The following is a 72,089-nucleotide window of genomic DNA, read 5'->3' on the forward strand; positions in this document are numbered from 1 at the left end:
GTAGGAAGAAATGTCACCAATTTAGTATTTTGAAAACAAAAATGGAAGCCTCAAGCTCTTCCCTGTCATTTCCTTGATCGACAAATCACACTTCTAGGTTAATTTTTCTTAGTACGAAGAAAGAAACAATCTAATTTTGAAAAATCTAAACTATTTTTGTTTCTGTTTACCTTCTTTTTCTTCAAGGAAGAAGTCTTATGCCAAGTGAGTTATAAGAGTTAGAAATTCACAAGCTATCGAAGAATAAAACTTGACCCAAAACGTTTTTCTCAGGATACAAATATATATTCAATATGTCCCTCAAATTAATCTACCCTAATTTTCATGTTGAACCTTAAAGTATTAGTATTTGTTTTCTCTCTTAAAATCCCATGATATCTTGTTTGAAACTCCAGTTAATTGAAACCTGGAGCTGTACACACCCATTCCAAGTTTGCAAATTGAATATGATCATTTCAAATGGCAGGAAATAACTTTTCAAGCTAAGCTAGTAAACATTATGAACATATTCAGTAGAATTGCGTGCCACGGGAACTGATTTGGTTTAAGAATGTGGTTAACTTCCTTAGAATCATTTCTCTGCATTGAAGCTTTCTCAGCTGCTGATGCAATTTGTATACTGCGATTAAATCTGTTCTGATTTGCTGGCCATGGCTTGTACAGTACATCAGGCAAACCTCTAAATTTCATTTTTAAATCACAGTATGCATTTATTGACTATATAAACTCAAATATAAATATATGTTTCATAACATCTGTAGCAGCATCATGACAAGTGGCTTCTTTAGCACCTACCTTTACCTGTTCCACAACCAGAGCATGATTTAAAAATGGCATGGACTGTCTCCAACTTCCTGTCTCCTCAATAAAGTAAGAGCTAAAGTCTCAAGTCCAGCAGACAACATGCAATTATATATGGGCTTACATCATGTTATCTGAATGAAAACTATGTCTTAAAAACCCTAATTGATTAAAAGATTAGCTAGGGTTTGACATAAACTGGTGGTGCGAGCTTCATGTCAATCCCGGGCCTGGTTTAATAATTAGTTTGACTGATCTTGCTTGAACAAACATGCTAAAACACATAAAATATGTTGTTGGAAAAGCCCAAATTGTCTGGATATTGGTGAGCGAAAGCTTCCAAACAAAAGATACTGATCACCTAAGACAACCTTAGAATCTCAACAAGGCAGGCTTTAATTTGGTGATGATATGATCATAGGATTGAACTTTGACTCTATTATATTGCACGATAAGGATGTTTCAAAGAAAATCATGACCGTATTTGCTGAATATATTACTACTATTTTGACCATTTTGAATGCGTATCACTTTCTGCTAAAAGAACATATATACAAACAATATACGATGTCACTTGTAAGGTTTATACCTATGAGTTGGGCAATTTTCTTTTATTCCGTGTCTTGATTTCTCCTTTGATTAAGAATATGTTGAATCAACACTTTCTGGAGAAAAAAATAAAAAAATTGAACGCAAAGGCACAAAAACCTAAATATATTGAGGTGGGGCTAAAACCAATTTGGTACAATGGTATGGTGACTTGAACCACGCCTTGATTTGCTTTCTTTTTTTCTTTTTAACCTAAAACACATGGATCTTCCTTGAGATGTTACGCGAAATTTGAGTTGCGGCTCATCTTTATTTTTTTATAAAATTGGTCCTGATGATGTAGGCAGGATCCAAGATAATTTGGGTCCTGCAAAGATAAAATCCAAATATATTTTGGACCCTACACAACCAATAATCCAAGGCTAGTTTGGGTGTTATAACATGCAGGAACTATGAATAATTGGGTCTTGATGAGCCCAAGCACCACGTGTGTGCTGGGGTATGCCAAGCTCCCAGGTAGGCAATCCAAGCACCACGTGTGTGCATGAGTGTGCCCAACACAGAGACAGGATCGAAGTGCCACATGTGCGCTTTAGGTAGCAGCCCCAGCGCCACGTGGGCACAAGGGGGTGTGCCCAACCTCCAAGCTGCAGCCCAAGCGCCATGTGTCCCCACGTGGTTTTTCTTCGATAGTAATAACAGTTTTTTAAAATTTATTAATGATGATAATAATAATAACAATTTTTAGTTTTACCTTTCAAATCAAATCTATACTTGTTTTCAATACTAAGAATAATTTTTTTCTAATTTAGTGATTATTTTATTACTAATATTAATTATTATAAAAATAACAATATTTATAACACAAAAGATAATATTTTTAATATTAATACTTTTGAGTATAGTAAAAATAATAATATTTTATTTATATTCACAACACAAATAATACTATTTTTAATTCTAAGAATATTGAGAACACAAATAATAATATTTTATTTATATTAAAAATTTGAATTCTTATAAAAATAATAATATTATAACACGAATACTAAAATCTTTGATATGAATATGTTGAATTATAAGAAAAATAATAATATTTAGAACACAAATAATAATATTTTGATATGAAAACTTTGAATAATAAGCAAAATAATAATATTTTTTAGATGCATACTTTGTGTTAGAAGAAAAATAATAATATTTACAACGCAAATTTTTTTTTTTATATATATTAATAGCTGGAATTGTTGAATATTTTTAATAATACTACGCCGCGGGCTCACTTTATATTTTTATAAAAAATACCATAAAAATTTATAATATAAATGATAATATGTTTTCAACATTAATAGTAATATTTTATGTGAAATTTATTAATTATTTTATTAATAATATTAATTATAATAAAAATAATAATATTTCTAAAACAAATAATAATATTTAAAATCCTAGGATCTAGGAACCTTAGGTCTTAATGGAAGATTCAATAGAATTGGGTCTTTACGCTAGACCTATTGACCGTGGGTTATGACGCCGAACCCATTCCCCTTGGGTCCAGCGGCATGACCCAAGAGCCAGGTGTTCCCAAGTTGGGCGCGAGCTAGGTCATGCCCGGCGCAGCCCAAGCGCCACTTGTGTGCAGGGGTGTGCCCAGCATTGAGGCAGGACTCAAGCGCCACATGTGCGCTCCAGGCAGGCAGCCCAAGCGCCACGTGTGCGCAGGGGGTGTGCCCAGCACTGAGGCAGGACCCAAGCGCCACGTGTGCGCTTCAGGCAGGCAGCCCAAGTGCCATGTGCACGCTGGGGTCTGCCCAGCACACAGGCAGCAGCTCAAGCGCCATGTGTCCCCACATGATTTTTCTTCGATAGTAATAATAATTTTTTAAAATTTATTAATGATGATAATACTAATAATAATAGTAGTAATTTTTAGTTTTACCTTTCAAATCAAATCTATGGTTGTTTTTCAATATCAAGAGTAATTTGTTTTTATCTAATTTAGTAATTTTTTATCAATAATATGTTTCATAGTGTGTTTTCAATAGTAATAATAATATTTTCTTTCGAATTTATTAATTTTTTTTTATCAATAATATTAATTATAATAAAAATAATAATATGTTCACAGTAATCAGTCAAGCGCCACTTGTGCACTTGGTCTGCCCAACACACTGGCATTCAGCCCAAGCGCCACGTGTGCGCTTGGTCTGCCCAGGATACAGCCAGGCAACCCAAGTGCCCAAGGCTAGGCAGACCGAGCGTCAGGTGGATGCAGCATGGGGCGCAGCCTGCCCAGCGCCCAAGCCTGGCAGCCAAGCGCCGGGTGTCCGCAGCCCCATTAGGCACGCCTCTAGCCTACGCTTGGGTCCTGCAGACTGCAGCCTGACCATATGCCCGCACCAAATAGTGCAGTCCACAATGAAAGCACTCACATGGCCGCTACAGTGCAGAACAATACAATTCACAGTGAATTCACTCACAATGAACAGTAACCCGCGCTACAATGAAACACTGATCAGTTTTAGTTATAGTTAATTTTACTTAAAAGCTAACTTTTTAGAGTTAAAAAATATAAATTTTAAGTAAAATTTATTTAAGACTAAAGAAATTTTTAGAATAAATTAAGCACAAGGCTTTCAAATGCCAAAAAAAGCTGAGCTATTCATTTAATTTAAATGACTAAAATCAAATTAACACGATACTATAAAGGAAATTACCGCAAATCAAGCATATGATTCCTTGCCTTCTGCACATAATCATAAAATCGTCATCCAAGGCTAACACTATGCTTGTAATCATAGTTTTTAAATTCGACCCGGTAGTCGATCCGGTACAATAATCGGGTCACAGGTCAGATGGGTTGATCCGGGTCAACCTCAAAAAATAAAAAAAACACTAGCAATATATTGCACAATCTTTCCTTTGCTTTTCCTGGGGTGTGAAATAGCAAAACGCGAGCAATATGCTGCACCCCAGAAATTGACATCCTATGAAAAGAGGGAGACATTATTTTCCATGATAATAAGGTTCAAGAAAAATGTTAATAGGCAGATTAGGGCGAGGAGGACATTGTTTCTTCGGACAATATCTTCATATAAAAGCTTAAATTAGTCTCTCTCTCTCTAAAAAATGGGAGATTGCTACCCTAACCCGTAGTCTGCTGGCCCTCTCTTTGAAAGAAAAAAGAAAAAAACCCCAAGCCTAAATACCATAGTAAATAAAAGTCCAAATTCCTATATTAAGTTACGAGCACGCCTTGATTCTGTTGATGGTACCAAGACAGAAGCCGAATCAGAAAGTCAGCAATCTTCGAACAATTCAACATGCACAAGTTATCCAGATCAAGAACTGCAAGTTCAAAAAAAGACCAAGAATAAAAAACTGAGAGAGTGAAAGGAGAGTCATGATCATGAGGTATGGCTTCATCTAATCTTATTTACAGACCTGAACTGGTATGGCTTTAATTGAAGTCTTCTAATTCTCTGCTTTTCTTCGGGAATCACAACTGATATGACTATGAAGATTGAAAAGATTAGGTTTTTTAATTTCTGTTTTCATCATTTTATCTTTTTACTGTCAAATGTTTGACAGTAAAAAGCTAAAATGATGTTGTTTTTATATATATATATATATAAACAGCCGGGTTTACCCGGCTCTTCCAGGTCTCAAGTCGACCCTCTGGGTTGATCGAGTTTTGCCGGGCCAAATCCCTGATCGGTTTTTTTCTTAGACTCGACCCGGTTCCAAGCTCGGGTCGGCCAGGTCCCGGGTCGGCCCGCTGGGCCAGGTTTTAAAACTATGCTTGTAACAACAAACGATCCTCAGGTCCCATTTGTTTTACGGAAAGTAGTTTTTTGGAAATTATTTTTCAAGTTTTTCTGTGTTTGTTTGCTATTAGAAAAATTGAGAAACGAAAAACACTTTTCAGTCAAAGGAAAATTTGGCTTGGTTTCCAGGAAAGTGTTTTCCTTTTATTTTGAGCGGAAAACACTTTCCAGAAGTTGTGAAAAATTTAGAAATATCATATTATTTGCTGATTATATCAAATTTGGTCCTCAAACTTTTGATTGCTATATATTTTTTTTTGAATATTTTTTTTTTAGTTTTATCCCTTAGAATTTGATTTAATTTGATTTTTATATTAACTTTTGTCTTTATTTTTATGATTGTTATTTGCTTTTCTCTTATCATTTTTTTAATTGAAATTTTTTATGTATCAAATTTGGTCCTCATTCTTTTGATTGTTACTTATTTTATTTGAAATAATTTATGAAATTGTAATTATTATTATTTTAATTTCATCATCTTTCAATTTTTTTATCTATTAGATTTTATCTCTATTATTTTGATCGTTAGTTATTTTATTTGAGATAATTTATGAAATTAGATTTTTTTTTCAATTTCATTTTCATTCAACTTTTTAATTTGTAAGATTTGTTCTTCATTATTTTAATAAACTTGAAAAAAAATAAAATATTAATAAGTTATTTTTCAGGTTATTTTTCATCAAATAACCAAACATTAAAATATATTTTCTAACTTATTTTTTATAATACTATCAAATATTAAATAATAATTTACTTTTTAAAAATTTTCTTTCTAAAAAAAACCACTGTAGAAAAGGAAAATACTCTTACGAACGGGCCTTCGTTTTCTTGCTATTGGAAATTTGGAATTCATGTTTGGCGGCCATGTTATCATTGACACTGGTTGACTTTTAGACTGCAAAGGAGGACTTTGAATCAATTGTTAGCAAAACGAAACAAAGGAAACCCATCTTAAACAAAACAAAAGTTATGCTTAACAGTCCCATTGATTACAAAGTGACAAAGATTTAAGCTAGCAAGTAAAGAGATTCGCATAGTAATTATTATGTGGAGGCTGAAGGGGAGAGAGTTTAGGACTTGTCTTGCTGTGTTGATTCTAGTAACATTCCGTTTGTCAAAGATTTTCGCTAATGAGGAAGGTGTGTTTTCATATATATGGCTTGTGTTGTGGTTTGCTTTATATTATCTTATTCTCTGTGGTTTTTGTTTCTTCTTTTGATCCTAAGTTGGAAGAATAATGTCCAGATAAAAGAAATCTTTATTTTTTTTAGAAGTAAATTGTTCTGTAATTGGGAAGTTTATTTACTTAGCAGAAAAAATTATCATCATCCTGTTAGGACATTTTTATCAAGCTTGTATTGTTATGTACATAGTTTAATTTCCAGGTTTTCTGTGGTTGTTGCTTGGCTTTATAAGCAGGCGATGCTCTGTATATCTTTCGGAACAATCTGCAAGATCCTAACAATATCATGGACAATTGGAATCGTACAGACAAGAACCCCTGCAAGTGGAATCATGTTACATGCAACAGCTTGGATAGTGTTGTAAGACTGTAAGCAACTTCATTTTGGCAAATCCTGAATTACCCTTTTCATGTATACAAGTGAATCCTGCAATCTTTCATATGTAAAAAGAAATTCATTATGTAAGACCATAACCTTTCTTCTTCTGCAGTGATATGGGAAATGCATTATTATCTGGTCAACTGGTTCCACAGCTTGCACTGCTTACAAATTTGCAGTATTTGTAAGTCATTTTTTTTTTACCATCTGTTAAATCTTACATTCCCTTCGCGATCCCTGCATCTTAAACTGCAATTACATTTGGGGTGGGTCTTGGCGAGGAAGTCATAGACACCTTTCCATGCCTTGTATTTGGCGTAATTCATTTAATTTCCTCTACAGTATTGGGCTTTGGCGGTATTTATCATGCTCTTCTAGAACTCGAGACTCATCTTTTCCATTTTATGGTTATGTATGGAAAGATAGAAATAAAATTATTACAATTTTAGGTATTCATTTAATCTTGTTAGGTATAGGTGCTTTTCTTCTAGTATTCAGAGCTTTTTATCTTGGGGGTGTATATCATACCTGGGCTCTGGGGGGGAGATATAAGAAAAATTACCAAGTATTATTTTTGGTTATTTACTAAAATCTCTTTCTAGAGGAGGAGAAGGATGGATGGTTAGTGTGGATGATTTGAAAGATATAATTAGGGGATGTATGGTTAGGTTCCATTTGTATACTTGATGGAATCTGGCTATCTTAACCAAACCCTTTTCATGGGCTCGCCGTGCACTTGTATGGTCCGGGGAGGCTTGTTTGTCTTATAGTTTAGGTGTTTTATCTGTTTTTGGTTTCATTGCTTGTCAGGGAACTTTATGCTAACAACTTAAGTGGACATATTCCTGTTTATCTTGAGAACCTGACGAACTTGGTGAGCTTGGAACTTTACACCAACAATTTCGATGGTCCCATTCCAGACGCATTGGGAAAGCTGTTCAAACTACGATTCCTGTAAGAGCATTATTTCTTTACTGCACATTCAAATACTTCTTATTTTTTGCTTGCCTGCAAAGTAGTGAGAGAGAGAACAAATGCAATTAGTTCCCATAATTCTCCAGTAAGATTAATCTTTAGTGGAGATCTTGTACTGATATTTATGTTGATTAGCTCTAAATCTTTGCTAGCTTATACTGATGTTGTTAAAGAAAAGTTACTTGGAGCTACGAACTGGGGAAATAGTTCTTTCCTGTACCATTAGACATGATGAACTGCTGTTCAAACATCACTGTGACTCAATGTTTCAAATTTCCATGCAATTGGGACATTGTTTTTCTACTAGCTACACCAAGAATCTCTAGATGTTTCTTATCCCTTAGCACGCGAATGCCAAAGCATCTGCAAACAAATTGATGTGGTGTTTATGGCATCTTAATGACTTAAATTTTCATGAATCAAGTTGCTCAAAATGTTAACTGAAGGTGTGGTTTTTAAGAAACTATTGCTAGCACAATCGCCCCACTATTTGATCTGAAATAACAAGCTCTTTAGGAAGGCTATATAATGCAGATACTTGACAAGGTCTTTAGCCTTGACAATGTTGTTTTCTAATTGTCCAAGTGATTTTGCAAATTTATTCCCTTGCTTTCTCATTGTATTAGTTTATGAGTTTTATGCTGTGATTACTGATAGTATTGGAACTCAAGATTGTTATCTTTTTGTACGCCAAACTTCCAATAGCCGACTCAACAGCAACAACCTGTCAGGTTCAATACCTATGTCACTGACTAGCCTCTACTCCTTGCAAGTCTTGTGAGTTCCTGGAAAAAATTTACAATCATTTCCATTTTTCTCGTAGCAGTTAGCATTATTTTGGCTTCAAGGATTAACATTTCTGAATATTGAATGCAGGGATCTATCCAGTAACCGCCTATCAGGACCTGTTCCACACAATGGCTCATTTTCATTGTTTACTGCCGTCAGGTTTTGTGCTAAGTAAAAGTGATGTAAAGTGGATTTATTTTTCACTAGTGGGGACTGACGAGTCAATGGTTTTTATATTTGCAGTTATGCAAATAACTTGGATCTATGCGGGCCAATTACTGAGAAGCCTTGCCCTGGATCATCCCCGCCTGCAGTTTCTAGTCCAGATGGTATGCTCTCTTAATTGATTTATTAATTTTAGATGTGATCCCAGATTAATTAGCCTAATGACCACGAACCACTCACTGTTCTTTGATTATCGGAATTGCTTGTATTCTGTTGTTTCTCTTTTTGCTAACCAGTATAGTTTAACTTCTCAAGTTTTTAGCAATAAGAACTTCTGTCTTGACAGCCATAAGCCGTTTCCCAAAGTATAGCAAGAGTACCGAGTGGAGTACAGAAGTATGAAACATCAAATTCCTTAAGCACTAACTTTTTATTGCAAGATTTTCACATTTCAGGACAAGACGAGTTAAAAAGAAGAAGATTATCGGCATTATGTTTATTAATGTTCTTGAGATTTTACTGTCGCTTCTGTCTGTTTAAAGCTAAACGACGAGGAGGGCTTTTATGACAAAATATGCATGAGAAAACTGACTATATAACGCCCTTGTTTTTCATTTCAGGAGACAGTAAGCCCAATATTGGAGCAATAGTTGGAGGGGTGGTTGCTGTATGGTGTTACTATTTGCTGCTCTGGTAATTTGGTTTGCATGCTGGCGGAGACACAGGAAACCACAAAAGGATTCCTTTGATGAACCTAGTTTACAGTCCACCTAGAAAGCTGATCAATTCATTGGCGGAAATTCATATGATTGGGTTGAGAGCAAAGAACCCCACATTTGAGAAATAAAAGGCAAGAATTGCTTTTTATTTATTTATGGTAGGAGACAGGTCCATGAAAGCCATATTTGCTTGTGCATGTACTTTACTTGTCAGACAATTTGCAGGGGCAAAATGTCTTGTGATGGTGAAATAGATCGGCAGTGATAATTTCTTGGTCCAAAGGGATTTTAAACTTGTTTTAGCTTTGTAAACTAGATAAGGTGAAGAACGCACCAGACTTGTGGATTTTTAAGTATACTCGGTGGATTCCTTTGGATTGGTCTCTTTTATGTGCATTGGAGCTGGGCTGGGAACGCTAAAATGTCTATTATTATTTTGCTTTTATTAATTCTCGACCCCCTGTTGCTTTATTGTGCTAGTTTTGTGACAAGTAACACACCATCAGAGATATTTGTCCTGCTTGAATTAGAACAATATTTCTATGACAGGGAACTTTCTGGCAACAACTTATCGGGTGGACAGATTCCTAGTGATATTGGGAATCTGACAAACTTGTTGAACTTGGATCTTGACTAGAACAATTTCAATGGTTCCATTCCAGACACATTGGGAAATCTGAAAAAATTGCGGTTCCTGTATGAACACACCTCCACCTTTGCTGTCTCCTAAACTACTCTTTCAGAAGGTCTTTTCGTTATCTGCAAAGTAGTAACATGATAAATGATGAATATGTCGCACATATTAATGCATCTCTATAGTTCCAGAAATGCGCGAAATGTTAATTGAAGGTCTGGTTTATAGCGAACATTAAATACTGATTTAAACATTTGCTAAGAAATAGAAAGGAACTTTGTCGAAGCACGTAAGAGACGCTGCATGATGCAGGTTCTTGAAAGAGTCTTTACCCTAGATAAATTGATAATAATGCATTCCACTGTCCAAATGATATTGCAGATTTGGTCCCTTTTTCAGCCTCCTAATTCCTAAATTCAGTGTGTTTGTTTTTGTTCCTTTCATAGTTTTCGATTTTTTCTGCTGCAATTACTGATAGTAATGGAACTTAAGATTGTTGTAATTGTTGCCTGCCCGACTCCAAATATCAGCCCCAACGATAACAGTCTGCAAGGTTCAACACCTACATATGCCACTGACAAACATCCATGCCCTGCGATTCCTGTGAGTTCCTCGTTAAATTCTACCACTCTTTTCTCTTTTCTCTTTTCTTTGGCATTGTTTTGGCTGCAACAGTGAGCTTTTCTGAATATCGGCTTCAGGAATCTATCCAGTAACAACCTATTATAGGACCTGTCCCAAAGCAATGATTCGTTTCATTTTTTACTTCTGACAGGTTATTTGTTCACGATAACTGATTTAACTGTATTTATTATTATTTAACAGGGACTCATGAGGTGCGTGCCTGGATCATCTCCTCCCGCAGTGTCTATACCTGGTATACTACTACTAGCATTGTTTCTGTTATTCATATTCCTGACAAGTTAATGTTCTTGCTTTGCCTTCTGCCTGTTGAATCCAAAAATAAAAAATGTTCTATCATAAATATACATGGGATGATTTGGATAGCAGGGGGGGAGGCTGCTGGTGCTGCTTTCCTAGTTTCTGCCCTGGTAGTTGTTTATTTTGTAACTTTACTTTTCCTTGTACAAAAATCCCTTCACATACTATCTTTTATAGAATTTGGTGGTTTTGTGAACTAAACAACCTCAATGCCCAAGTTAACGACCATATTAGCTAAACCATACGTCCACATGCACACTTATTTGCTTCTCCGAACCCACGCGGGGGATGTTTACGATCCAATCCTTCGTTTTTTTACATAAAAAACATTAAGATATTATTGAAAGTAACTATGAAGTATATTTTTTAATAAGCATAATGCCAAAAAAAAAATAAAGATGAAAAAAGAAATCTTACGGAAAGAAAGAAATAAAAATTAAAGGACCTTAAAAAAAGACATTTATAAACAATAAAATTGAATTCTTTTAATTTTCAAATTCGAACATCAATTTAATATTGGGATTTTTTTTTAAGATTGTGATAGCTATATAAAAAAAATTAAAACAAATCATCAAGCTTAGTTTCCAATCAACGCAATATTAACGGATAAAAATGAAAAAAACTTAACTAAAAAAAATCAAAGGACCTAAAAAAGAATACTTGCAAACAATAAAATCAGATCCTTTTTTGTATAATCGAGCATCGATCTAAAATCGAGATGTTTTTTTCATAACGCAGTAATCTTATAGAAAGAAGATTAAAATGAATCATGAAACTCGATTCCAAATTAATTTTTCTAAAAACAAATTGAGCATCAATCCAATACCGAGATTTTTTTTAAGACCATAATAACCCACAGAAAATAAACCAAAACAGATTATGAAATTCAATTCCTAAATTAAACCATCTAAGGATTGACTCGATATGACCCGATTAACTTAATGAGTTTAAAATCAATCTGGATGATCAATAAAAATGTGGTTTGGCTAGAAAAAATCTAAGATAACATCTTTTTTTCAAAATATTTTCAAAAAAGCAAAAACAAATTAAAAAAATATGTTTTCGATGCATTTGCTCTCATTTCATAAATTTCAATTTCTTTTCAAAAAATCAAATTTAAGAAAATATGTTTTCGACTCATTCGTGTCTATTTTGTAATTCTTGATTGCTTTTGAAATCAAATAGATGTTAACTTTGCTTTTCAAATAAAAAATAATAATAATAAAAAACAAAATATGAAGCAAAATGGACAAAGGACTAAAATATAAAACAATAAAAACAAACGATGGAGATAAAATGAAGGTTCTTGGAGACAAGTAATTAAAAAAAGAAGAAGATGATGATAAAAATCAAGTGGACTAAAGTTTAGAAGAAGAAAAATGAGAGACCAAAATAAAATTGAGTTATTTGGGACCAATTAACTAAAAAGAATATGACAAAATTTTTGTGATATAAATAGTAATGAAACCTTCAAAAAATTAGGGCTAAAAAATCATTGTGCTAAAAAACAACATCAAGAAAGAGTGATAGGCATTAGAAAAATAGAGAGAGAAGGGATGAAAATAGAAATAAAAAGTAAATAAAAATAAAGAGAGAACAAGATAGAAAGAAAGAGTGTTGCCTTCTAGGCCTAGAAAACCTTTTTTTAAAAAAAAATTAAATAAAACGTTTTTAAATTAATAATTACAATGCTATTTAAAAAACTTCTGATTATGCCATACTTTTAACATGCGATTAGAGCTTCTATGGTTATATTTGCAATAGTTTTTTTTAATAATTATATGTGATCCTAATATGCAGTAATTTATAGACAAATTGCATATGAATATTCAACGAGAATAATATTTTTTTTTTGTTATTTTTATATAGTTTTTATAAATTAATTATTCTTTGTTTTTTAATACATCAATATAAAAATTATGAAAACATTATTTTAAAAATAGTTTTTTGAAACTTGTTTTTTAGATTATGATAAGTTTTTGTTTAATAACATGCTACTGATAAAAAAATATGTTTTCATCCAAAAAGATAAATTAATTATAAAATGGGAGTTTTGCATTTAGAAATAATTTTTTTTCAAAAATATTTATTTTAATTACCTTGTGTTTTTACAAAAAAGTAGAAAAAAAAACAACATTGTTAATTATAAACAAAGATATTTTTTTGTCAATATAAAAAAGATTTGGACTTCAACTTAGAAAATATATTTTGTCTTTCAAAATTTAAATCTTCCAAACCGTGAATGAATATTTATTTTAATTATTCTATAATTAAATAAAAATTAACTTCAAAGATTATCCCGCAACGTTGCATTGGTATAAAAATCTAAAATCCTGCCGTTCTGGCATGCATAGGCTGGGCGCGCAACAAGCCCAGAAATGCTAATTTCTTTCTTTTTTTAAAAAAAAAAAAAAGAAATAGGATCTAATCTATGATTGGATCAAGCAATTATTTATTCGTGTTTATTTTTTAAATAAAATTCTTACATTTTATATTTTTAAGGAGGTACTGCGATTATCTGAAAGAAAAACATTATTAGAATAATTATGAAAAGTTTTTGTAAATTTTTTTTAATCAAATTTACCCTATATTTCCCACATTCAATCCATTTTAACCCAAATGTAAAAAAAAAGTGCGAAAGTACCCAGTATTAGGAGAGAATATTGATTATAACCAAGTACAATTGGGTTCATTGATCAAATGTGATGAGTGGTGTAAATTTCATGAAAGTTTTTACAAGGGCTTATTTGTTGAATTGACAGAAAAGCAGGGGCTCGTTTGGAAGATTTTCCAATCACGATGTCATCCTATTCAACATTGCCTACAAAAACAATGGAATTTGTTCCTCTTGGTCTCACGCGGAAAAAAAAAAAAGTTTATGTGGAGACTTGGAAGGCAAACATGATATTGAACCGAACAAGGAAAAAAAGAAGGTTTACTTCAGTTCTTTTATCTCTTTTGGTGATTTAAATGTTAATTATATTTGGTATTGCGATAATGATTGTTTTTTTAAATGTTTTTTTGTTTAGAAATATATCAAAATAATATATGTTTTTTATTTTTAATTATTTTTTAATATCAACACATTAAAACGATCTGAAAACACAAAAAAATATTAATTTTAAAAATATTAATTTTAAAAAAATTAAAAATTTTAATTTTTTTAAAATATTTTTAAAATATAAAAAATAAAGTCGCTAAAGTTATTTGAAAGATATAAATATGAGATTATAATAACAGAGAAATGCGTTCAAGGGTATCTTTGGTCAAATAGTTTGGTAGGACATGGTATGACCAAAGTTTGAATTGAAGTGAAGAAAATCAATAACCGGGAAATTTTAGGATTATATACATTTAAAAAAAAAAAAGAATGTTAGGGTTTTTGTTTTTGACAAAATCATTAAAAAAAAGTCAAGTTGATTTGCACATGAATAATTTCATTTCAAAAATATATCTTAGATGAATGGGCATGTGCAAGTCATTTAAAAAGAAAAGATTTAAAATAAAGAACTCACACTTGGTGTTCGGGGGTGGTGGTGGTGGCCGGAGGTTCTAGTGTTATTTTTAGGTGAAAAGTGGCAGGTTTGTGGTTACACTTGAGTTTTGAATCTGATGACTGAAGAATGTTGAGGTGGTGGGGTGGCTAGAAAATAGAAGAAAAGTCGAGAAAAGTGACCGGTTTGATGGTGGCCGGTGGATTAGAGCTTGATTTTGGCCAGAAAAAAGGTGAGGAAAAGGTGAAAAAAGTCAGTTTTTAGGTCTAGAGGGATAGTTGGGCAGGTCAGTGCTTGATTTTAGGTAAACACATGGAGGATTTGGCTGAAAAAAGAATGGAGGTTTTGAGGTTTTTGTAATTGTTAATTAACCTATTAAATTAAGAAATTCTATTAAAATTTAAATTGATACCTATTAAAGATTTTATTTGAAAAAAATAAATTGACTACAACTAATCCTTTTCATTTATAATTTCTTTATTAGGAATATTTTTCAAAAAAATTTAGTTACCAAAACAACTAACATCTTTTTATTCTTAATTGTTTTAATAATTATCAATTAACTTGCCGAGTTAAGGAATGCTATTAAAATTTAAATAGATCGCAACCAATCTATTAATAGATTTTATTGAATTTTAAATTGATTGTAACTAATCTATTTCATTCATAGTTTCTTAATTAATCTATTAAGTTAAGGAAATTTAAATTATTATTTTCATTGATAATTAGTATAATTATTAATTAACTTAACAAGAACAGGAATCCTATTAAAATTGAAATCGATTTTTTTTTATTTTATACAATAAATTATGATAATTATCAATAAAAATTATTAATTATAGTGAATTTAACTTGTTTTTCTTTAATACAAAAGAGATGAAAATACCAACCCTTAATATCTTTTGGTTCGACAATAAAGTTCTTCATCAATATAATATCTTAAATTGATATTATGTCTAGTAGCTAGCTAGTACAATAAATTAACTTTTAATATTCTTTTCCCTGTTTTCGTAATTCCCTAATTTGAGTGTTTATCTTTTTTGAATTTAATCCTAGTACATAGTTATTTAGAATTAGACCACTACATTGTAGGTTAGATTAATTCTTTTTGAATGTAATAAAATTCCATGGTAAACTATTTGTTATTTTTATTAAACCTAATTCAATGAGTAAACAAGAAATTTTATGGTACTCAAAAAGTAATTAGTGACATTCTATTAATTATTCTCTAAACCCACTTTAAAGAAAAAAATAGATACAAGTAGAAGTGAAAAATTCAAGGTGGAGATATTTTTATCATTTTTTGTGGATTAAGTTTCATTTTCTCTTTTTTTTTTTGTGTTTGTCTCTTTTTTCAATGTGGACTTATGGAGTAACTAATAAGATGTTACTAGTTACTTTTTAAGCACCATAAAATTTTATCATGTCAACTTTGAAATCTTTTGATCTAACTCCTTGGATAGTCTAGGCTTAAAGTTAAATCATGTGAGCCCCGACGTGACCAAGTCGACTTGATTGGCGAAGAAGCATCTTGTCATACCAGTAAAAATAAGTTTGAAAATGAAATTAAAAAAAAGAGAGAGGATGAAACAGACATAAAATAACCCTCCAAACCCAAAATTTTACTTGAATTAAGTTTAAAATTAAATTGTGTAGGAGTCACCATAACATGATCTAATCAACTTAGCCAATTCAAAAGCAATATGACCAACCCGTAAAAAAGTTTAAGGATAAAATTGAGGGGAAAAATAATGAGATTGATAGGAAAAAAACCTTTTGATATGACTTTTTTCTTAGCTCGGGTTTAAAATTAAATCATGTAAGAATTATCTTGACTTGATTCAGTTTACTTGGTCAATCCAAAAATAACTTAAATATCTATTAAAAAAAAATCCGATGATGAAATATAGAAAGAATAAAGGATGAATTTTTTTTTAAAAAAGGAAATGGAAAAAACTAAGAGGGGCTAAATTATAAAAAAAAAATATAAGCTTTACTGTTTATATAAACAATGAAGCTCCATAATGATTCTCAAGTCTTTTAGTATAGAAGTAATTTATAAGGAGTATTTTATTTTATTTTTTCATAAAAAAAAGGTATAAAATTAGTTTTAAATATTTTTTTAAAAAACAAATATAAAAATGAAATACGAATAGAGAGCACTTATTAGGTAAGGGATATAAAGTGCAGGTAGTGAGTCCAATAAAAAAAAATTAGATAATTACCCTTGTCAAAAGTATTTACAACCAAATGTTTTCGGTCATTAGCCCTAAATTCATCATCTTATTCAAATCATTTTATAGTTATCTTTGGTGTTTGATCAACAATAACATTTGTCATTATCCATTTATCCTAACCTTAATCTTATATTATCAATTAAATTTAAAATTATTAATTCCATTCCGGTTAACATTTTGTTTTTTTATTGGAATAATACATTTTAATTTCAAAGTATTTCAAGGTTATATATATATATATATATATATATATATATAAAATTGAAAATATCACTTCGACATACATGAAAACAAACATGACACTAAGTTAATGCCCTATAAGAATTAGGTTTGTAGCAAATCAATTAAAAAGAAAGTGAGACATTTTGATGCTTAAGTTAGTAAATATAAAAAGGGTGAAATAATATGTGAATAGAAAATGTGTGGCAGTGAAGAATAATGTTATATGTAGAACAAAAGAGTAATAGAATCAAGTGAGCTTGTCTTAACCTTTCTTCTTACTCGATAACCTATGATATTTATAAATATAAGAGGTCACACAAGCTTACCTGAAGGAGAGAAAAAAATGATGGGGAATATTTGCTTTCCTAGAATGTTAAGTCATTGGTTGTTATGTCATATTTATCATTGGAGAATAAGTTGGTACTTGAGAGTAAATATTTGATGAAAAGAGTGGCTAAGTTAGAAGAGTTGGTGCAAAGTCAGGTTTATAGATGACCATTAGTGAAAAGATTGTCTTGAGACAGGTTGAGTCAGGAAAGTAGTTATTATCGAAAAAGAATGGTCATTGCAAGTATATTGTTCAGTTAGATCATGGTTAGACTGATATTTTTCTTCCTTCTCTTTCTCTTCTCTATCTTTGGTTGAGTTTAGGATGAGGGTTGGTTAGGCTTGGTCTATAGAGGGTTCAGTTGGGCTTGGAGAGTAGAGGGTTTGGTTCGAAAATGAGTGTTAGACTGGGTTTAAAATTAGGCTCGATTAGACTAGGAGTGGACCGAAATTCAAAATTGAATTGATAAATTATTAAAAATAAAAGTGGAAACGCTTCATATTATTAGATAATAAGTTTTTTGTTGCACCATCAATTATAATTAGTTTTATTCATGAACACATTTTAAACTTCACCTTCAACGCATGATTATACATGAAATTCATTGTGTTGATATGAATCCCATAATACAACGGATGACATTGCTCACAACTATCCTCCCGTTTAATTTTTTTTAGTTTAACGTGGGTGTCCGGGCCAGCTTGCATGTACCTCGACTAATCCCACGGACCTTAAAGTTAACGACCATGTAAGTCTCCAGTGGCTATCATATGAGCAATCACAGGGCTCGAACCTGAAACCACAGAAGAAACAAATCTTTTGATCCCAAGTTTTTACTACTGAACCACCACTTAGATGATTACTTTTGTTTAATTTTAATTCTTACCGATAGATAGTGCTTGAAACGGTTTTATAATTATCATGGTATCATAAATATCATACTGTAGATAATCATGCGTATTCGGACCAAGAATGTAATGAGAGTTTCTTTGACCAAATCCGAGTTGGCACCATGGACCCCAGCTTCTTGTCCTTTGACTTTCAAAACGGAGTTCACTTTGAGTAAATTACTAGCTTGGTCCTCTGTTTCTTAAGATTCTGCAAGTTAATCACTCTTTTCTTAAAGCATTATATGTTAGTCCACCAGATTGACTGTTAATTCTTTTTTAAATGCCCAGACTACCAATCCTAAGGTATTTTTTGCTTAATTCACTAAAAATCAAGGACTTTTGGAGGGGAAAAAAATGAAATTGTTATACAAAACTAATGAAAGGAATAAGTTCCAAACAAATATACAACTCGTTTGGCATTGCGATAACGGTTTTTTTTCAAAATCTTTTTTATTTAAAAAGACATTAAAATAATAATTTTTTATTTTTTAAAATTTATTTTTGATATTAATAAGTTATAACGATCTATAAATACTAAAATTTTTAATTTAAAACAAAAAAAAATATATTTTTTTAAAAGTACTTTTCAACTGCAAAAACGACAAACGGGTTGTAATCTTAGAGGGATGCAATATTGGATCTTTAAAGATAAAGGGGTCAACTAACTATTTTGTAAGAACAAAAGGGATCAAATGATACTTTTATTTTCACCTTTTGCACTTCCTCCCTACCATTTGCATGCTTTGACTGGGACCCAAGTTGGCACTGCACCACTGCACGCCACCTTCTCTCCCCCCCCTCTCTCTCCATAGGCATAAAAAGCTTAACAACAACAAAAAGATACACTAATCCAATTCCTTGTTTATTTTTTAGCCAAAAAGTGCATTAAAGTTGAAGCATTTATTTAAAAAGAAGATTTTCAAGAATCTTCTTTCATCTCATTAACAAAAAATCCTCTCTGCTTAATCTAAACCTCCTTTTTTACATCAAGACTACTAGACTTGCTTTTGAAAACTACCCTATTATTAGTCTTCGTTAATAATGGTTTTTTCGGGTGGGGAGTGGAGGATTATGAGTGTGAGATTTGACTTCTTTTTGTGTTTTTAAAATGAGGTACTAAGATTTGGGTTTTTTGGTGATGTGGGTTTGTGTCAGTGTTCATTTTGTCAAGTTTAATGGAGAGAGAAACTGGGGTTTCCGTGGTTACCCTGTGGATGATCCTGGTGCTATTCGTACTCCCTCTTTCAAGGATCTCTGCCAATATGGAAGGTTCTTACATGTTTATTTTTTCATATTAATTGTGGTTTCTCTTGTTCTGAAATTTAATTGTTGTGGCCCTAGGAAATATGTGGAGTTATTGAGTGTGGCTGTTTGCTTTTTTATGTTGCTAGGTTGTTGACTGCAGGCTATATAGAATTATTTTGAAAAGTGAATGCGTAATTAATGCTTTGTTATTGTGTTTATGGAGATTGATTGGACTAGTTGTGAGTTATTTTCATGGTGTTTCAGTGACAGGATGTGCGATTAAGAAACTTTTTTAATTGGATTATGACAGGATATGTGTGATAAGTTTGGATTTTAGGACTTGTTATGGTGTGTGTTATTAAGTTAAGATGTCATTTTCATATCAGATCAAAGGGACTCTGTTAATTACCGTCATTAAAAAATTCCTTCCCCCCCCCCCCCCCCCCCCCTTTTGAGGTTAAGTTCTTACATGAGAAGCTTTACAGTGAAGGATTTGGTAACTCATTTTCTTTGAATGGGCTGAATGTTCCAAAATTTCAATTAGTTGTTGCCTCGGCTCAATTTTTGTTTGCTTCAAAGTGCTATGCTAGGTTCTTTTGCTTTGAGTTAGATAAGAAAGAGGAATTTTAATGCAGTCGGAGATGGGCTTGTAGCATACGGAGATTTAATTGAGGTATCTAGATTAGGCAACAGAAGAAATTGACTTGTTATTTATTTCTGTGAAAGTGATCCTCTTCTCATGGCATTAGATGGTTGAAAGAGTACATCTTCCCAAATTCTGTAGAACATAGTCAGGTGTAATGGGTAATTTTATTCTTGTTAGAGGATATCAAAGATGGTGAAATCTAGTGCTGATGTGAAGTTGAGTGACTGTGCCTCAAAGCTCTAGAAGTGTGCTTTATCTCATTGTTGCTTTTCTTCCTTTTGTTGATCTTCATCTCACAATTTTGTGATTAAAATTGTTTGCATCTGTACGCAGGTGATGCATTGCATAATCTACGGATAAATCTACAAGATCCTAACAATGTCTTGCAGAGCTGGGATCCTACCCTTGTTAACCCCTGTACATGGTTTCATGTTACATGCAACAATGACAATAGTGTTATTAGAGTGTAAGCAACCTTGTTTAATGAATCACTTTGTTAAAAGAGACTCTGCTTGTTTTATGATCTTCTATATGCTAAAAGTGTCATTTCTTGTCTCCCACAGTGACCTTGGAAATGCAGCATTATCTGGTCAATTGGTCCCGCAGGTTGGCCAGCTTAAGAATTTACAGTACCTGTAAGTCATCCTTAAGAGTGTTTATTATCTGCACTCTAATGCTGTTTCTATTTTTTGTGGTTAACTGCTTCTTCTCTCTATGCTTCTGTTAACTCTGAATTACATTATTTTGTGCATTCTTGATTGACAATTTTTATGTTCAATGTTTGCTACCTCTCTAATCATCCTTCTTTCTTGAAATGGATTCTTCTACGTGAATATTGTTATCTGTAGATATACATAATTGGTGATGCCTGTTAATATGCCAGTTGCCGTAGTATCAATGGCTACTTTTGTACCTGTTCTAAAAGTGGGGAGGGGAGGGGGGAATGGACATGGGTAGACAGAGAAAATGAAGTCTTAGGAAACATAGTTAATCTTCCTGATATAAAGTTGTTAAGTGGGGGATTTTTATATTGTACTTGCAAATACTTTTTTTTTTAGAAAGTTATTTTAGCTAATTGTTTTAACATGGTACTGAGTTATCACATAGCATGTCTGTTTAATCTTAATTGAATTAACTATTGAGTGAGTTGTTAATTAAGGTTGCTTTGATTTTAGAGGAGAAATGAATCCTGTGAATTTAAGGAATTAGCTAGTCCACCTAGAGCATGATTATCTCCATGCATTTAATGTTCTATTCTGTATTTTGCATAAATTTGGAGGTCATCACTATGTACAACAATTAGATTTAAAATTTTGAATTATGGAAAATTTTGAATGATCACTATTAATAACAACATTGAAGAAGATATAAGTTCAAACAACAGCTGAATAGGGTGTGTTTTGATGAGTATGAAGTACATTCTTTTTACTCGTAGCAAAATACAGACCACATAGGATTCTTGAGAATCTTGACTTCTTTTTGGATTATCTGGTTTAATGAAGGAACTTAGCATAATCATTATAGTATCCTGTATATAAGAGTGTGTGTGTGTGTGTGTGTGTGTCTAATATGTGCTGAATGATATTCTTTTCTTGAACCATCTTATTATTTTGTATTGCTTTAACATCATATGTTTTCTTTTAAGTTTTATTGATTTGTGATCCGTTTTTTTATGACAGGGAACTCTATGGTAACAACATAAGTGGACCAATTCCTAGTGATCTTGGGAATCTGACAAACTTGGTTAGCTTGGATCTATACCTGAACAGTTTCAGTGGTCCTATTCCAAACACATTGGGCAAACTGACGAAACTACGCTTTCTGTATGAATCAGCATCCTTGGCCTTGCCTTGTCTTATTTAATTATCTCTCAACTGAATTCATTGCTACTTTTTAGAACTTCATATATTTTGTTTGTTGGAAAAGAGTGCTTAGTACAAAGCTTTTTTCTTTTTTTTGAGCCACAAAGCTTAATCTGTTGAGAAATGTCTAGCATCATAATTATGTTATGATGAAGTATTTCATCCATGAGCAATAGTGAAAGGAAGTGGCCATTATTGCTTAACACAAAGGAATTCATTACTAGTTTTTTTCTTTATTTTTTTTTATAGAGTTTGGTTGTTTATTAGAAAGGATTGGTTAGGACAAAGATTAATTTTGTTTATGAATATCAAGCATCATAATTAGGATGCCATGTATTGTATTACACATTTCCCATAGCACACAGGAACTTCAATTATTCTTTTTTTTTTCCTTTTTTTTTTATTTTTTTTTCTGTTTGATTGTGCTTGCCAATAGTAAAAGTGGGCAATTGGCAGTGTAAACTCAAATAGTGTCATGTTGCCATGCATGTGAGACTGTTCTGCAGATTGAAGTGAACCGTCCTTGATATTGGAGTACCCTCACTTGTAATTATGAAAGTTAACTTGAAGGTTTATTATGTTTAAGGAAAGCAGTGAAATAGTCATTTATTAATTTTTAACTAGGGAACTTGGTATGTGTCATTTGCTGCAAGTTAGCATATGAGTAATCAACGAAGGACTCCATCGTGATTGGTGTAGTTTTTAAATTGTCCTTCAGGTGATTTCATGATTCTGTTTTCTGCTTGAGTAGAGTAGAACTTCAGGGCTGAGCCATTCCACTTTCTTTCCTAATTTTATTAAATTCTAACTTCTGTTGTGTGTGTTTGCACATGTGTTGGTTCCGGCAGGATTTTAATAATGAGTACTATATACTAAAGTGGTGGACATGAAACTTAACATTTTTGTTTTGCACGTCTCTGTAAGGATAGCCGACTCAACAACAATAGCTTGTCAGGTTCAATACCCTTGTCCTTGATAAATATCACTGCCCTTCAAGTCTTGTAAGCACCCATCTTGAACTCTCTTCTTTTTCAGCCATCAGTACTGTGTTGGTTATAATGATGTGATACCAACGTTTTGCAAATTTGGTTGCAGGGACTTGTCAAATAATCGTCTCTCAGGACCTGTACCAGATAATGGCTCGTTTTCATTATTTACTCCCATCAGGTTTTCTAGATTATAATTGAAATGTCCTATATCTGGAATTCTGGATGTTTAATATTGAACCATTAGCTAATTAGTAATTGCCTTAAACAGCTTTGCAAATAACTTGGACCTATGTGGCCCAGTTACGGGGAAGCCTTGCCCTGGATCTCCACCATTTGCCCCACCACCTCCTTTTGTTCCACCTTCAACTGATTCTTATCCTGGTAATCACTTTCACTCACAGTGAATATACAATAATATCATGTTATCATATTTTTCTTATTTTCAGCTTGATCATCTTCGTACTGTGTCTTACCATGGGAATAGTTGGCGTTTGATTTACTTTTAATCCACTACAATCATTTCTATAACTGCTCATGCATTTCAAGATTTTTGCTTTATTTTATGTTGCAGCTGCCACTTGTTGCACTAATAGCCTTGTTCTAATTACCAATTCTAAAAAATAAGTGTTTCTTTTAAGACTATTCCTATTATTGGGAAGTGGAAATTATTGTTGTAATGGCGGTTATTTTGAAATCAATGTGTTGAAGTGTGTTTTGTTCTGAAAAATTTGCTTTAGGAGACTGAACTACATTATAATTTCAGGAGAAGGCAACCCCACTGGAGCAATTGCTGGAGGAGTGGCTGCTGGTGCTGCTTTACTGTTTGCAGCGCCAGCTATTTGGTTTGCGTATTGGAGGCGAAGGAGACCACCAGAGCTTTTCTTTGATGTACCTGGTTTGTGTCTCACCTTCAAAATAGACTAGTTTTAATGTTTGGATCTGAGATGTTCTCCTAACTCTGTTCTTTCTCCAGCTGAAGAAGATCCAGAAGTCCACTTGGGACAGCTCAAAAGGTTTTCTTTGCGAGAACTACTGGTCGCAACAGATAGTTTTAGCAACAAGAACATTCTTGGCCGAGGTGGATTTGGTAAGGTGTACAAGGGACGCCTGGCTGATGGCACATTGGTGGCAGTAAAAAGACTTAAAGAGGAGCGGACGCCAGGAGGGGAATTGCAGTTTCAAACAGAAGTAGAAATGATCAGCATGGCTGTGCATCGAAATCTCCTGCGGTTGCGTGGGTTTTGCATGACACCTACAGAACGGTTGCTTGTTTATCCATACATGGCTAATGGAAGTGTTGCATCCTGTCTAAGAGGTACTACTTGTTTTTGGTTTCTCATTCTTTTAGGTTATCTCTGCTATCATTATGCTATAGACCTCATCCAACTGCTTTGGTTTACTTGTTTATGTGATTCTTACACTAAAGCTAAGCTTTAATGCTCATTCCAGTTTCTGCTTGCTGTCATATCTCCATTACCACTCTAATTCATTTATATCAATGGGGATTAAACTTAAAACACCTTTACTATGTGAAATTGGTACTCATGATCCTTTTTTAAGTATTCTTGTAGAACGTCCAACATCAGAAGCCCCTCTTGATTGGTTGAGTAGGAAGAGAATTGCATTGGGGTCTGCAAGGGGTCTTTCTTATTTGCATGATCACTGCGACCCGAAGATCATTCATCGTGATGTGAAAGCTGCAAATATATTATTGGATGAGGAGTTTGAGGCAGTTGTTGGTGACTTTGGGTTGGCTAAACTTATGGACTACAAAGATACCCATGTCACAACTGCTGTACGTGGAACCATTGGGCATATAGCCCCTGAATATCTTTCCACTGGAAAGTCATCCGAGAAGACTGATGTTTTTGGTTATGGAATCATGCTCTTAGAGCTTATCACTGGACAGCGGGCATTTGATCTTGCAAGGCTTGCCAATGATGATGATGTTATGCTACTCGATTGGGTAATGAATTCATGCCTTCCTGCTTGTTATTTATTAGATGCTTCTTGTACATGTGTTCAAACTGCAGGAGTTTATTTTGTAGTGATTACTGATGTTCTAATCTTGGTTCGACAATGTTAGCTTTGGATGTGTATATATATATATATATATATATATATATATATGTTAATCTTGTTTTGTGCACGGATGCATTAAATAATGCTCATGGCTTTGGTCAGTTGGATCATTGTTTCACACTGCTGTGCTGTCTCTGCTTGTTCCCTTCTCCTTTTTCACAAAACCATGCCCAGTTTTGCAACTCAAATGTTTTCATTGTGTCCTAGTTACTCTGGTGATTATATCCCAAAAAATTTTAGTGTTCTGAAATTTATTGAGTTGATAAGAAACAGGATTTGGTTTCTTACCACCTGTTATCTCTTAGCTTAATTTTTTTTTTTTCTTCTTAGGGTGCTTTGATCATTCAAATTCCTGTAAGGCTTGAGGGAAAGTTTGGAGACTCTTCTCCATGTCATATGTGTAGACTGGGCATTCTGCCTGAACTCACTATCTTGCCTTAAGAGAAGCCTTATATTTCACCATATGATATAAGAGAAGCCTTATATCCAGTAGACTGGGCATTCTGCCTGAACTCTACTATGGAAAGTTTATTTGGTTATCTCATGGAATTAGTCTTTAAATAGCATCTAGGGCGTAAACTTATTACCTTAGATAGCTGATTCAAAGGTAGTTGGTGCGATCATCATCATTCATATGGTGATTTGTGATTAATTTTGGAAACTGTCATCCTAGAATGCCTCTTATTTCTGCATTCTCTCTTATTTCCTCTCCAATGATGGCTCGCTCTTGAACTGACTCATCCATACCTATCACCGAGGGATTTGTTCAAGAGAACAGTATGAACTTAATTCTCATATGACATCCAAATGGGCTTTGACTATAGCTCATCTCGATTATAAATTATTTGAGTTTCATTACTCGTATAAATTGGTGAAAAATTCATGCCTTTAATAATTACTTTGGCTGCTGAGTCACAGCATGTGTGAGTGCCTATCTTTTTACAGATGCAAACTTCCTGCTTGTTGCTGGATTGTTGGTACACCTCTTTGATAATTCTCATACTTTCTCCTGGACTTATCTATGCCTCGAATGCTCGTTCACTGATCAAAACTTCTGCAAGTTTTGCAGGTTAAAGCACTTCTAAAAGAGAAGAAGTTGGAAATGCTGGTTGATCCAGACCTGCAGAACAATTATGTCGATTCAGAGGTGGAACAACTAATACAAGTAGCATTGCTCTGCACCCAAAGCTCCCCTATGGAGCGGCCTAAGATGTCAGAGGTGGTGAGGATGCTTGAAGGTGATGGATTGGCAGAGAGATGGGAGGAATGGCAGAAGGTAGAGGTTGTCCACCAGGATATTGATTTGGCCCCATCTCGAAACTCTGAATGGCTCCTCGACTCCACTGACAACCTTCATGCTGTAGAATTGTCTGGTCCGAGATGATCATACCTTTTCGATAGATAAGAAAATCCATGATTTACTTTTATTTTTTGTTTTTGCTATGCCCCCTTTTGCATTCTTGTCTCTAATCTTCAAGTTAACCCAATGTTGTCGCCTTAGGAATATATATTAAAAATCTGTGCATATGAATCTTTCTGGGGTACGTTTATGGATCTTACAAGGCAAACTGCAGGGCAGAAAGTATGAATGTACCGAATGCTTTGTGCTCTTTTATTCTTGTAACATTAATGTAGTTATTCGATAGCAAAAGCTCGTATGATGACCGATCGGAAAGCAATGCTTTATTTTGTCCGCACATTCTCCTTTCTTCTTCTATCCGGGGAAATTTTCCATAGTGTAAAGTTTCTTAGTGTTTTCAATCTTTGAAGTTATGCACCTGGCTCTACTCTCTTGTTTTTATTTATTTATTTATTTATTTTTATTATTATTATTATTTTTTGTATTAAGGGACCAAACGACATGTTGCCTGCGTCCGACCCTTTATGTTTTTTTGAAAATAAAATTGTGATATTGTCTGTCACAATGCAGTAAAATATGCTTGCTCCCAGCGGGAATCGCACTAATGACCTCAGTCTTGTCTCGCCTGCGCTAAGAGCAACTCCAAGGGTGTGTTAAATGAAAAGTCAAAAAATAATATTGAGTGTTGAACAAAATGTTAAAATGTTTTTTTTTTTTAAATACTGTTTTTACATAATTTTTTTTTAAAAATCAAAACTAGCTAAGTGATGCCAACAAAAAAATATTAATTAAATGCAGTCATGTAAAAAAAAAGAGAGACAACAAACTTATTAAAAAAAATAAAGTATTTATTTCTTCCTACTTTTTAAATGATTTTTTTCTATTGAAATATATATAATAAAAAAATATATTTATATTATTTAAAATATTATTTTAACAATTTAGCTATTTAAAATAACATTTCAGATGTTCTAACCATTCGGCTGCAACATGGTATTGGTATAAAATAATTAAAAAATGTATATTAAAGTGCTTTGATAAAAATATCCAAATTTTGCTAGTGATTTATTCTAGTGGTTTGTCTAGCGATTGAGTGCTTATTTTTATTTATTGATTACCAATTAAGTTAAGACATAAAACAATTTATTTTTAAATTTCTAATACACTGGATTTAAATCCTGCATCACGGATATAATTTTAGATTAGTTTTTAACATAGTAAAGGAATATATCAATATTATGGATGTCTTTTATTATACCAAGTTTTTTAAATTAGAAAATGTGAAGATGCTATTTAATTTCAATAAAATAAATTTAAAAAATAGATAAATTGATCAACTGTGAAATAGTTGTTAATATTAATTAAATACTAAATTGTAGCAATATACTATAAAAGGATGCAATTCAAAGAAACAAAAAAATTAAGTTTGAAAATTAAAGAAAAACAATTGGGTTTCTGGAAAAAACAAAGTTTGAAAATTAGAAAAACAAAACTAGGCAGAAGGTTCATTATTCATCTGAACAATAGTTGTCTCCCGGTTAATTAGACTGTAAAAAGATAAAATTAAAAAACAATTTGAAAAAAAAAAAACTAGACATGAGGTTCATTGTTCATATAAATGGTGGTTGCCTCCTAGTTTTTTTAGTTTTTGTTAATATCAAATAAAAAAATATAAATTACAATAATCTCTTTGAAATATTATAAAAATACAAAATAAAATTTAAAATAACTATTACTTAAAAAAAGAGAGAGAACAATACAATCTAAAAAAAAATCATAAAGAGAGGGTATTAATTTAAATTGAAATAAAAAAAAGTAAGTAACCTAAGACTTCATTAAACTTTTAATGGGTTTAATTGACTTAATTGAGAAAAAACTAAGTTTGAAGGCCTAATTTTAGTTAAGTTGCAAGTTTTGGGAACCAATTTTGAATTTTAATAAGTTAACCAGTCAATTTAGGGGCTTAATTGTGAAGAAAGAAAAAGTTTGAAAGCTAATTAGGAATTTAATTAAAATAATTCAAAACCAAATACCAAGGTGTAAAAGGCGCTTACATTTAGGAACTAGAATTGACGGAATCAGGGGTAAAATTAAGATAAATTAAAATTTTAATGGATAAATGATGGTCAAGTTGCACAATCTGAAAACCAAAGATCCATTTATAAAAGGCACGCGACTTAAAGGATTCTAATCAACATTTTTAGGGATGCGATTGTATGAATTGAAAAGTTTTCAAGTTAATGGGGGATTCATGCGCAAAAAATCAAAGTACATGGACTAGAATGAAAATTCTCAAAACCCTAATTTTTAGGGTTTAGGCTAGGCGACGTGTCCTTTGGGTTTTAATAAAGAGAATGAGTGACACTTCATTCAAGCACTGCTTTTTTTTTTCTTTTTTTTTTTTGAGAAGGTTGATCGATGAGCCATATTAAGAAGAATAAATATGATGTCTCTAACCATATTAGGAGCACTAATTGGCACCAAATATATGAGAAACAATTTCTCTACAATGATCAGTCATCTTCATCAAGCGTTTATATCCCATATATTTTGATGAACTTTATAACATCTCGTCCCCAGTCAGTTTCCTCTGCCTTAACAGATTCAAATTGATCGAGGGACAATCTTCCAATCAATGGATGTAGAGTTCTAGACCTCCAAAACAAGCATGGTTTATTCCCAGTCATCGATATACATCTCATCTACATGTTTAGGTATGTTAATGACACGTTTATATCCCAATCTCCAAGATTAATTTGTCAAAGTATCTTACCCAATTAGCCTTGACTGAAAAATAAAGTCACCCATAAAACAACCAACTTTAAGGTTGCTTTCTCATGATAGGGTTTATTTTATAGAGAACAGAGGGAAACCAGACACTACAACTTTTAGGGGAAGAGAGGGGGGGAATCTTCCATAACAACCTACATTTGGAAAATCCACCATGAAAATGGTGAATGGTTTTGTAACTTCCTGATTTTGTTTGAACCTATAAAATGAGGGTCTTTCCAAAGAAGAAAAAAGGATGGAGAGAGAGATTCCAGAGGAGATCAAGAGAGAAATTCTAGAAAAAATAGTTAGCAAAAGTGAGAAAATGAGAGGAAAAAAAAGGAAAATGAGCATAAGAATAAAATGTTGAAAAGGAGTTGGAAACAAGAAGAAGAAGAAAAAATATCTAGAAAAGAAGGCAACATTATGACTCAAGGTATATTACTTACCTTTGATGAGAAGGTATGACTCCATGAGCACACCCCTCATTAACCTCTTTTAAATTCTTACTAGAATGTTTATTGTTCATCTATTGTGGTTAGTTATTAGTTTAAGGACAATGTAAGTGTTTTGATGTATTAAATTATGTTTTGAAGTAATATGCATTGTTTTGAAATGTATGTTCAAGATAGTATTGAAAGCATAGTTTGATATTTTAGGATTGTTAACGTAAAGATGATTTAAATGACAGCTAAGTATGCTTTGATGTTTAAGTTAATCACTAGATTTGTTTTGATTTCATTTGTTGGTAAGTGATTTACCAAAACTATTATCATTGGTTATTTTTTTTTATTTTTTATGAGACTAGAGGTTTAAATAAGCTATGTTCATGATAATACTAGTTGAAAACAAGTGTCAAAATATAGTGACAATATTTAGATTTTTTGAGGATTTAAGGTTTGTTTGATTTAATTATTGCATTGCTTTTTTGTTTGTTTTCTTGAGTTTTTTATGGTTCAAACAAGTTACTAAAAGTATGTTTGAACTAAGTTGTTGTGTTTAAGCTGTTATTTTGGGATTTTAGTCAATTTATGGATTTAGAGCATGTTTTGGGTTTTTCTAGGTTGGTGTTTATTGGTTGTCAATTTGATTTTCTTGCAATATAAAGTTTTTGCTTGTCTTATATGTTTCTATTGAAGCCTAAACCTATACATGATTATTCTCTACTCGTATTTTGTCCATTTGAGGTTTGGTTTGGATCAACTGATCCTTAATGACTTTGAATATCTGGGTTATGCTTAAGGCTGTTAAATTTCAACTCTTGAAATTTATGGCATATATTTCCATTTGAATAAGTCTTTTGGCTTCACTTATCCATATTCTATCTCTCTATGCTCACTCATGATTTGATACGATTTGGTCTTTAGCTTCGATTGAATTTCTGGGTTCATGTTGTGTTCATAAGGATATTCAACCTAAATTTCTTGTTTGATCATTTTTATTTTTGTTTTGATTATGGGTTATGTTTATGAGTTTGGGCTAGACTGAAAAGCCCAGTCTATGTGATTGAGTTGGGCCTTCGATTTGTGGGCCAGACTGGGAAGCCTAATCCACGTGACTAGGCCGAACCTTTTAAGACATAAGACTATGTTTGGCAATGTAAACATTTGTCAAAGAAAAAACATATTTTTGGGTCATTAAGGTGTGTTTACCAAACACGCCCATAAGATATTTTTTAAGTTAGTGATTTTTAGCTAAGGATGTATTTGACAAACACGCCTTACCATTTTTTTCTAGCCTTATATTTTTATTTTTTAATGTTTTTTTCCAAACGCACCGTCCATTTAATTTTAATTAATCTTCATATTTTTTAGGAACCGTTTTGTCATTAATTTTAGGTATTTTATACCATTTTGGCTCCCTTGTATTTAATATTTTTTATTGTGAACTCATACATAAGACACTTTTCCGATATTAAATAAACTATTTTTTTATAAGAAAATCTTTCTTTTAAAAAAATTAATATATACATTTATGTTTTAAAATTGCATATGACCAAGTTACTCCAAAAAAATCATGTGTTGCATTTTTATCTAAAACAAATACAAGAAAAAACAAAATGCATTATATGATTTAGCATTTTTTTTATTAAAAAAAAACCAAAAAAAATCAAAAGAATATTTTCTATATTTTGCATGCCTCATAGACTTAGTAACAAGTTTATTAAGCTCATGGTGATTTGGCTTAATTTTCAAAAATATAAAAAAATCAACTTGTTTATTTTTAATATCAAGGATTATAAACTTATACGTAAGATGTATTCGTGATATTTTAAAAGAAATAAATACAAAACTGTGTTTTGGTTTTAGAATGGTCAGGTTTTATCAATAAAATCATGGTTATCTTATTGAGGTGGATTTACTTTGATCAATAGACAAACCAATGTTATAACAACACAATGATGCCTTAGAAATAAACAAACAAATGAATAGTGCAACTTACCTTAAGTGGAGTGTATTAGAGGTGATATCGTTTCCCTATACACCCCTAGTTCTCTTATCTAGATTCTAAAGACCGGTTAAGGTTTCTAATAACTAAAATATTAGGTGGCGACTCTAAACCTTTTAAACCATAAAAAAAGATAACTTGTTCTTCCCACACTACCAAAATCTGATCTAGAAGGGTGATTGTTACTAAGTTGTACACGTACAACAGAATGACAACTCAATTGGAGAGTTTTCTATGGACTAAGCTTTTTTGTTTGTCTGTTTGTTGTATATTAATTTGATTGGTTAGTTTATTTATTTTCAATATGTATTTTACATATATTGCTCATGCATTGTATATTGGATATAGATTAATACCTTCATGTATCACATGCTTTAATTTGTTATAACACACACAAGTTTCCAAGTTAGATGAGGGATTAACGGTTTGTCTTATGACCATCGGTCAAGGTTTAGGCTCATGAAACACCTAACTCATATATGAATGCTTGCTTGGTAATGGTTTGCATATATGCCTTAACTATTTCTTGCAATGCCCCTATACTATTTTTATAGTAACCGTCATTGGGTAGATCTAAGACTCTTAGACAAGGTAGAAAACTTACTTATATTTCACTTAATTACTAGAACTGCCTATAGGTAAATGCTACTAAATATTTATATTGCATTAAAAGCAAACCTAACCATAAAAGCACTACTTTATTTTTGGGATCCTAATTATAAGTGTTTTACCTTTGAAAATATTGATATGACACCTACCTTTGAAGAATATAGTAGGATTTTAGATTTTTCAAAAGATAGTTGTAAAGTTTATTCCAGATAGAGATTTAAGAATATTGCTTCTCAAGTAACCAAATTATTGTGTTTAGGTAAGGTTAGCTAGTGTAGAATAGCTAATGAAGGGTTTAGATGGAAAAATATTGAAGTCAAAATGAAGAAAAACATAGAGGAAGGAAAACTAGGAAATAAGATGTACAAGATAGTAGCCTTTGCCATATTTAAGCTAATTTTGTTCTAATCCGACATTAGAGTTACTAGTCTAGGAGCTGCAAATGCATTAGTAGAATATAAACATACTAAAATCAACCTTTCTGTTGCAATTTTGAAAAAAACCATGCTATCACTTAACCATTATGGGATGTGCGGAAAAGAAGTCATAAGATGTTGTGTTCCAATATTATATCTATGGATTGTTAGCCACATTAAGACCCCTAGAGATATTTTCAATATTTTTTTATTGTTCAATCTAAGACCGTTGGAGATTATTATAGATGAATCTTGGAAGGACTTGGATGAGAGAGCACAAGTAGAGATATATGTTGCATTGCCACAAAGTAACTTCAAATGGAAAACACCATGAATGAATAACATAACATGAATTATAAGTTGTGGTAGCAAAATACAGGTCTCCTTGATCTGGGTAACTAGCTACATTTATTATGCACCTGCATTGGTGACCAGACAACCTAGGAGAATACAATATGTCCCTAGGACTCTAGAGTTAGCTGATTTTACTAGTTTATTTAGAAATCAATTTTCTTTTAAAGAATTGGGCCTTATTAGACAAGATTAGAAAAGGTTTCTTACAGTAAAAAATGAAGAAAATAATATGACTGAATTCATATTTAGCCAAAATTATGCTATTTGGAGGAATGAAGGACTTTCTAAGATGGTTGAATCCATGAATCCCAAAACCTTTGAATATGAAGTGGGGCTTTCTCAGATAATTGAGGAAGGGCCAAAGAAAAAAATGGTCAGTAATGAAGACGAGCTGAGGAAAAATCCAGAATTGATCTCTGCAACAATAAAGGGCAACAACAACTTTTGAAAAACAACTTGAAAAGGAAGATAAAATGAGAAACTACTTGAACATGCAGCTAAAAGGATAGGATGAATAATTAACAGCTCTGGGGAAAGATCTTGGAATAGTATATGAATGGAAAAAAAAGGGGCTGAAATAGCCACATAAATAGCTAAAGGTATCCAAGATGAATTTGGAACTCGAATAGCCAAGCATGATGAATTGGCCAACAAATATGTGTTAATAGAAAAGGAGTTAGCCAATGTCAAAAAGTCAATTAAGGGTAAGATAAATACTAACAAGAAAATGATAGTCTCTTTGAAAAAGAAAAGAGACAACATAAGGAAGAAGTTAAACGCTGAAAATGAGAAAAAATGGTTGGACTGGATTAATATAGAGGAAGAAAAAAGAGTTCGATCACAATATATAAGGGTTGAGGAAGAAAAGAGTGCTAGAAAAGCTATTAAATATGATACTAAAGACTATAAAAAAAGGGCTAAATATTTAAGGGAGCAGTTTGTGGTGGTGCAATTTGAACTAGAGTTTCAAGAGGAAGAGCTGAAGCAATTGAGGGGCCAATACTTCGAGATAAAAGGGGAGCAAACATGAGTGTTAAGGGTGTTAAGACTATATTAATAGTTTTAAGGTCCAAATTAACTCCAAAATAGTCGAGCTTGACATTAAGAGGGAAGAGTTGCAAAGGGCAATGGCTAAAGTAAATTAGTTAAAAAAAAAGGAAGTACAAGTGTTTAAGAGAAGTAACAAGGTCTTAGTGTCACGGGGTAATTTTTCGCTCCACGAATAAACTCGTGCGGCAACCTAATCCCTCACTAGACTTAGCCTTCCCTCGCCAATCCCACTCGTGTTTGCCTAGTAACTAAGTGTTTCCCTCACCTGAGAGGTTTCCCCACTTTCCCAAGTTAGAAGACAAGCGGAATACATAAGTAGATTGCACAACACAAAGCACACCAAGAATACAAGAAGAACTCTCAACCTTTATTTATCTCGTCAACAAAGGATTACACAATGTGTGCTATGCACAGAATTCGCATGCTACACAATCAAGCTTACACACGTTATTTCCTCTCTATGCATTCCCTATCTCGTATGCTCTCTATGTCTACATTTAAGAGCATCAACAACTATTTATAGCCAAGTATGTGAGCTGCAGGGCACACCTATGATCTTCTATTTTTCAGAACATAGTGGGGCACTTTCTCCCCCATGTTCTCCATGATCTCAGCAGCTTGGAGAGCACCCCAGTTATGCTCCCACGTTCTGCCCCCATGATGTTGCCACTTCACCCACGTTCTACCCCATGATCCCATGATCTAGGAAGACCATGACTGCCAATAACCCACGTTCTGCATGCCCACCTGGCAGCCCCATCTGCCAGCTCTTGCTTCGTCAGCTGTTGAGTCACTCGTATGCCTTAGACAGTCTTTCGTCCAAGTTTCAGATCGTGCCAAGTCGAACCCATGACTTGCACAAGCCGTTGCGCGCTGCCAAATTCGCATCTGCGTGCAGCCTGCCAATTCCTGCGCTGCCGAATTCACATCTGCGTGCGGGTTGCCAATGTCTTCGCTGCCGAATTCCTCGACAGCCCCTGTTCTCGTCAGCCTATGCCCCTAACGAGTTTTCCTGCCTGGTTTGGACATTTCATCGTTAAGCCCATGTTCATCAACAATCTGCGCTGCCGATTTTCCTTTGATGAACCTACAGTCGCATAAATCTGCGTTGCCGATTTATCCCCCTGCCAGCACCCTTAGGCACTGTTTTGGACAGCCTGCCGAAGTGTGCACCTCGTGCACGTTTAACACTGTTACACTTAGCTTCTAATAATGGTGTCCTGATCACTGATAATATATTATTTCATGACAAGATAATATCAATGACATGACAGATTGAGCGAGTAACTCATTAAGCTGAGAGTTGTAATAACATACCACTTAGGTTAGAAATGATGTTGTGAATTACCGAGAACACTTGGATACAACTACTATTTTTATTATAAATATAACCAATAGAGGCATTGTCTTTTATGAGTAGTGATGTAAAATGTCTTTTTTTTTTTTTTTCCATTTTGAACTATAAAATATATATGAACTCTTCTTTATTATTATATGAAGGGGCTACAACTCACCTTTTTTTATCTAATATGTACAAGATTCAACCATGATAAGAACTTGGGAACACAAACACTTCAAACCTTAATAACCACATTTACAACTCCAAAATACCTTTAATTAGTTTAAAAAATAAAAATTAAATTGAATAAAAAAATCTTTTAAATTCTCGATCTATTTTTTTGGCACGATTATAGATTCAAACCAACTTCATTGAATACCTCTCTTGAAGATGAACCAATCAACATTAAAATTGATTTTTTTTATCACTGTAATGTGGTTGTTTGAAATTTTTTTTTTCCTAATGACTTTTTTTTTTTTAACATTTAGAGACTAAAAAATAATAAAAATAAAGTTTAAAATTGAAGTATAAATATTTTAAACCATAGAGATTAAATAAAAAAATTAAAAAACTGGATAGAACAAATTAAATTCTTGCACACCTTAATGATGATGATAATAATAATAATAAAAAAAAAAAAAAAAAAACATGAGAAAAGTTATAATATAATATGACGGTGGAGACTGGTATTTTCTTTGGTATTTGCGAAACTAGAAGAAGAAGCCGCCCAACCAGATATCTTTTGAGAAAGCCTCTCTACTCCCTATAATAATTCTTGTCATTTAAAATAAATCCTAAACAAAAGACACGTAGGCCAAAAAGCGTCGAAAAAAAATCCAACTAAAGCCAAAACTATCCTTGTGTGGCTTAGAACCGAACTCCCTCACCCAGTAAGAACCGCGCAATCTCCCTGCTCTCATCTTCCCACTTGCCACGTGTTCTCCCTCCCTCCACCCCTTTCCCTCCCTCCCTCCCTCCCTCTCTTTTTGTTGCTGTCGTCTTGACATGATTTCCTAGTTTCATGGAAAACTACAAAACAGTCATCTAACTGTATAGATACTTACATTTAGGTATTAAAAGTTTCTATTCGAGCACTACCTTAGTTGATTGGTCTCCCTCCGATTGCAAGCGGCAACAAATAAATTTATATTTATTTTATAATTCTTGTTACCCTGCTATCTAAAAAACTTGGAAACTTAATTGAGCTTAAAGTATAACTATTTTTTTTATATTAATTCTAGGTTATATCGATAAAACTCCCATGTTGTTTTATTTTAAATTCAAATTAGATAAGAAATTCAGTCAGAGTTTTTTTTCTTGTTAATTTCATCTTTTTTTTTTAATTTTATCCATAGACTTATTTTTATTAGTCATTAATATTATTTTTTGATCGGCTAAATTAATTGAATTATATTGGACCAATACCTACATGATTTAATTTTAAAACCGAGTTTGATAAAGAGTCATTTAATGAGGTTTTAAGGTTGATATATTAAATCGAGTTTAATAACAACGCTAAATAATTTTCTATTATCTGGATTTTTTATCATGTTCATTATTTTATTTGATTCATAACGTAGCACTACCCTATAAACTAATGTTCTTCTAATCATGTTGTGATTCTTAATTAAAATATTTTAAAATAATGAAAATAAAAATAGTAATTTCAAATTCGCTATTTTAATCATGAAAATATAATATCATATGCATATTTTAGTATAAGCACAACATGATTAAATTTTTAAGCAAGTTGAAGTTGATCTAAATCCAAACATTAGATCAAATTTGAAATTACTTCCATGTATAATCAAATGTTTTCCAAGAGATATACTAATTCGGATTGAAAAAAAAAAAAAAAAACCAACCCTAATAGTTGTTAATTGCTTTTAAGCAATACAACCGGGTTCCATTTGATTTAGGACAATGCTGCTTAATTTTAGGACCCAAATAAATTATTTATAAAGTTGAAGACTGATATGTAGTTTCTCCAACTATGAAGTATCACTATAATTTCTATGATTAAAAACAAAGACAGTCTCTGTGTCTTGTTCTTCTCCTTCTCCAGCTTCCCTCGACTTCACTCTCACACCACAAACTCTCTTAGAACACTCCCCTCCCCCACCCCCTCTCTAAAAAATGAATATTAGGGTTTTGAAATAAGAAAATCAAAATCTCCATTAATGGCTTCTTCTTTACCTCTACCAGAGCTCATCTTTCTCTCTCCAAAAACCAGAACTCCAAAACATCACCACCACCTGCTTTCTCTCTCCAGACACTCTTTCTCTAAACTTAACGTTTCTGGTAAAAAAAATAAATTCAACCTTCCTCTTCGAACTCCAGTAACTCGAGCTGTGAAGGAGGATACTGCTGTGATCGAGGAGAGAGAGCGAGAAATTTTGAAGGAACTGAATGGAAATGGAAACGGAAGAGTGAATGGATCAGTGGAGAGGTATGTAAATGGTGGATTGGTGAGTGTGGAAGAGGGAGAGAGTAGTAGTAATGAGAGTTTGGTGAAGTATGTGAATGGAAATGGTGCTGCAGCCGTGGAGACAGCAGAGATTTTGGTGGAGGAGAAGAAGGAAGGGTCGAAGGAGGAAGGAAGGCAGAAGAGGATAGAGGAAATCGGGAAAGAAGATGCTTGGTTTAAGCGTGCTGGTCAACAACAGATTGAGGTTTTATTTCCTTTTTTGATCATTTAAGAGAAGTTGTGCTTGATCATTTTGTTTCATAGGAAAGAAATGGGTCTTAGAGTTTTGGTGGTTCATAGAAATTATGCGTGCCAGGTTGCTAGCTAGTTTAACTGCTAAAGTCGCATTTTACTGCGCAATCTGGCTTGAAATTTAGCTCATACCTGGGCTGAGAGGGTGAAGGAAAGGGAAGAGCAAGCATCAATCATCTCTCAATTTGTAGGAAAGAAAAAGTATTTACAATCATTGTGTGTTGTACATTGTAATTATGCTTGCCATGGGACTAGTTAGTCATAGTTGTATGCCTGGTTCGTAGTTTATCCTTTGTATCACAGATATAATAGGATACAAGTATGGATGGATTACCAGAGAAGTAGAGATTGATGGTCATTTTAGGAAATGTGCCCCCCCAGTTGGCTGTTTATCAACAGATTGATACTTTTTAGGGCATGTGGTTAGTTGTTATGCTAGGTATGAGACTTTGTGATAGAAGAATTACCCTAACTTTAGTTGAGCAAGATTGCGAGCTTTTTTTGTCTCTGCTTATGTTGTCTTTGCATGTATCTAGTCCTGTATTGTCTTACTAGTGGTCATTGAAAGTTATTTGGATAGCATTTATATTCTCCTATTTATTTCAGGCTTCATTATGATGTCATCACATCCTGTCGAGCACATGTGCTCTTCCTATGAAATATGGGTTCTGAAACACTGCCCTTTTTGTATGACAATACATGGGTCTTACAGGTTTCTGTTGCACCTGGTGGGAGATGGAGTAGATTCAAGACCTATTCAACGATACAAAGGACTTTGGAAATATGGGGATCTGTTTTAACATTTATCTTCAAGGCTTGGTTGAACAACCAGAAATTCTCTTATCGAGGTCAGTGATCTCTAATTGATTGGTTTTGGTTGCTCTTGTTATTTATACTTCATGTTGCATTTATGTGCCTGAAGTTCTCAATAACCCATGATTTTACGCATAGACATGGTTAATTTTTCATGCATAGTCATGGTTAATTTTTCAGGATGACTGGCCTCTAAATTTCACCTGTTAAGCTTTTCCCGCTTTTTAACTTGCTGGCCTGTCTAATTATACAAATGAAATTTGCAGGAGGAATGACGGAGGAGAAAAAAATGGTGAGGAGGAAGGCCCTTGCCAAGTGGTTAAAGGAAAGCATATTAAGATTAGGTCCAACATTCATAAAAATTGGCCAGCAGTTCTCCACAAGAGTGGACATTCTTGCTCAAGAATATGTTGATCAATTGTCTGAACTTCAGGTCTAGATTCTTTCTTATAATATTTAGCAAAAAGGCTTCCCATTGTTTGTATTTTCTTTTAGTTGGTTCAATTTTCTTCTATAGTCTACCTCTTCCTCCTTCGGAGTTCATGATTTGTTTGGGATGGTTTAAATTGATGTATTCTTGCAGGATCAAGTTCCTCCATTTCCATCAGAGACTGCTGTTTCTATAGTTGAGGAAGAGCTTGGAGCTCCAGTGGGTGATATCTTTGATCGGTTTGACTACGAACCCATAGCTGCTGCAAGTCTTGGTAATATTTTCTTCATGTTGGTTGGTTTTTGATGGGGAAACTCTTGCAATTTGCTGATTAACATTCCTCAACCATTTCTGTAACGTTGCAATTTCTTTCTTTTCCTTTTTCTCTCCCTTTGTTTCTTAATGTAGGCCAAGTTCACCGTGCAAGATTGAAAGGACAGGAAGTTGTGATTAAAGTCCAAAGACCCGGTCTCAAGGATCTTTTTGATATTGACCTAAAAAACCTGAGGGTTAGTTTCCATTATACTTAAGAAATTATTTACGTACTTCACTTTTGGTGAGGCCATGAGTCTTGAGATATACGGAGCATGGAAAAGTTGCTGATTTTTTCCAGGTAATAGCTGAATATCTTCAAAAGGTTGACCCAAAGTCAGATGGTGCAAAGAGGGACTGGGTTGCAATATATGATGAATGTGCGAACGTCTTGTACCAGGTAACAATATTGCCTTTATGGGCTCATCTTCTTGGTTGCTTAGAAAGCTACAAGTGGCATTTACTCTTTTACTCTCTCCAATTTCCCAAGTCCTTTTTTCTGTTTGCAATAATTAATGTTTTTCAGTTAAGTTGGTGTAGTAAGTTCACTCATTTGAGGTTTTTGATGAATTTTTCTTACAATGATAAAATTGCAAATGAAATGAGCACTAGGACAGTCATGCTTCATGAAACAACATCCTACCCATCTTAGTCAAGTTGAAATCAGGATGTGGGACATGGATATTGGTTGTGGTTGTAATAAAAGACATGGCTATGATAAAGTTGCAAATTAAATGGGCATTAGGATGCTCATGAAACAAAAATTTTACAATCTTTAGTCTATTAAAGTCAGGATGTTTGACATGGATGAGCAGTAAGACAGCAGAAAGGCCTCATGAAATGAGTGATCAAAGATTCAAATGGATATGTTTGTTTGTTCTAAAAAATCCTTAAAAAGAAAACACAACAGAGCTGTAAAATAACTTAATTTTTATTCATTAATTCTTAGTGTCAAAAGGCTAATACAACTCTTTAAACAAAAAAACTAGAAAACCCTATTAAAACTTAATAGTAAAGCAAAAAATATATATAAAAAATAGAATTCTAGAGCTATCACTAATTTTCTAATAAACCAATTGTCTAAACAAATATAGGTAACGAATTCTAGAAAACCTTAACAATTAAATAAATATTACAATAACAATAATTATGTCCAAAATTATGAAATTTGCGCCCTGCATCAACGACATGGCAGCCTATGATTTAACCACATAAATGAGCTCTAACAGAACATAGAGAACATAATTTGCGTAGTTGCTTTTATGCTAGATGAAGCCAAAAAGGTATTACTGAGTACAACTTTAGTTATGGCAATCTGTAGGAATATTTCAATGGTAGTGCAACATAGGCAGATGCACATGGTTGGTGCAAAATGAAAACAAATACCATGAGGACTTCAAGTTGATTGGTACTTGCACCAAAAAAGTGCTGATGTGTTGGAAATGTATCAAACTTTTGAAGCTAGGATATCACAGAGAATTAACATGTGCAATCACGTAAAAATGACTAGAAATGCCTTTTTAGATTAATTCTTTGTGTTTTAAGGAAATTCAATAAAATTGTAAATTTAAGTTCTAAACTTTAATTGTGATTTAACTTGCAGGTCTTAGTGTCTAAGTGGTCACTGACCTAAATTATTATGTAGCTGCATTCTAGTTCAATTTTCAGATTACCATTTTATAATTGCAATGGCTAATAATATTTGACATTTTCAGGAGATTGATTATACTATGGAAGCCTCTAATGCAGAACTGTTTGCCAGTAATTTCAAAGAGATGGAGTATGTTAAAGTCCCAGCAATATATTGGGAATACACCACACCGCAGGTTCCTATTAGTAATCATGAACTTAATTTTTTTTCTTCTTATAAAAACATTATCTCTAAAGTTACTTGTAACCGCTTGCTCCTTTATTTATTTATCTGAATGTAGGTTCTGACAATGGAATATGTCCCAGGGATCAAAATAAACAAAATTCAAGCATTAGATCAACTGGGTGTTGATCGCAAAAGGTTAAGATAATCTCCTGTTATTGAGCCTGGTGAAATCATGTCACATGCTACCTTCAACTCTTGTGCTTTCAATGCTTGTAATTGTCAAATTTAGTATCGTGAAAAATTACTTTATTGTCAACTGAAATGATTGTCATCTTTTATAATGTCCTGCAGATTGGGCAGATATGCGGTCGAATCTTATTTGGAACAAATTCTATCTCATGGATTCTTCCATGCCGACCCTGTGAGTTTTATTGCCACTTCCGGTTTTTGGTGGTGCTTGAAATGTTTGCTATTTGGGATTCTCAATATGACAAAATTGTTTGAGAAAGTGAACATTTATTTTGAGCTTATTGTACTTTTATATGGAGATACACAGAAAGTAGTTCCGGGGCTTGTTAGGCCTTTATTGGAAGGCTTACTTCATAAATTAAAAAAAAAGATCTAGAAAATTCTGCTGGAGATGCGGAAGGTGCAAGTGTTTTAGATGACTTAAATGAAGGCATGATTGATCTTATGCCTCGACATCTTGAGGTGTGATTTAAATGCACTGATCTGAAATTGCATTTTTCATGAGCAACTTTACATAGCAATCCTATTTATTATTGTTTCGAAATGTCTGTAGGTGATGCTCGATTAATCATCTGAAGAGAGAACCTTTATTTTTCTTTTTAATTTCCTACTGCACAGTGTATTAAAGGTTACCTTACCTGATGCTGATAGGAATTTAGAGTCCTTTAATTATAACACAGTTTCTTCAACTATGCATTTTTTCCTTAAATTCAAAATAAGCGCATCATTATTTTTTACATGTTGTATGAATTTGGATAATTTCTCTAGTTGAATCATGAAATGGACTTGTTTTGGTTTAGTGCATCCTACGTGTAGACCAGATTTTATTTGAAATATGGAGGTCAGAGATAGCTAGAATTAGAAATTGATTTCACAATCTAATCTCAAAGAAAGTGGGACAGGGAGAAGTCATTGAACTTCAGCTGAAGCCTAAAAGAAGAGAGTGGTAAATATCAAAAGTGAACGTAGCCTTTGACATGTGCTTCTTAAATATTTGAAGCTACATTCCTCTGGTTGTGCCAATAAATTTCCAGCCCAATAAATGGAAAAAGAAGTTGTCCTTTTGAACAGTAAAGGAAAGTTTGGATTATATCTGGATTCTGGAATATATGAATTGAATGAATTATTTGTTTTGATATCCTTCCCCTCCATATTGTGTGGTCTGTGCCAATCGAACAGCTTTGGATATGTGTTCATATGCAGGGTACTGTCTTCAAAGTCTTCCTACAATCTTTTTATGATTATTTTTCCTTTTGGAGATGAGGAAGATGTGGTCCTTTCGTATCATGATTCCTTAATGGCATCTAAAGTTCACAAGTATGAGATCAGGTCTTGTTTCTTTCTGTGCAGCATCCAGGAAATATTGCTGTTGATGATGTCAATGGGGGAAGGTTGATCTTTTATGATTTTGGAATGATGGGAAGGTACTGTCTGATCCTCTGCTGGCTATCTGCAATTAGTATGCCAAACAAGTCCATTATCAAGTTTTGTATTATGACTGTCCTTTGTCTTCGTATATTGCAGTATCAGTCCAAACATTCGAGAAGGGTTGCTGGAAGCATTCTATGGAATTTATGAAAAGGATCCGGATAAGGTGATTGTGCTTAAGGGTGGTGGCTCATGGCCATGTCTAGGTGTCCTTATTCTTGTTATACAAACTTAACATGTCACAGTTCACATGGTCTGATGCTTTTCTATGCTAGTGCAGGTCCTTGAGGCAATGATCCAAATGGGTGTTCTTGTGCCTACTGGAGACATGACAGCTGTCAGACGAACTGCACTATTCTTTCTCAATAGGTGCTTTGAAAGAAAGGGATAACTGTTTGGGTTCTCGCTTTGATTGTCATCACCATCTTTATTATTGTTTCAGCATAAGACATTGGCCAGATTTGACTAATCCTCTACTGCTGGTTTGGGTAGAATTTGGAACAATCTCAAAGTCAAAAAATAAATACGAGGGAAGGATAAGGCTGTTACTAATTGTAGACACCTTTGGATGCAAGACAGAATATTCATAGGGATCATTTGAAAGTTGTGCTTGATAGGAAGGAATTATGCTCAAAGCTGTCATACCATCATAATTCCTAATGAAAAATGAAAAATGAAAATGAAAATGAAAATGAATAATAATGATAATTTAGGTTTGAGCCTCAACTGCCCAACAGAAGAAGGGAATTGGGCTGGCAGCTTTGATAGATCAAGGGTTAGTCTCTAGCCAGATTGAACAAGGAAAGAGGATCTTAATTGAAGTATTGATCCTGCCTTTACTGTTATTGAGGTTTAGATGCTCAACAGGTATGAGCAAAATCAGAGATCTGAGTGTAAATGACTGACAATTGTCTCATTTGGAGGAAGATGACATAACCACTCAATCATGCTCTTACTTCAAGGTCTCAAGGTTGAGATTGAATTGAAAGATTGAAAGAGAGGTTCTCAAGATTGAGGCATTTTCTGAAGAAGAAGAGCCAGGAATAGTCATTACTAAAGACCAAGGAGATAAGCTGACATTCATTTTGAATAACATGTATACCGTGATATAGAAAAGCCAGACAATGTACTGACGTTTTGACTTGCACATTGGACCAAAGTGGGAATGTTGAAACTACCTTTGGATCATATAAGTGATGTATATTTCTTTGTTCGACCTCTTATAACCTCAAAATTCTAATTTCAAACTTTGGCAGTTTCGAAGAGCGTCTTGCTGCTCAAAGAAGAGAGGGAGAAATAGAAACAGCACAACTCGGCTTTAAAAAGCCATTGAGCAAGGATGAAAAAATAGAGAAAAAGAAGCAACGTCTGGCTGCAATAGGTAACTCCTGCAGTGTGGTTCTATATATATACGAGGTTTCACACTTTTCTAGATTTAATTTATAGTGCAATTTGTTTCCAAATAGCAAGAGGTGAGACCATTTCACCTTCTTTTGGCATCTGCATAAAAGCAACTATTGTAAGATATGCATACCATATGTGAGTGTCTATTAGTCACTAACACTCCACCGTTCAAGTTGTCCTTGTTCATTTTATTTTCCAGTTTTTATTTCTCAATCTTAGGATATGGATCCTTGTAGCCCTCCTCAGCAAGTTTTGGATTGAGGTTTAGCTGAGATGAGTTTATTTTGCAATCTGGTATATACTTAAGTTCAAGTCTTGTTATGGCATAGCCTTATCCTACTATTGAACTTAATGGCCCAGCATATTGTGCAAATTATCTAATTATGATAAGATTTTGCAAATTGTATAGCTTTCACAAGATTTTGGTGAATATTTAGATAACTGCATCTCATGCGGTTATGTTCTCTTAACAGGGGAAGATTTATTATCCATTGCAGCAGATCAACCTTTCCGTTTTCCAGCCACTTTCACATTTGTTGTGAGAGCATTTTCAGGTGAAGTACTGTAATTTGGAGGAGTCATTGTTATGAAATGCTATGCTCAACATTAACCTTAGACAAGGAAATTATTCTCTGCAGTATTGGATGGCATTGGGAAAGGCCTTGACCCTCGGTTTGATATTACGGAGATTGCAAAACCGTGAGTGTATTTTGCTGCTGTTAGAGTTTTCTAAACATTCTCAGGAAATTTCTGAAATTAGGTTGGCTGTGTAAATTATATGTCTAACTTGTCCTGCATGCGATATATTTCAGCTATGCACTTGAGCTGCTAAAGTTTCGCGAAGCTGGAGTTGAAGTTCTCTTGAAGGTAGAGATTTTATTTATTTAGTTCTCTTGAAGATAAAATAGGACCATCTTAATCTGCTCTAACCTTGATGTTGGACATAATAGTAAGTCTCATTTTCATAACCAATCCTGTAAATGTTTCAGGACTTCAGAAAAAGGTGGGACAGGCAGTCTCGTGCAATCTACAACTTATTTAGACAGGCTGATAGAGTTCAAAAGCTTGCTGATACTATCCAACGATTGGTAGGATTCAGGAATCCTTGGTGTCTTTTAATTTGAGTGTTCTAAATAATTCTAGTGCTTTATAGTAGGCCTGTGGATCCATGTCTTCGACATCATGTCTTCAACATGTTACTTAGCAATCAACACTGCATTGCAGGAGCAAGGTGATTTGAAGCTCCGAGTTCGAACCCTGGAGGCTGAGAGGGCATTCCAGCGTGTTGCAGCTGTCCAGAAGATAGTAGGGAGTGTGAGTTTATCTATCTTAGGACTTCATAAAGTCAATCTTGTCATATTCTGGTTTATCTTTCTTGCAGGTCCCATGGAGTGCAATGCTATATTTTCCTCTTGATCACGGAGTATACTAGTCATTTTTTGACATATTCGGACTAAACTTCTGTTGAAATTTGCAAGTGCACTTCAGGACATGACACATTTTTCCAGTCATGTCAAACTTTTTATAAATAGGGATAGAAGAATTTAACAAGATTCACCTTGGTTACTTTTTTTTGTGAAGAAGCTTAAACAAGATTATCATCGTTTACATTTTCTCCATCATTGCTGCTTCTGCATGCAGGAAACTTAATTGTTGAATGTATAGTAAAAAATCTAAATTTATGATCGTGTGCATTTATGGCATGTTAGCATGTCTAGTATTCTAGGAGTTGTCAGGCTTGCCACCTCATGTTTTAGTTGAAACATGAGGAGCATACTTGTATGCGTAATATGTATTATTTGGTTATTTTCCCCTATATTTCAGAAATAGAAATATTTTACTTAATGTGTTTTGGTGCGGATCTGGATGTGTAATCTTTGTAACATCCTCTTTGACCAATCAACAGGCTGTAGCTGTTGGAAGTCTAGTAAACCTTGCAACTATTTTATATCTCAATTCCATTCGAGTAAGCCACCAGCTCTAATTTATGTTTGCTATGCATCATTTTGCATCTTTCTTCTTGATTTTCATCCAATCATTTGTTTGAATGTGTTATCTTTGATAGGTACCAGCCATTGCGGCATCCATCTTTTGTGCATTCTTCAGTTTCCAAGTCCTCTTTGGCCTTATAAAGGTGAAAAAGTTAGATCAACAGGAAAGGTTGATAACAGGAACTGCTTAACTCGAGTAAGTAAATATTCCTGTATTATGCACCTTTCTCTTGGTGTTTTCTACTTCTTTGATACAGAATTGTATAATGTGTGAGACTAGATCAGATGACACAGAGTAGGAGTTGCACAAGTATGAAGTATGGATTGCTGATTTATTTTTACAATTAGGACCTTAGCTTCATCGATCAGTTACTCCCTTAATCCATCCCTCTCTCATCTTTTTCTAGTGAAACAGCCTGAACAGACCATTGATGGTACATGACCCAAGTGTTTTAACAAGTGAGATCAGCAACTTTGCGTATACTGTTCTGTAATAAAGAATCAAATGCCTTGTGGAATTACCATAAAACAGTGATAGTCAAGTGACTTGTGAGGGATTATCTACAATGAGCAGTGTGCTTCTTAATGATATTCCCCACAAACATTCAGAGCTGCAAGAGAGGTGAGTGCAGGACAGAAAGATTGTCTATTCAGCTAAGAGACTGCATATAGATTACACCAAATACTGTCTGTAGCTCTCCAGCTATATAAATATATTCACAGGTATTCTTGGTTATCTTATATCAACCTCAAATTAGGTGGCGGAACATGAGAGTAAAATTCCTATGATGATGAAAATCGCCAAATAAAAGCTGACTGGTAAGACCTTAAGAATTAGGTTTGAATGCTGGCTGTGCTTCATGACTCATGTTGCTTGCTTAAACTTGCTCTGAATGATATGTTCTCTAGGAGTGCTAGCTGAGAGAGTGATGTTGTTCACAGAACTCCTGGTGTAGCAGTAGTTAAAAATTATATAATTTTTTTTGAAGAGATCTTAATTCCTTCAAGATAAGTGTTAGAGAATAATATAAATCATATCCTGGGACCTTACCTAACAGTTTAAGCTATTGGTTTGAGATGGTTCTTTGACATGGTATCAGAGCTTTAATGGCCAAGCGGTCACGAGTTCGAATCTCACCATCCCTATTTATTTGATAAAAATTAAGCACAAGGTGATGTGGGCCTGTGCAAGTTTCAAGCCCAAAGGGCTTTCACTTGAGGGGGGGTGTTAGAGAATAATATAAATCATATCCTGAGACCTTACCTAACAGCTTAAGCTATTGGGTTGAGATGGTTCTTTGACAATAAGCATACAATTCAAGCCATCAGAACTAGCTTGTGTTAGAAGCTTTTAGTAGAAAGTACCAAACATTCTGCTGAATTAGCCTATAGTGACACTTATGAGAATCCTAAAGCATCTTATAATTCTCAGCTTGAGTTTTCCAGGTTCAAAACTTTGAAATAGGTTTCTAGAAACATCTATGCTTGCTGCTTCACACACATGCTTCCCTGGGAAGTTCTCCTGTAAACCATCTGTGGTGAACAATCTTCAGCCTCTGGTCTGCTAAGAGGAGATATAGACAAGACTAGATTCTAAACTGAACGAAGCAAAGTACACCCTGGATTTTTTTAAGAAGAGTAGCTTTGAGTTCCTTTGCACTCCTAGATTCTCATCCATAAGTGATTGTAAGGCCCTTTAGATAAGCATTCACCTCCAAGTTAATCTAGTATCATAGGCTTCTAAAGCATCTAAGCGCATAACTGGTCACTTCAGATCAGCTGTATTTTATCTCTTATACTGCTCTCTCTTCAACTATAGAACCACCAGCAACACACTACCCTTTGCATTATAAATAAGTTTATGGATTTTCTTGTGATGATATTTTAGCCGTAGATCTCACAATACCAACGTGATTTTGAAGAAACTGCATGCCTTACCATTTAGAAGCACAATCATCTTTGATAATCTGGCTGCAACACAAAAAAATGTGAATCTTCTAATTTGTATATCAACATGCTTCCATGAAATCAAGTCTGCTTGCATGGCTATCCACCTTTGAGTGAGAAGTTCTGTGGATGTTTCTACTTAGATATGTTTGTTAGAACCAAATGTGATGATACAATGTCGTGGAAAGACAAAGGATCATTATTTTTTCTCCACCACATCACATCAGATTCTACTTACCTTTAGGATACTTCTTTGTGATGCTGATTCATTCAGTGAATCCTTGCAGATTTAGAGTAGAGATTCGGCTCATTTGAAACTCTTGATTGCAAGTTTCCGCATCTCAAAGATGGAGCTTGATGAACATGTTATTTGATGTTCTTAGTTCCTAGTTCATGGATGAGCCAATACCTCCAGTGTGGAGATTTGTGATGAAGACATCAAGGCGGAATACCTGTGCTGTGTTTGTCCGGAAGTTGGCCAAGAATGTGTCTTCTTCATTCTGAATTTTTATCATGCCGCCAACAAAGCCACGTTGCTGTAAGTTTTCGTCCCATTAGAAGCATCCAGTTTAAGCCCTGATGGTGAGGGATTAGGAAGGGATTTGCGTCTTAGCTATACCTACAATCAATGTCTGCGAGTAGGTAAGCATTCTGTCATAATACCACGAGTTGGCTTGTCCATAAACCGTGTATAATACTATAATATAATGTAATAATTTTTGTTAAGTATGAGTTATATAATGAGTTCTGTTTGCGATCCAAATTTCATGTCCTTTTGAAGACTTTTCTTCTGAATCTATATATGTGCATCTTGGCTGCATACTTATCCAGCAACTTCTAACTTTCATATTTACTTGTTAATCCAATTGTTTCAGCTCTTAAATCAATTATTAAACACTCTTAAACATACATTCAATGACCTCTTAATCTGGATACTTGTCAGTGGGGGCTAGATTTCAACCCATGCAATTGTACACGTGTAAGTCCTTGAAACCTTTCAATCAATGTATTTTTCAGGACAAAAAAACCCTAATAAACGAAAAAATTTATTTATTTATTTATGAAAACAGAGACGTTAGTCAACGTAAAAAGTGTAGAAATCAACTATAAATCTCTGTTCTTTTGAGATCAATCTTGCTTTAGTTCCTCATATTCTATACAATCAAATACAAACTCTTACCTTCGTTCAATGTAAATAAGATTTCGGCCATCCCTTTTTTATTAGAAACCTCTTTTGGTTATGCTCTAGAAATGAAGCGCATAATATTATAACAAGTATAACTAGTAACTAGATAGGTGTTCCATGTTTTGTCGGAGAGAAGTTGATTTTTCTGAACTTAAAAAAATAATATTTAAGCACTCTTAATGTGTTTTATAGAAAAATAAAATTAGCGGCTCGAGTTGTAGAAACTATTTGGTTTAATAAGATGATTTAATTTAATTATATGAAAAAAAAAAAAAACAATGATGGTAAATGTACTGAATCCAAACAGAAGAAGTGATGACAACGATATGTAGATAAAACAAAAACACTTGCAAAACAAAATCATAAAGCTCAATTGAAAGATAACCAAATGTTACAAAATCAAGTTTTTGGTTTTTTAAAAAATAACAAAAATATTCTTGAGCCAATCTAAGTTAGTATGGCAAGCTCGTGACCCGGATCGTGAGGTTGGACCATCCTCATAGAAAGAAAAATAAAATAAAATAAAGAGCTCAATATTTAATAAGTCCAATGTTCAAGGTTAAAATAAAAAAAGAAAATCAATGTAAAAAAAATAAAAAAAGACCAAAATGAATCCAGGTTAACATTTCATATCCATGACTTAGGTCATGAGACTAAAATCATCACATAAAAAGAAAATTACGAAGCCCAATTCTTAACAATCCAATGTTGAATGATGAAATTCAAAAAAGAAAATCAATTTCAATAAAAGAAAAAAAAAGTTACTAAAAGAATGATAAAAAAATTTGACATAAAAATAAAATGATGTAAAAGCTCCGAGTTAATCCGAGTTAGTATGACAAATCCATAACTTGAGTCGTGAGGTCAGACCATCCTTATAGAAATAAAATAAAAATAAAAATAAATAAGTTATATCTTCAACAAACTCATTTTAAAAGGATAAAATCGAAAAAAAAATAAGTGTAAAAAAGATTAAAAAAACTGATGGCAATCCGGGTTAACATTTCATACTCGTGATGTAGGTCATGAGGTCGAGATCACCACATAAAAAAATTACAAATCCCAATTCTCAACCAATACAATGTTGAAGGATGAAATTGAAAAATAAATCAATTTAAAAAGAGGATCCAAAGCAAAAAAAAAAAATTAAAATAATGAGAATCAAATTTAATAAAAAAACAAAATGCAATAATATGATATAAAATCCTCGAGCCATTTCGAGTTAGCAAGGAAAACTCATGACTTGGGTTGTGAGGCCATGCCATCCTCATAAAAAACAAACAAAAATAAAATAAAATAAAATAAAGAAGCTTAATCTTTAATAAATTCAATGTTGAATGTTAGAATAAAAAAAAATCGGTTTTAAAAAAAGATTAAAAAAAAGACCAATGCCAATTAACATCTCATACTCGTGATCCAAGTCATGAGACTGTGATCACCGCACAAAAAAAAATCACGAAGGCTAATTTTCAACCAATCCAATATTGAAGGATGAAATTAAAAAAAAGAAAGCCAGTTTAAGAAAAGGAACCAAAGCAAAATAATAAAAATAAATAAAATAATAAAAACCAAATTTAACATAAAAGTAAAGAGAAATAAAATGATGAGGTATGAAATTGAAAAACAAATCCAATCAAGAAAAGAATATAAAAAAATAGTAATAAAAAAAATAAAGATTAAATTTGATATAAAAATCACATAGGACTAAATGGTAAGGGATGTAATTGAAATATAATAAATAAAAAAGGGTTTAAAATAAAAAAATATTGATTAAAAAACTAAGGATTACAATTAAAATTAAAACAAAATAGGAGGATAACTTTTGATTGCAGCAGCTAGGGCAGTGCAAGAGAGGAAAGAGAAAAAAACAACGTGGTTAAACCACTGCAAACCGCATTACACATGCCATCTCATTTGATGGCCCACCACACTTCGGATGGCTCGGCAGTTGGCTATTTTGATAACTTATTTTTTTTTAATAATATTTAACATTTTAAAATAATAAGTTGTTCTCTTAAGTCTACTTGCTAATTACAAAATACCCAAGATGAAATTACAGTATTTTTTGGAAAATGGTCATGAATCTATATCAAATTTTAAGATAGGAGTTGTTATATATATATATATATATATATATATATATATATATATATATATAGCAAAAGCCTAACTCGTTAATTATTGCATTGCCTCACAGTTGTTTTAGATTTGTGCAAATGCTTCGCCCCAGATATGAGGCTTGACAAAGAGTTGAGTGTTCGTTGTCAATCGATGCAACAACAAAAGATAACCCTAAGTTAACCGCAACGGCCACCTTTTGTAGAGTTGATAGTACAATTGTACAAGTGATGATGATCGAGGTCTCGAGAGGACATGTATAACTTGTACTGCCCTAGGTTGAGCTCCGACGACATTGATGATTACTAGAGATTTTAAACGGTGTTTGATAAAGCGTTTACGGTGCGTTGGAAAGTGCTTTTTTAAAAAATATGTTTGAACCGTAAAAGTTTGATGTTTTTTCACATCTCTGCACCAAGTAATTTAGGTTATGTGTTGGTGCATTGGTCTCCTCTAGGTTGGTTTTTTCCATTTTTAATTCAAGTATTTTGTTATTTGCTTCCTAGCTAGGTTTTGACTATAGCTCCAATACTATATTAGGACCCGTCTAATCTCTCTGTATATTCTCTTGCTAGTTAGTAAAGTAAGCCAGGAAAGCTCCTTCTAGCAAGATTCCATGAAACATTTGCTAAAAGACTTATTCAGAAGTACGGATTTCATGTCCAAACTCTCACTTGGGAATGGAGAATAATATATACATGTTTTATGGGGAAAAAAAAAGGATTGTAGCGTGTAAATCATTTAATTTGAACGTTAAAATAGAAGTTTGTTCTAAATAAGAGTTCAGAGAAAAACATTTTGTACATTAACTTTATACACACACACACACACACACACGAAGCATCGATAAAATTAACCAATTAAGCGCATAAGAATATTAGTTAGCTATTTACGTTCCCCAGCCATGGACATGTTTTCTTACTTATGATCATCTGCTTTAATATTATATTCTATATTATGATAATGTACCAAAATCTGGTATGCTTATAAATGATGTTATTTGATTTTTGAATATATTCAAATCAATATTTTTTTCTTCATAGCACAAGAAGTATATGATTAATGGTGAAAATCATGACACCTTTAAAACAATCCATTTTGGTTGGGTTCAAAGATTTTTCGATAATAAAGTCAATGATTTTTATTAAAGAAAAGATTGTAATAAATAAATAAATAAATAAATTCTAAGAACAACAATATTTGTTTTGGTATGATTAATGCTCTAAGAGTTAAGATATGAATGCTTGAAGAGTAGAAAATGTGCACCTTTTACATGAGTGGTTGAAGGAGTATTTATAATTCCTGAACCTTATTGTTTTGATAGAGTGGAGAGACCAAATAGCTATTTTCTTCTGATGACATTAATGAGAAACAAATATCCCTTACATATTATTAATGAAGAACAAATAGATGTTACAGATCATTAATGTGATGAAAATATGGTAGTCCCTTAAGAATACACATCTATAAATGTAGGGAGATGATTATTCCTGACATGAATAATTCATGTTAATAGTCTTAAGCCCAGAAACTTATGGTCATAATATGGATCTTTAACAACCTCTAAACCATTTGAGTTTGGCGTGTAGCTAGGTTTTAGGAAAACAAGTTTAGCAATTTACTAACCCTATGTTGCCTTAGGTTTAGTACATGACTGAACTCCAGTATGTTGAGTCTGACAACTTTCCAGACTCAAATTGTCTTAGGCTTAGTACACCCAGCACATGACTGAACCCAAGGATATTGGATCTAGTAAGTTGCCAGACTCGTTGTTTTTGGCATAATAAAGGTTGAACCCAAGTATATTGAGTCTGACAACTTGTCAGATCCTCGTTAACTTGAGTTCAATGCATGACTGAACTAAGTATATTGGGTATGATAATTTTTTAGACTCACATTTGCTTGGGTTATCACCCTGTTATGGATTTAAGTTTTTTTGCATAACATCAAAATATTGAGTAAAATATAATGCCTCATCAATTATGAACTCCCAAAGAAAAAATAAAATATTTAGAAAGCCTAAATAGCATCCCTTGCTCATAAAGAAGAAGAAGAAGGAGAACTCGAAAATTAATCTCAATTTTGAAATTATAAATTCATTTTTTTTATATTACAAAAGGAGATTCGAAGTTAGAGGTTTTAAAGAAAAGGATTTCTCTAATACCTAGTTGAACCAAATAGGAAAATGGTTCTGCATAGGGCATTAACCGCTCGAGAGATTTGCTAACGAATAAACAGAAAGGATAGAATGAAAGACATTTGCTAATGAAAAGACTCAAATATTTTATGTTCGACCATACTCTTGCTAGCTTAACACCAAGGCTTCATTATTGATTGAATTAACAGAAAATTCACAAATTACAATATTACACGAAAGAGAATAACTATGATCTAAGGATTAGATTGAGTGTATATGTAGTCCTCATTCTCGTAAAGAGTCTCTTCTGACTCTTCATCTCCTAATTTCTTGCACTTTCCCCTCTCCTTGCCTCTACACTCATGATCTGCTCTTCCCTGTATCATCATTTCAAATTAATTAAAGGAAACCACACAAATCTGAGAATTAAGCTTTTGCTGATTCAAATAAGACCTCGTATGAATAATGGATTCAATAGGGAAGTATAAAACAAAGAAAAAAAAACATTAAGGGCTAGGTTTGGCAGAAGAAAATAATAATGAAATGTCAAGCACTGACCATATGAGCAGAATCTCCATTGCCCACCAGCAGTTGATTGGTATCATCTTTCCCGTGAACAAAAAACACCAAATGGAGGAAGAAAAGCACAGAAACACAGACAGAGAGAGTTGTAAACTTGACCATATTCTTGAACTCGGTGTACTAACTGAGATATGTAAGTGCTAGCTATATCAAAGTTCAAGCAATATTATATAGGGACTACGTACATGAAGAAGAAAACCTTGAAAAAGAAAAAGAAAAGAAAAAGACAGCACCGACCGAGAGATCATGAATGAAGCCTGTATAATACTAACCAAGTAGGACTCATCTCATCGAGGCTGTAAGTTTTCATATTCTTTTGACCTGTCTCCTGATTCCCCAGCATAAGCTCGACCTTCAAGACCCGTGGGCTGGCTATTTTGGTGCCTTCTCACTAAAATATAAATCTTGAGAGCAGGGGAGTTGTTGCTTGCTGGCCTGTTTGGTCTCCAAGATTCTTCAGTTATAAATGTATAATAATTAGATCCTTACAGCTCTATACACCAATGTCAACTTTCTTTGTACGTACACACATATACACACACACGGGGTTCATAAGACCGTACACCATTGTCAACTTAATTAGTTTTCTTTCCACTCGCTGATTGTTGCAATGAGAATTTGATCGACCATGAGAAATTAACTGTTTTGGGTCCAAATTGTTTTATATAGGTTATAGGTTGCTTGGCGAGAAATTTTATAAGGTGGCTTCTTGTTCGGTCTTCTAAGCTGAAGAAAAAGAAAAATAGCGACCAAACGATGCATCGGTAGTTTTCTTCATTAAAATCCGAGTGACAAGTTGTCTATTCTAAATCCTAAAAATTAAGATTTTTAATTATGTTTTTGAGAATTTTCAATCTAGTCCCTATACTTGGAAACTTCTCAATTCTTGCAATCACATCCTTGAAAATATTAATTGGAAACCCTTAATTTGCATGCCTTTTACAAATTAGTCTCGAGTTTTCAGATTATGCAATTTGACCCTTATTAATCATCAAACTTTCAACTTGTCTTAAACTAACCCCTGGTTTGACCAATTTTAGTACCTGAATGCACGTGCCTTCTGTATCTTAGTCCTTGACTTTGAATTTTTTCAATTAAGCCCTTAATCAACATTCAAACTATAAATTTCTTTCAATTAAACTCCTGATTGCACAAAATTTGGCTCTTTATAGTCTCAATTTAGTCCTTGATCTTCTAATTATTACAAATTGATCTGAATTAGGTCTCTAAACTTAATCTTTATTCAATTAACTCTCTGATTGAGGCAACCCATTAGAAATTTAATTAATCCCTTAAACTTAATTAATTCTTTTAATTTTAACCAAATTGACTTTTAAACTTAATTTTTGCTTCAATTAAATCCTTAATTAAATCAATTAAAACCATTAAAAGTTTAACTAATCCTTTAAACTTAATTAATTCTTTCAATTTTGGTCAAGTTGAAATTCAACCTTAATTTTCTTTAAATTAAGTCTTTAAATAAGTTAAATAAACCTATTAAAAGTTTAATTAAGCTCTTAAACTTATTTAATTTCAAATTTTGATCAAATTGACTTTCAAACTTAATTTTACTTCAATTAAGTTCTTAATTAAGTTAATTAAATCCATTAGAAATTTAATTAAGCTCTTGAATTTAATTAAATCTTATAATTTTGGTCAAAACAAGTTTTAAACTTAATTTTCTTTTCATTAAATCTTTCTCCAGTCTATCTTGTCAATAATATTTTAATTTGACAATTCTTCTATCATTTTGGCTTGTTACATCTTAAGAGCTCATCTACTTGTGTCCCGAAAATATTTTTGAATTTTTAATTTTTAATTTTTTTTGTTATTTTTGAATAAAAAGGAATACAAAATTTTAGGGGATACAAAATTTAATTAAGATTTTTAATTTTTAATATATTTTTGCTTATATATATATAAGCATTTTAGGGGATACAAAATTTGATTATAACTGTTGTTCCTTTCTTTACAATACTTATAATATATAGTCTTTTAAGGGACTTTAGAAAATAATCTTTGCATGTTGCCCCTCATCGCAAAAATCTTTGCATTGGTTGATTATATTGCCTTTTTCTTTGTGGTACTTACAGAAATCCCTGCTTGTCAACCCATCTTCATAACTATCCTTTTTGTATCTAGCTTCTACCAACATTTTATAAATCTTATCCAGATACACCTTTAAGCTCCTTAGGCCTTTAGTCTCTAACATGTTTATGGATATATTTCCTGTAGCATGATTAGGTAGTGGATTTGTATTCATATTTGGAGCCTGTAACATGTTTTTGTTATTCATATCTATTTTTTTCTTTAAATAATCACTAGTTTCTTCTTAAAGTGTTGTGTGATTTGTATTGTTTTTCCATGGAAAACAAGGGAGTGTGTACCTCTACTTCCAAAGTGTAGGGTATGTGGAAGTCCTAGCTAGGATCTTTGTTATTCAACGTGCTCATAGAGAAAAACACACATGAAGATGCCTGAACTTAGTGTAAATAGATTTTCTTGTCAAATAGTATTTTTAGTCGACAGTTTCATTCATTCTCATATTCTGTCTCGTTAGTTATTATTTTATAAAATAATGAATATATAAAAATCTATCATCTAAAAACAATCTTAAGAGAGCTTTGACTGCAGTTTTTTGCTTTCCAATCATGGAAAACCCAAATTTCACCTATTTCCAGTAGTTTTCAAAGCAAAGAATCTTAACTAAAATCGACCAAAAGCATATTAAAACATTCGATCATATGCTATAAAAGCATACCTTCACCAAATAAGCATCGAGTTTGATTCTTGTTTTTGCTATTCCATTCATAATAATAATAAAAAAAATAGAAAGAAAATTATGGCAAAAACACTTATAATTCAATATCGATTTGTTTAAATTCAACATGTTTGTAATATATGATTAGTTGGATCATATTTTCCAACCACTCTTGACTAAATCATTTTATTATAGCATAAGGGTTCTTCTATGTCTGCCTCGATTGTCAACTCCAACTAATTAAAGTCCATATTCTACCAGACCAGCTAAGAGACTAATTACAAGGGTAATTATTAATAATGATGATCATTTTAAACTACTAATTTATACTCTCTAGGCCTTATTGAAGTTAAAACATATATTGATGATCCTAATAATTCTAGAATCAAACATCAGTCAAGTAATGAAAGCAAGATTGCAACTTTAAGATCAAAAAGGAAACTTGGAACCCTAGATTCTCCCTCCAAACATGATGTTTTCAACACCAGAGGATCTTCTGGGAGCTTACAAAATGACCAAACTAGTCTATAACTATTACCTAAACAAACTTTAGATGTGCTGAAACTTGAGGGAAAAAGCTAGTGATGTTGTGTTGATTATTGATCATCTACTTTAACGTGTATTGATGGTACCTTCTTGTCTTTCCATGGTCTTTGTAATGCCTCTATGTTGTTTCTCTGTAATCTCCATGATGCCTCATGTTTCTTCTTGGTTATTAATTAGAGGATAGTTAGCACACATAGTTATCTTTTTATTTAAAAGATCATCAGTCATGTAATTGCTTCTATGAGTCCCTTCCTAAAATCTAACACATTTAGTTATTAATTATTGGTAGTTGCAAATTATTTTAAATTTTTGTATTTTTAGTGTTTAAATATAGAATAATATAATATATATATTTTTATTTTAAATAGATAAGTTTTCTAATAATAAATTATATCTTGAGTTTTGACCCTTCCTATTATATAATTCCAGCTCCGCTCCTAGTTGCAATGATTTTACGTAAAATTTCTCCATTCATTTAAAGTAACAAATGAATATATTTTTTTTAAGTTTGAACCAAAAAGTTAAATATAAAGAAATTTATTCCTTAAATGCATTAGATTAAAATAAAAACATCAACCCTAAATAAGATCACGTACTAAGAAAATATTTATTCTCAACCCATAAATAGTTTGAAGATATTTCCAATAAAAAGAAGTATATACTCCACGAACAAGCATCACAGTGGATGCTAAAAGGATTAGTGCAACGGTTTCATCTCCGCATGCCTAAACTATCAGTTTTGGCATCAACTCATTTAACAGGCATTATACGAGGCGGGAATTTAGATAAGAGAAACCTTAATTTAATCAAAGCGTCTGAATTTATTTAAATAAATAAAAAGAAAAGGCAAAAACTGCAAAAATCATACTTTCCTTTTTAGAAAGAATTCATATTGTCCATAGACATAGATAAATCCATTTGTTGTGGCTCAATTTATAACCCCTTTCTTCCCCATTTTTCTTTACTCTTAGGTTTTCTATGAAAGGTTTTTAGGTTATCATTTGATTGTTGTATAAGGTCGTTAGTTCTTTCCCTAGGTAGAAGAGCACACAGGGTTGCATGTGCAGCCACACAAGGCTATTGTTAACGCAGGGGAATTTTTAGGAAACAAAATTTCTTAATTTTATTTTCCGAGTTTATTTAGAATTTTTATTATTTTTTTTAAATTTTGGGTTTTCTAATTTGTTTATGATGATTTATGAACTTATTTTAAGAGTTGTAAACCTTTTAAAAAGGCAAACAATAATAAAGCTTTCTCTTTGACAATGAAACTACAAATTAAGGTTCTTGTGTTCTACCCTATTTTGGTCATTAATCTATTTTATCTTGTTATTGTCCTATTATTTGTGCTTCTGAGTGTATCAGTCGGTATAAGAACCTAACAATCCTGTTTTATTGCTTGTTATGTGTTGCAATTACAGATTACTTTTGCTTTGTTGCGTGTTGCAGAAAAACTATGATATGAAAAGGTCGCAAAGTAGGATGTGTTTAGATAGGAGGGGATGAAGAGATTCTTCTTAGGAGAGAAACGTTCAGGAGCTCATGATAGAGGACATGCAAAGACATATTGCAGAGCTTACTCGATGGTTGGTAGAAAAACCCTAACGAGAGGAAGAAGAGACTGCCCAAAGGTCTCCAACCACTACTTAAACCCATTCCTAAGGCAGATGCAAAGAAGGAAGTCTCTTAATAGGGAAGAACATTGTGAAGATTTTGTTTTTGAATTCAACTTCCTAATTTTACAGGAACTTTACAAGTAGATGAGTTCATCAGTTAAATGAATGATTTTTTTAGTAGAATGATGTTCTAGAGCATATGAGGGTGAAACTAATTGCGATTAGATTGAATACCTGGGCTACTACCTGGTGGGAATCATTAAAGATATCACAGGAGAGGCAAGGGAAGCTAGGAATCAGTAATTGGGATATGATGAAGGAGCACTTCGTTCCTTTTAGCTATGCGTAAACCTTATACCAATGACTCCACACATTGAGATAAAGAGGTAAATTTATCAATGATTATATTGATGTATTTTATCAATTAATGGTCAGGAATGACTTGGCACAAAATAACAGACGGTGGCTAGAGATATAAGGGGTTTACAAAGATCCATCTAGGACATGTTGTGCTTGCAGTATTTGTGGACAATTTTGGAGACATATCAAAAGGGTTTAACAATTAAGAAACATGTTGCTATAGTAATTACTAAAAGTTTTCGAACAGATCAATACAATAGAGGAGGACCCAACAATAATAAAACTCCAACCACCTCTCAAGTTATACCTACTCAACAAACTCAGAAGACAACACGTTAGAGTACAAGTTAGGGTCCTGATTTAACTTTTTGAATTAGTTGTTACAAATATGGTGAATTGGGGGATCGAGCTAATAAGTACAGTAAAACAAGAAAGTCACCCGGGTAAGAATTTTTTTTTTGGATTCGAGGAAACTCCACCCCCCGGAAAACGCACTTTGTGGGCCTAGGTGAGTGAGTAAAACCCCCGCTGTTCCAGGCTCTTACAAGAGGTGCACGCCTTGACTCGAATTCAAGACCTGCTGTGCAGATCTCAAGCCCTTTTCCATCACGTTTCGCCCCTTGGGGACACCTGGGTAAGAATATGTTTATTGATAAAGGAGTCTGTGGATGATGTGGTTAATCTTGTTTATAATGACTTAGATAACAATATAGAGATTCTATGTGGAGATGGTGGTGTTAACATAGTAATCTAAAAGAGTTAGTTGACTCTCAAGGGTAATTCAAAAGAAGATTAACGATGTACTAACATCTTCCACTCAACATGGATTATAGAAGATAAAGTTTGCAACTTAAATAATAGACAATGGTGGCTGAAAGAATGTGGTGTCTACAAAGGCAATATGGAAGCTTCAATTGAAAATCGAGAACCACCCTAAGCCCTACAAGCTGACTTAGCTAAATAAAGACACTAAGATAATTATGAATAGACATAGACTCGTTTTGTTTTCTATAGGAAAACAATATTTTAATGTGTTTGATGTGATGTTGTGCCCATGGATGCATATCATCTACTATTAGGTAAGCCATGCCAGCATAAGAGAAGGAGGTTGTTGAAAGCATGGGTAAAAATATGTTGTTTTATCCAAAATTATGGAAAAGGAAGAAAAGGAAAAAGATGAGAAGGTGGAGAGTCCAAATAATGTGAGTAAAGATACAGTGTGGAACACATCATTGACAATTAGTGATGGTTTTGTCAAGATTAAGGGTATTTTGAGAATTGATTCTTGACCTATCTTATTTAAGTCGATGTGGAACAAGAGAGCGCAAGGGCACTAACACTGTTTTTAGGGGTCAACAACTAAAGCAACGTGATGATCAGAACTTGAGGAAGAGTTCTTTCTAATATGGGGAAATTAATGGAGGATGATTTTTAGAAAATTTTTTTTTTTTTTTATTATTATTTCCTATATAGTTTAGGAAAATATATTTTCTTATAATGAATTTTTTTTCTATTTAGTTTAGAAAATCAAGAATTTAGATTGGCGATTTTATTTTTCTAGTTTGTTTAGGATTTTTATTATTTTCAGGTTTTCTAGTTTGTTTAGAATGGTTTCTAGATTTATTTAAGAAGTTGTAAATTTCTTAAATCAATGAGGACATAATAGAGTTTTTTCTTTAAGAAATAAAACTATAAATTAAGGTTTTTTATATTCTACCTTATTTCAGTCATTAATCTGTTTTATTTTGATATTGTCCTATTGTCTGTGTTTTCACCTGCATCACTTGTTAGAGGTAATGCTTTTGCTCATGAGAGTGGCATGCATCAGGTTGGGCATTATGGCACTTTCAATAAACAAGGATGCCGTGTTTGTCAGTTTGCTTTTAACTTACCTTACTGGCGTTTATGTTGCCAGTACATGTTATTTAGTGCTTGTTCACATATGCAAAAGTGCAGTTATAATTAGTTCTCCTGTAGAATTTTGTTCTCAGCGAGGACTAGCTAGGAATGAAACTTGTAAAGTAATGTGCATGTTACTAAATTCTGGATATGTCTAAATAAGATGCTTAAAACCATGATTGTTTTTCCCACATTTTGTTTCCGCGTCATCATATCAGACTTGCTTTGTTCTAAGTTTCTATACATGTGTTTACGTTTATCAATTATTTTTTAGTTATTTTCTTTCAAGTTACACGGTACTGTAACTGGGTGTAGCTGAAACAGAAAAGGTGAAGGTGAACTGCTGATGATATCTTACTAACCTTGTGCCATGCCATTAAGTTTACGTACTGTTGAGGATTGTTTTTCGTAGATGACTTGTCATATTTTCCTCCATCTTGAACAGCTTTTTGGATGATTGTTGTGGTCTTGCAAAAGCAACCATCTTATTGCGTTTTTATGTGTGGGATGGAAAATACAAGAAGAAAAGATGGTGCTGGTTGTGGCTTCCCATTCTCTGCCCAAAATGTTGAGAATTAAGGCAACCTAGAGGAAAATCAGGAGAAAACTTTGTAGCTAGGGATACGAATCCTGTCTCTGAAAAATCAAATTGTCTGTATGTTTGACCATAAGACACTTCTGGTGGGAGTGTGACTTGTAGAACAGTAGAGCCTATGCTATATTTACACAGGTTTTCCTATGAAATTCAAACAATCACATTACTTTATTTTCCTTTTTGCTGTTTGTCTTTTACTTTTCCCTCATTCTCCCCCTTTCCTCACCTTCGCGCTAGAAGCAAACACAGCCCAAGCATTTTGTTGCTAAAAGGAAGGATTAGGTAAAACAATGGGGATTAGATTGATGAGTATTTTATGTTAAAAGATAGTTGCATTAAATTGAAGATTCTCTGCCTTGCATTCAGCAGAGACTTCAGTGATTGCCCTGACAATTTGTCATGGTTGTCACGTTTATTGGACGTCAGCATCAGAAACCTTTACTGAAAGTGAAGTCTAATCATGCTTTCTGAAAAGAGAAAGAAAAACCTTTGTGGGATTGAATTCTTTAATTATTAGCCGACTCTAATCTAAATTGCCGATGTTCTAGAGAGTTACGGATGCTGATCTAATAGCATTGGTGTCAGACGAGATTTGATGAAATGTTCCACTGTCACATCTTTAGTTGTTACTGCCTTCTCTGCAACGTACTCTGAAGTTTTCTTAGCCCCTTGTACAATGGTGTCTTTTGCTTGTGCTCCCTTCTCTGTTACTGGGTAGATTTCTTAGCTCCTTCAACTAGAGTGTCCTTTACATGTGCTCCTTTCTCTGCAAGATAAAGGGTAGTTTTTTAAGTCCCTTCAGCAACAGTGTCCTTTGTTTGTATTCCCTTCTCTGTAGCATATTGCGTGGATTTTTTAGGCCCTTCAACTACAGTGTCTTTTGCATGTGCTCCCTTCTCTACAACTTTCTGAGCACCTTCAAGGACAGTGCCCTTCACTTGAGAGGCCTTCTCTGCAATCTGTTGAGATGTTTTTCGAGCCCCTTCCCGAATGGTATGGTATCGTTGGCTTGTGAAGTCTTCTCCGCTGCAGTAGCTTTGGCTGTTCATTATAATTGATGAAAATGTGACATTTAAATACATCGTGTTTCTTAAGCACGATATAGATAAAGTATTTTATTTCACTAAAAAAATTTTAAATAATATTATGGAAAAACTTTAAATATACTGTACTAATTTTTTTAAATTAAAAAACCATAATTCACATAGAGAACCAACATGCATCGACCCATGCTTCTATGGACATTTAGGTAAAATAGTACGTGCCTAGTGTTGCTTTATTGTTTGATAGCTTCCATTATATTATTGGAATGCATTGCGCTGCAGATTAGATTATTTTTAATATAAAATAATATTTAATGTTATTAACATGTATTTTAATTAAAAAAATTAATTATGTATTCAAAATATAATACATATTGGATGATGTTTTTTTTTAAATATTGATATGGGAACATATTTGATGATATTTGCTTTCAAATAACGAGACAATAAAATATTAGATTCATCTAGGTTAACCTGAAAAAATTTGTGATTGGTTCATGAAACCATGATAATTATATATAAATTAAATTAAAATAAATTATAAAGTTCAATTTCTAACTAACCTAGTATTGAAAAACAAATCAATTAAAAAAATAAACAAGAAAAAAAAACATAAGTCAACCCGGGCTAACCTATTAAATATGTAACTGAGTCATAAGACCGGAATAACTTCATAAAAAAGTAAATAAAAAAATTATGAAACTACATTTTCAACAAATACAATGTTGAAGGTTGGAATTGAGAAAAAATAATTTAATAAATGAGACTAGGATAACTTCACATAAAACAAATTAAAAAAATTATGATGCTTAATTCTCAAATAACCTAATATTAAATAATAAAATTGAAAAAAAACTAAATAAAAAAATTGATTTGTTAAAGGATGAAAATAATATATATATATATATATATATATATATATATATATATATATATATATATATATATATACACACTTAATTAAAAAAGGACCCACAAAAATATGAATTGAGTCAAATGCAAATTTACTATGTATTCTTTTCAATGATAAGGTTTAAAGGTTACAAGTTACTAAAAAGTATGATACTTGAGCAAACATGACAACATTTGAAAGGCTACCATGTTTATTATTACAATGTTCATATTTTATTCATAAATTAGCCCCTCAACCATAATTAAAATTGATTTTAATAACAATGTTATATTAATAACTCATCCCTTTCAAGATTTAACCTTAAGAATTTGACCTTGGAATGATTTTTGAACCAGTTAACCTTATTATAAGCAAATGACATATAGTAACATGAATTATCATATTTAATGGATTATTGTAAAATTAATTATTTTTTTAGTTTATCAATACTCAAGATTAAATCAATACTAATAAAAAAAATTCAGTAATTTATTGAAAAGAGATAACACTGCTTAGAAGAGAGAGAGAACATCGTCTGGAGGGGAGAGAGAGTGTTGGTGATGAATACTATTGAAAAGAGAGAGAGAGAGGATATAGAAGGAAGAGAGGAAATGGGGAAAAGCTAGGGATTGCCTCGAAATATCTAGGTTTAAAACCACCAATAAAAATTTCTATCGGTGAATCCATTAGTAATAAATCACATCATCGATGGGGCCACCAATGAAAATCTTGAAACCATTGGTGACTCTAACGGTGACTTTGTCAGTCATTTAAAAAGTTTCTGAACTCTTTTGAAAACTCCAAAATTCACCAATAACTTTTTATTTGTTGGTATATCTATCAGTGAATCAAATCCCATGAATTCTTCAATAAACTCTCTATAATTTTCTGATGATATTGTTGTTTGTTGATGATTGTGTCGGTGTTTAATATATCACCGACAAAAACTATTTCGTTAGAGAATTCGTTTGTTGATTTATATTCCTGAATTCTTCCCTCCACTCTCTATAATTCTCCGATGAATTTATTGACTGTTAGTAATTTTATTGACAAAGTTATATAGGCGATGAATCCACTGATGGATTATTTAATAATTTATTAATTTTTTTATTGTTGTCGGTAAATTTATCAAAATTTATTTTCTTATATATTGTACATAACCCCTATTGAACTTAATTACACAGCAGCAACATGTGCATTCATAACTTATTTAACAACTCATTCAAACCATAACCACAATAATTACATGATTTATTCCCATTGCATTCATCATCATCATCCTATAAAGATTACTATTATCATCTACAACTTAATATGTGTTGTTAGAACTAGATATTAAGTCAACAATCCTTTCTAACATGATTTTGTAAGGAACATAAGGTGCTCTGTGTGCAAACCAACACAAGTATTTTCCAATGAATTTTTTTAAAAAGATGCATCATCATAACATTTGATTAATGGAGCTTTTGTTTTTACACTTCACACATAGATCATATTTAATTTTGCCTTCACTAATATTCTTTGCATTTGAAAGTGCAAAATTAATAAAACCCTCAATTCCTTTACAATAATCTTCATGATACAACCATTAAGGTGAATCTTGATACATCTAAGAATGATCATCTATTACTTAGAAAAAATTTATATAATAATAATGACAATGTTTTCTCAATAATGATAAGAAAATCTTTTACCAATGTAACAATCCATTCAAAATTCAATTTTGCTAATTAAAAATAAATTCACAATCTAATAACCAATTATTATTTTTATAGAAAAATGTAATGATGCGTTAAAATGCTAACTCCAATTAACAACAATTAATTGGTACGCAACTAATTATATATCATTTGTTCAATTCAAACTTATTCAATCTAACTTAATACCATTTAATTGTTATCAATTCCACAAAATATCAATTTCCCTAAAATTTCCAACATAAAAATAAAATTGACAAAATGTGATTGTTACCCATTAAATAACTCATAATTTCTTTCATTATAACACATCTATGTCACAAAATTAATTTCAAAATTAATTTCATCAAATTACAAAAAAAAAAAATCAAATTTCCCCAAATTACAAACAAACCCTAACATACAAATCAAATTTTAATTCTATATGAAAAGGTTGTAAAACACTTAAATATATAAGCAAACTAAATTATAAATACTTTTAAAAAATATTAATATATTATCTTAAAATATAAATAAGTTTGCTTACTTGTTGTAGGGAATATTAAAAACAAATAGTACCAAGACAATGATGCTGACACTACGGAGTGTTGGGTGGTCAAATTTGTGATGATGAGGCTTAGACACGTGCAAAAATAGGCGGGAGGGGTTGCTATTTTGATTTACAGTTCAACAACAACAACAATAAAAGAATGGGGCTGATATCAGTTATAACACTTTTAAATTTACCAACGGAATTTTCAGTAGAATATTGAGAAGGAAAATATTTTCAGCAATTTTATTGTAAAATGATGATGTGTCATATTAATGACGGAATCACCGATAAAATATTTTTTTATTTTTTAATTATTTTATTGTGTTAGTGATTCCATTGTTAATGACCGACGTAATTTATTTTTTGTCGGCAATTATGCTGGAAATTATCAATAGTAATATCTATTGCTATTATAATCGAACATTACCGATAGAAAATATTTCGTCGATAATTCCATTGTTATTTTATAATTTTTAGGTAGTGTTTTAATTTAATCTTTTTTTGGTTTCATCTATCAACATCGGGTTGATTTTAGAATTACGCTTCATAATTTTTTTCATTTTCCCTTCTATTCGCATAATCCGAGTAGTGGGTTTGATGGGCTTACCCGGCTTATAGGTGTGTGTTTTTTTACTTTTTGTTAATTGAGATTTTTTTTCATTTCAACCTTCTGCATTAGGTTTGTTTGGAATTGGGCTTTGTAATTTCTTGTGATTGGCTTTCTATTAAGTCATCCCAACTTTATGACCCAGGTTATAGGTTTGGCATACTAACTCGGTTTAACTTGGGTCGGATTTTTGTTTGTTTTTTTTTAATTTTATCATTCCGCATTAGATTGGTTAGAAATTGATCTTAATCTGTTTTTTTTTCTCTTTTGCCAAGCATTTTTTTTTTAGATTATTATGATCACATATTTTGATTTAATTCAATTGATTTACTGTCATTGTCTTTTGTTTAATCTAATAAAATAATAACTTACTTGACCCAATTGGATCTATGATCGATTTTTTCTTACTTTCTTAAAAAACATTTGTTGTGTCTGTTTGAATATATTTTTTTATGCTAAAAAAAATTATTCCAACCCATAATATAACCGGTCTACCAATCTAGTTGCATGTAAAAGGTTTGAAGATTGACTTGTCTCCATGACAGAAAGCCTGTTAGTGATTTTTTATTTATAATTATTATTATAGCTCAGAATCTTACAAATTTCCGTACTAGATCTTTTGCGCTGTTGAAACATGAAATAGGAAAGCAAGCATTCAGGCTCAAACAGGACTTTGTTTTTTCCTTGCAATTAGTTATGAATTCAAATCTTAAATGAAGTTTATCTTCATTTTATTTTAAAAAGAAAAAAAACTAGATGAATATTTTAAAAAAATTAGTTTTAATATTAATTTTTTTTAAAATTGTAAATCAGAGAGGTTGAACTCTAATTTACTTTTGTGGCTTTTTTAGAAATTGAATACAATTTAAAATTCAATTCTTACAACTTAAAGATAATTCTAAACATGAAATTTTATAAAAAATTTTAAATTGAATTCAATTCAAAAATTTTCAAACATGCTATTAGTTTAAAAGTACTATGGTTTTATGGCGGTAATTTTTGAGTTTTTAATTCCAAGAAAGAGTTATTTATAATATTTGTTACACTAGAAATAATATGACTTATTTTAAAGAAAGAGATGAGCATATAGAGAAAAAAGAATATAAAATTTATGACAAATCAGAAATAATAAAAATATCTCAATTTAGAATTATTCTATCCTAATTATATCATTTTATTTTCTTAGAATGAACTCGGGTGAGTAATTAATAATTTTTTTTTTTGGTAACCCGGGGTGTCCGGGTCAGCTTACGCGCACCACAACTAATCCTCGGACCCACTGAACACCCTGCAAGCCCAGTAGGCAAATAAGACACCGCGGGAGTGACAGACGTGCACGCTGAGGCTCGAACCCAGGTGACAAAGGCAAGGCCGCTGGGCCACAAGCCTCGGTGCGTAATTAATAAAATATTACTAATTATTATTTGAACACAATAAAATTACTTAATGATAACAAAATCTCACAGCAAGAATATATAATTGTAACAGAAAGTAAAAAATCTATTAATATTTAACAGGCATTAATATGTTTGACCGTTACGTTTTATCTTATGAGAAATCTATGTGTCGTCCCAGACCTGTAATTCAATTTTCAGAATTAACTCAAAACAAAATATTTTATCAATTGTAAGAGATAATTTCGGGTTCAAGTCTTCTCGCAGGTTTTATCTTAGCCCTAAAATTGTGGATATTTAAATTAGGGTAACATGTGCCAGAGCTTTCATTTAAACTTGAGTTAGTTTTAGTCACGTGACTAGCGTGATACAAAATTCACATAAAATCACGTGTTTAGGGTTATTTAGAGTCGGTGATACTCATATGACAAATTCTTACAATTTAAATTAAGCTGACTTATTGCCTAACTCATTTAAATCTTTTTTCAAAATTGAAAACTTTATTCGTTTTTATCTTGATTTCGAGACGCCACCGCATTAGATCTGCTTTTGCTGCTGGCTAAGATCATCCATATCCCCCATTGATTCCTCCTCCGAGTGGGACAAAGAAATTAAATTTTTTTTGCTTCCTATTTTAGAAATAGTGTTATCGTTCATTTACTATTTTCAATCCTTACATGTCATGCCTTGTCCGATTCTGCCAAAGCATCTGTACTAGCCCCCACCAGCCCAAAAGGTACAAGTCTTTATGTTCAGCTCGTCTTAGCTGGTGTTCCTATCTATTTATCTAGTTTCAATAAATTTTCTGAAAATATGAAAGGGAAGCAGACATTAATGGTAGCTTAAAAAGTGATGATGATTCAAAATTTAAAATGATTAGAAATAAGATGTATGTAGTTGGATAATAGGTTAATTATATAGTTCTTGAAATTTAATTCAGTTTTTTTAGTCAAGGTAGATTGTAGCTTGTTCTAGGAAGCCACTGCGAGTGGTAGCTTGGTGTAGGAAGTCAAATATCTTAAAAAGGTTTTCTTTAATAGATTTGAGGATTTTTGAATGCTTAAGTAAGTGTTTTTGTAAAAAAAGTATAATGATATTTTAGAGAAAAAAACTCTAAAAATTTGTGTGTAAAAATATGTAGAGAATTGAGAGATTATGAACTCTTTACCTTGGTAATTCATGGGGTATTTATAACTCACTAATCTTGTCATTTTACTTGAGTGGAGGGGCTGAAGAGTAATAACAATATCCTTATAAATTAATATTATTAGTCATGATATGTATTCCACTCAAATGTATTGATGAGATGGAGAGGTTGTAGGTCATAAGATATTTTTATACACCTACGGGTGTAGGGGGAGTAAGATCCAAAATAAAATATATTGAGTTAGTAAAAATCTCTAAGAACCTGTGTGGGATCCAAAAAATTAAGCTTGGAGAGTTGGACTCGAGTCGCTGGTTAAGCCCAATAGGGGTTTAAAATGGGCCTAGGTACGTTGCTTGGACCCATGGGTTCTAGACACAGACACAACATCCGAACTTATGGTCATTTAGGCCTAGGCATGTTGTCTAGGGCCGTAGTTTTTTGGTCTCGGGGGGTTTTTAGGCCCATTAAATTGGGCTCGAAACAACAAGAACTTTTATTTTTAAAACTACTGATAAATCTTGATCCATTAGTAGCCCTCCAAGTCTTTGTGATATTAACATGCAAAGACTTATAAAAATACCTGGTTAGTTTGATGAGATCATCGGTTTTTCTTTGTATGAGAAGAGAGGTGGAAACTTCAGTGTAATTTACCGAAGAATTTGTGTGTAGGAGTGTGCACCACAATTGAAAAAGTTCTTCCATCATTTGAGAATACTTGAAGATGATCCAAACTTAAAAGAATTTCTAAGAATATAGAGGGGAACCATGGAGGAACTTGTACTTTGAAAAACTTTTAAGAGGCTAAGAGGAACCTATACTTAGAAAACTTTTCTAGAAGGTTGAAGGGAACCCATTGAAGGAACCCATAATTAGAAAAATTTTCTAAAAGATTGAAGGAAAGTCGTGAAAGGAGTCATACTTAGAAAAAAATTTAGAAGGTTGAAGGGAACCTATAGAGGAGCCCATATTGTCTCATGGAAGAAGTCATACTTATAAAACTTTCTATGAGGTTGAGAAGAACCCATGAAGGAGCCCATACTTAGAAAAGATTTTAAGAAGTTGAGGGGAACCATGGAGGAACCCATACTTAGAAAAACTTTCTAAGAGATTGAGGAGAACCCATGGAGTAACCCATAGTTAGAAAAAATTTGAGAGGTTAAAACCCATAAAAGAACCTATACTTAGGAAAAAAAAATTAAGGGAACCTATTGAGGAGTCGTCTTTAATGATAGAATAAGGCTCATGGTCTCCAAACAATGGTATTGGGCTTAGAAGCCCCCCACTAAAGAGTTTTCTGATCATAGATCACACCAAAAAATAAGAGGCTCATGGTCTCTTAAACGATGGTATAGGGCTACAGAGCCCTCCAATTAAGAATCGTACTAGTACAAGATTGCACTAGAGAGATGGAGATCTAAGATCGTACTTATAGATAGTGTGAGGCTCAGGAGCCCCACGAAAAAGTCATGTTAATCTAAGATTGCACTAGAATGCAGGAGATCTGATATCAATCCCTAGAGATAGCATAAGGATCGGGAGCCCCACTGGAGATTCATATAAGTCTGAGACCGTACTAGAGAGCAGGAGATTCGAGATCAATCGCTAGAGATAGCGTGAGGCCCGAGAGCCCCACTAGAGAGTCGTGATAGTCTGAGACTACATTGGAGAGTAGTGGATATAAAATGTATATCAAAGATATAATATTTTTATTTTATAAATAAACTTACATTCTTATCAAGGATAATGCATCCTGAGGTGATTTGAGTATCAAGCGTAAGGGAGATTTTTTTTTTCTTCATATCCTAGGGTGGTAGGTGTTTGTTTTCACTATCTTGATAACTTTGAATGGGTCATCTCATTTTAATTCAAAGGTGCAGTAAGCCTTTAAGATACATCAAACATCCATAAAATGGTCCCTCTTAGTTCTTCCTCAAAATTTCATTCGCATTAAGATAATGATTTTGCTTGGAATGTCCTTCATATTGGTTGTCCTTATAAAAATAGAAAGGCTCATGTCATAGCACACTTGCCTCTTCCACTTATATATGATTTTTTATGATTTGCTTTATTATGAGCAAACTTATGTCTAACAAGGCATAAAGGTTTCTCCACAAAGCATGCTCTTTTACCCTATTTATTAAGGCCTCTAAGACGCCTTGAGCATCTCCTCATTAAACCTCTTCAAGTATGTCTGTGTGGACTTGCTCTCTAACTGGGTAACATCAAATAGCTTTACAAATCTTTTTTAGTGGGTATATTGGTGCTGAAAGACACCACTAGTTTGGCGTAGAGGTCATTAAAGACTCTAATAGATCCAGACTCTAAATTCTTATACCAAGCATATGCAGACCCTCTGAAGGTTATGGAGAGGATCTTACACATCACAATGTTATCCTAGATTACTAGTTTTAAGCTATTACATAGGTTTCGCATATGCTCCCTTAGGTCAGCAACACTATCATAGTTTTCTAGACTTATTTTTATAGAAATATAGTCCATGTGGGTTCAAGTATTCAAAGCTTCTTTAAACAATAGAGAGCCCCACACCTGATGGGGGTTGTAGAT

The 72,089-nt window shown here is 32.8% G+C and overlaps 3 protein-coding genes and 1 long non-coding RNA gene across 8 annotated transcripts; 3 read left to right on the forward strand and 1 right to left on the reverse strand.

Moving 5' to 3' along the window:
- Nucleotides 1-4,355: 4,355 nt before the first annotated feature.
- On the forward strand, nucleotides 4,356-9,858 carry LOC18100980 (somatic embryogenesis receptor kinase 2). Of its 3 annotated transcripts, none has more exons than XM_024605428.2 (8): nucleotides 4,356-4,764; nucleotides 6,597-6,729; nucleotides 6,852-6,923; nucleotides 7,550-7,693; nucleotides 8,372-8,491; nucleotides 8,591-8,662; nucleotides 8,747-8,832; nucleotides 9,289-9,858. In XM_024605428.2, the coding sequence occupies exons 2-8, from the start codon at nucleotides 6,647-6,649 to the stop codon at nucleotides 9,363-9,365; spliced, it is 654 nt and encodes a 217-aa protein (XP_024461196.1). In that variant the 5' UTR covers nucleotides 4,356-4,764; nucleotides 6,597-6,646; the 3' UTR covers nucleotides 9,366-9,858. The 3 variants fall into 3 exon arrangements, with proteins under 3 accessions (XP_024461196.1, XP_024461194.1, XP_024461195.1); XM_024605426.2 differs by lacking the exon at nucleotides 4,356-4,764 and adding an exon at nucleotides 6,063-6,316 and having other exon boundaries at nucleotides 9,289-9,836; XM_024605427.2 differs by lacking the exon at nucleotides 4,356-4,764 and adding an exon at nucleotides 6,067-6,316 and having other exon boundaries at nucleotides 8,420-8,491; nucleotides 9,289-9,772.
- A 9,038-nt stretch (nucleotides 9,859-18,896) lies between these two features.
- Nucleotides 18,897-26,609, forward strand: LOC7457126 (somatic embryogenesis receptor kinase 2). The gene is made up of 11 exons (XM_024605424.2): nucleotides 18,897-19,403; nucleotides 20,359-20,491; nucleotides 20,589-20,660; nucleotides 21,705-21,848; nucleotides 22,817-22,888; nucleotides 22,983-23,054; nucleotides 23,145-23,257; nucleotides 23,640-23,771; nucleotides 23,850-24,191; nucleotides 24,448-24,842; nucleotides 26,028-26,609. Exons 1-11 carry the CDS (start codon nucleotides 19,310-19,312, stop codon nucleotides 26,340-26,342), a joined length of 1,884 nt encoding a protein of 627 aa, XP_024461192.1. The 5' UTR covers nucleotides 18,897-19,309; the 3' UTR covers nucleotides 26,343-26,609.
- Nucleotides 26,610-37,350: 10,741 nt separating this feature from the next.
- On the forward strand, nucleotides 37,351-49,175 carry LOC18100979 (protein ACTIVITY OF BC1 COMPLEX KINASE 8, chloroplastic). 3 transcript variants are annotated; one of them, XR_002982944.2, is made up of 22 exons: nucleotides 37,351-37,975; nucleotides 38,735-38,870; nucleotides 39,102-39,268; nucleotides 39,419-39,539; nucleotides 39,674-39,774; nucleotides 39,879-39,977; nucleotides 41,293-41,403; nucleotides 41,509-41,588; nucleotides 41,745-41,814; nucleotides 42,993-43,066; nucleotides 43,167-43,236; nucleotides 43,351-43,439; nucleotides 44,327-44,451; nucleotides 44,948-45,028; nucleotides 45,113-45,173; nucleotides 45,287-45,341; nucleotides 45,464-45,562; nucleotides 45,699-45,788; nucleotides 46,381-46,440; nucleotides 46,540-46,661; nucleotides 46,873-47,087; nucleotides 48,700-49,175. XR_002982944.2 is itself a non-coding variant. In XM_006380402.3 (21 exons), the coding sequence occupies exons 1-20, from the start codon at nucleotides 37,484-37,486 to the stop codon at nucleotides 46,654-46,656; spliced, it is 2,298 nt and encodes a 765-aa protein (XP_006380464.2). In that variant the 5' UTR covers nucleotides 37,351-37,483; the 3' UTR covers nucleotides 46,657-46,661; nucleotides 48,700-49,175. The 3 variants fall into 3 exon arrangements, 2 of the variants coding, with proteins under 2 accessions (XP_006380464.2, XP_024461255.1); XM_006380402.3 differs by lacking the exon at nucleotides 46,873-47,087; XM_024605487.2 differs by lacking the exon at nucleotides 46,873-47,087 and having other exon boundaries at nucleotides 48,796-49,175.
- Nucleotides 49,176-54,018: 4,843 nt separating this feature from the next.
- LOC112328140 (uncharacterized) lies at nucleotides 54,019-54,678 on the reverse strand. Its single transcript, XR_002982777.2, has 2 exons — nucleotides 54,412-54,678; nucleotides 54,019-54,230 (listed from the first exon to the last, which is right to left on the reverse strand). It is a non-coding gene; the product is annotated as an uncharacterized LOC112328140 (long non-coding RNA).
- Nucleotides 54,679-72,089: the final 17,411 nt, after the last annotated feature.

The sequence above is a fragment of the Populus trichocarpa genome, chromosome 7, assembly GCF_000002775.5.
Source record: "Populus trichocarpa isolate Nisqually-1 chromosome 7, P.trichocarpa_v4.1, whole genome shotgun sequence".
NCBI classification, from domain to species: Eukaryota; Viridiplantae; Streptophyta; class Magnoliopsida; order Malpighiales; family Salicaceae; genus Populus; species Populus trichocarpa.

Excerpts from the sequence above, each read along its gene's own strand:
- LOC7457126 (XM_024605424.2), top strand. The coding sequence starts at position 19,310 with ATGGAGAGAGAAACTGGGGTTTCCGTGGTTACCCTGTGGATGATCCTG. Across the intron at positions 20,492-20,588 it reads GACAATAGTGTTATTAGAGT|TGACCTTGGAAATGCAGCAT; the intron begins GTAAGCAACCTT and ends TGTCTCCCACAG. Across the intron at positions 23,258-23,639 it reads TTCAACTGATTCTTATCCTG|GAGAAGGCAACCCCACTGGA; the intron begins GTAATCACTTTC and ends TTATAATTTCAG.
- LOC18100980 (XM_024605426.2), top strand. The coding sequence starts at position 6,223 with ATGTGGAGGCTGAAGGGGAGAGAGTTTAGGACTTGTCTTGCTGTGTTG. Across the intron at positions 6,317-6,596 it reads GATTTTCGCTAATGAGGAAG|GCGATGCTCTGTATATCTTT; the intron begins GTGTGTTTTCAT and ends CTTTATAAGCAG. Across the intron at positions 8,833-9,288 it reads TGCAGTTTCTAGTCCAGATG|GAGACAGTAAGCCCAATATT; the intron begins GTATGCTCTCTT and ends TTTTCATTTCAG.
- LOC18100979 (XM_006380402.3), top strand. The coding sequence starts at position 37,484 with ATGGCTTCTTCTTTACCTCTACCAGAGCTCATCTTTCTCTCTCCAAAA. Across the intron at positions 41,815-42,992 it reads GATTCTTCCATGCCGACCCT|CATCCAGGAAATATTGCTGT; the intron begins GTGAGTTTTATT and ends CTTTCTGTGCAG. Across the intron at positions 45,342-45,463 it reads GAGTTGAAGTTCTCTTGAAG|GACTTCAGAAAAAGGTGGGA; the intron begins GTAGAGATTTTA and ends TAAATGTTTCAG.